The 69,237-nt window shown below is 44.3% G+C and overlaps 2 protein-coding genes across 2 annotated transcripts; both read right to left on the reverse strand.

Moving 5' to 3' along the window:
• Positions 1-7,063: 7,063 nt before the first annotated feature.
• On the reverse strand, positions 7,064-29,465 carry HPS5 (HPS5 biogenesis of lysosomal organelles complex 2 subunit 2). Its single transcript, XM_075281153.1, has 23 exons — positions 29,444-29,465; positions 23,816-23,967; positions 23,111-23,221; positions 22,962-23,026; positions 22,093-22,285; positions 21,130-21,263; positions 20,785-21,000; positions 20,148-20,219; positions 19,972-20,060; positions 19,412-19,590; positions 19,178-19,336; positions 18,620-18,779; positions 18,039-18,162; positions 17,609-17,758; positions 17,281-17,361; positions 16,277-16,749; positions 15,450-15,570; positions 15,187-15,342; positions 14,322-14,441; positions 13,657-13,770; positions 13,255-13,361; positions 12,667-12,943; positions 7,064-8,491 (listed from the first exon to the last, which is right to left on the reverse strand). Exons 2-23 carry the CDS (start codon positions 23,915-23,917, stop codon positions 8,431-8,433), a joined length of 3,264 nt encoding a protein of 1,087 aa, XP_075137254.1. The 5' UTR covers positions 23,918-23,967; positions 29,444-29,465; the 3' UTR covers positions 7,064-8,430.
• A 4,310-nt stretch (positions 29,466-33,775) lies between these two features.
• Positions 33,776-50,019, reverse strand: GTF2H1 (general transcription factor IIH subunit 1). The gene is made up of 15 exons (XM_075281199.1): positions 49,904-50,019; positions 45,750-45,922; positions 44,161-44,353; positions 43,125-43,287; positions 42,943-43,036; positions 41,509-41,658; positions 40,701-40,780; positions 39,829-39,956; positions 39,012-39,099; positions 38,702-38,790; positions 38,341-38,458; positions 37,649-37,739; positions 37,305-37,420; positions 36,588-36,680; positions 33,776-35,138 (listed from the first exon to the last, which is right to left on the reverse strand). The coding sequence occupies exons 2-15, from the start codon at positions 45,901-45,903 to the stop codon at positions 35,052-35,054; spliced, it is 1,644 nt and encodes a 547-aa protein (XP_075137300.1). The 5' UTR covers positions 45,904-45,922; positions 49,904-50,019; the 3' UTR covers positions 33,776-35,051.
• Positions 50,020-69,237: the final 19,218 nt, after the last annotated feature.

A 69,237-nucleotide genomic window follows, 5' to 3' on the forward strand; every position in this document is an offset into this window, starting at 1 on the left:
CATGGCGGTCCAGATGGAGGAGATGAGAAATGTGAAGGATTAGTCAGAGACATCACCTGTAAGGCAAAACATTTTCCTGTACTATATTTTCATAAACTATATGCAGAGCCTTGTGTACAGCCAGTATATCACTATACAGTCACCGTATAATGATAATATCAGTACAGCCAGGTAGGGGGCCCTCTTGGATATGTTTGCCCCCCCCCCCCCCCCCCGTGCCAAACCCCATGCTACGCCTCTGATTATACCCTATTCTTAATCGGTGGCCCTTGCACACAGTATTATCCCCCATAGTGGCCCCTGCACACAGTATTATCCCCCATAGTGGCCCCTGCACACAGTATTATGTCCCATAGTTGCCCCTGCACACAGTATCATCCCCCATAGTGGCCCTTGCACACAGTATCATGCCCCATAGATGCCCCTGCACACAGTATTATGCCCCAGAGTGGCCCCTGCACACAGTATTATGCCCCAGAGTGGCCCCTGCACACAGTATTATGCCCATAGTGGCCCCTGAACACAGTATTATCCCCCATAGTGGCCCCTGCACACAGTATTATGCCCATAGTGGCCCCTGAACACAGTATTATCCCCCATAGTGGCCCCTGCACACAGTATTATGCCCCAGAGTGGCCCCTGAACACAGTATTATGCCCCATAGTGGCCCCTGCACACAGTATTATTTCCCTCAGTGACCCCTCCACACAGTATTATCCCCCATAGTGACCCCTGCACACAGTATTATGTCACTCAGTGGCCCCTGAACACAGTATTATGTCCCATAGTGGCCCCTGCACACAGTATTATGTCACTCAGTGGCCCCTGAACACAGTATTATCCCCCATAGTAGCCCCTGCACACAGTATTATGCCCCAGAGTGGCCCCTGTACACAGTATTATGCCCCATAGTGGCCCCTGCACACAGTATTATGCCCCATAGTGGCCCCTGCACACAGTATTATCCCCCATAGTGGCCCCTGCACACAGTATTATGCCCCAGAGTGGCCCCTGCACACAGTGTCCCCAATAGTGGCCCCTGCACCCAGTATTATCCCCCATAGTGGCCCGTGCACACAGTATTATCCCCTATAGTGGCCCCTGCACCCAGTATTATCCCCCATAGTGGCGCCTGCACACAGTATTATCCCCCATAGTGACCCCTGCACACAGTATTATCCCCCATAGTGGCCCCTGCACACAGTATTACCCCCCCATAGTGGTCTCTGCACACAGTATTATCCCCCATAGTGGCCCCTGCACACAGTATTATGCCCCACTGTGGACACCCATAAACAATTATTATACTCTGGTTTCTTTTCAGACCCCAGAGTATAATAATCAGAGACCCAGGGGGTGAAGAACATAAAAAAACCTCACCTATCTCCCGTCTTCTGCGCTGTCGGCCTCCGAAGTAATCGATCTTCCATGACGTGAGACGTCACATGATCCAGGACGCGGGCCAGGGTCATGAGACGACTAGGCGGAAGCCTGCCCGGATCATTGAGAGGTAAGTAACAGTGGTTGTTATGTTTCTTACCTCTCCCGGTCCGCCAATCATTATACTCAGGGGTACAAAAAGCCCCCCCCCCCCCCTGAGTATAATGATAGCAGCGGTAGTGGCTGTCACCGGGCCCCTAATGTCCCGGGCCCTGTGGCAGCTGCCTCTGCTGCTATGGCAGTAGTTACGCCACTGATCCTGTCTATGGCAAACGCTGGACCTAACACAAAGGTATGAAGGATGTTATAAAGAAAATGGAAGGACAGAAGGAAGTTTTTGTTCATTCTCCATGTTCTGTGGTGTGCAGAACATGATAGATATTTATTAAATTAAAGGAATAATGAAGAAAACCAAAACCTTTTGGGGCCCCCTAAATCCACTTTAGGGGGCAGCGGCAGATGGGACAGACGCGGTTTTCTTTATGCCAGGTATGGAGACAGTTAAGGTGGAACTCGTGTTTGCAGTCCAGGGTAATGATGGTTTCTCCATCTTCATAGTCCATGAGACATATTACACATGGATCCCGGATTCCAATCCACTCCTCAACATAGATGGGCATGTCATCAGTGGCGTGACGCAGCTTCCTAACCACCTTTCTGGGTCTCCTGACTGGCCAGGGCTGTTGTTGTCCGTTGGGCTGGGAATTCAAAGGAGAACGGCTTCTGGCTCTGGTTGGTTGTTGGGCCGCTGGGTCTTGTCTCCTCTGTCCATGTTCACGAGGTCTCCTTCTTGAAGGGGAGCCTCTGGTGCGAGCAGCGCCACGATCAGGTGGCTGCTCTCTTGGCGGGAGGCCTCTTGTTCGGGCAGCAGTGCCCTCTAGGGGCTGGGGCTCAGGACTTTGCTGTCCCTGAGTTGCCTCCGGTGATCTTTCACTTCCATTTCCTGTTTTAAATAAATCACAACAATTACAAATATCTATCTATTATTCTACGTCATATAAAGTATATTCTACATTCCATCACCAATATCACTTACCTCCTAGGGAAGAATCTTGTGTCCGATCCATATCCATAAAACGCTTTCGCTCAGAAAGTTTAGAGATTTCAGAGATCCGCTGATCCGCTTCCCTATCCAGAACAGTGCTAGCACAACTCTATGGAGATTCTGCTGCTGAGGTCTGATATAGAACTTCTGCATGATGATGTCATAATGGACATGGAACCCAGTGATGTCAGGTCAAGTGATGATGTAGAGACCCCAGTGTGTAATCATTTCCATCTAGTTCTATTTGAACAAGTTTGGACCAAAATGGATGTCCACTTTGAACACAGGACAAAACAAATCCCCTGGAGTTCGCCCATCTATAGCCCATACTGACTGGCTGGGTCTTCGTATATGCGCCAGATATGGACAGTGCAGACAACTACCGTATATACTCGAGTATAAGCCGACCCAAATATAAGCCGACCCCCTAATTTTACCACAAAAAACTGGGAAAACTTATTGACTCGAGTATAAGCCTAGGGGGGGAAATGCAGCAGCTACTGGAAAATGTCAAAAATTAAAATGGCCGGAGTTTTTGGGTGCAGTAGTTGCTTGGAAAGGGGAGGGGGTGTTTTGGTTGTCTGTCTGCCCCTTCCCTGAGCTTCAGGACTGGGTTTTTTCTTCCCCCCACTTGGAATTCAGTCTGGCTGAATATAGGGTATCTGCAGTGCTTCTATAAACCCCTTCCCGATGGAACAGGAGTATTGCAGATCCCCTATATTCAGTAGACCGGGCACTTTCAGACACAGGGATACCTAATGTGTATGCGTTTCAGTCATTTTCTACTTTTGTATGTATTCTAGGAAAAGGAGTGTTTTAGAACTTTTATGTTTTTAAAATCTTTTTTTTTTTTCTTTTGCACTATTTTATGGGAGATTCTATACATTAATGTTGTGGCTGATCATAGACCCTCCCTCCTTAAAAAAAAAAAAAAAAAATTTTTTTTTTTTTTTTTTTGCTGACTCGAGTATAAGCCGAGGGGGGCTTTTTCAGCACAAAAACTGGGCTGAAAAATTCGGCTTATACTCGAATATATACGGTATATATTAAAAATATCTTACCCTCATTGTCCCATGAGAGACCCCTATGTGTGTTTACTATTTAGTTCTGTGTATGATCAGTATACACTAAGCTTATAAGCGCCCCCTAGTGGTGACCAGAGACAGACAGAATTGTGTCTTCCATATCTAAGGCTACATGCACACGACAACACAGAGACTGACATAATGGGGTTTTCAGGGTTCCAACAGGGTGTCCATCATTTTACTGAAAAATAAATAAAAAATAGGCGACTAAATCTGTGAGAGACTTCTGAGCGCAATCCCTATAACATCGCTGGCCTGTTACACATGGACGTCCCCTTTACCTTATAAACAGTAAAAAAAAAATTAAAAAAAATGCATACTCACCTGTCCCGGAGTTTGGTTTCCTTTCGCGCATTTCAGCAGCTTCTTCCAGGTCTCTTCAGGAATTCCACTGAAGCCAGTGATTGGTCTAAGCTGTCACGTGACCCCTGACCACTGAGGCCAATCAGCAGCTTCAGCAGAACTCCAGAAGAGACCCATTCAGCAAAAGGACCGGAACGCGCCAGAAGGACACCAGAGCATCGGTGTATACAGAGTGGCATCCCAACACTATATACTGCTGTACTGTAGAGAGCAGTGATCGGCTGCAGCGCCCCAACACTATATACTGCTGTACTGTACAGAGCGGTGATCGGCTGCAGCGCCCCAACACTATATACTGCTGTACTGTACAGAGCGGTGATCGGCTGCAGCGCCCCAACACTATATACTGCTGTACTGTACAGAGCGGTGATCGGCTGCAGCGCCCCAACACTATATACTGCTGTACTGTAGAGAGCGGTGATCGGCTGCAGCGCCCCAACACTATATACTGCTGTACTGTAGAGAGCGGTGATCGGCTGCAGCCGCCCAACACTATATACTGCTGTACTGTAGAGAGCGGTGATCGGCTGCAGCGCCCCAACACTATATACTGCTGTACTGTAGAGAGCGGTGATCGGCTGCAGCGACCCAACACTATATACTGCTGTACTGTAGAGAGTGGTGATCGGCTGCAGCGACCCAACACTATATACTGCTGTACTGTAGAGAGTGGTGATCGGCTGCAGCCGCCCAACACTCTCCAGGAGAGCGGATAGGGCTGAAACTTGAACCTTAAGGGTGGCTGGAGATAGCCCCCTCTCTAGGCCATCTTGAAGGAATTCCATGACTGAATTTCTATCCGATTTGCGCTGTTTATCCGCACACCAGTTTTGGAATATCTAGGCGATACTCTGGTAGCTCCGGTTAGTAGATTCCGCTCTTGAATGGGCTAAGGTCCTTAGCACTCCCTTGGACAATCCTCTATCTCCACATATGGCGCGGTTAACCTCCAGGCACTGAGGTTGAACCTGTCCAGGTCCTGGCAGAGCAGTCTGTTTAGAGTTACCAGGTTTTGGACTGATGGAAGCCTCCAGTAGGTCCCTCGACTCATAAAGATAAGGTCGGTGAACCATGCCCTATTTGGCCAGAACGGCATGATCACTATTGCCGAAGTCTGGTCCTGCCTGAGTTTCGCCAATACCTTCGGAATGGGAGGAAAAACGTATGCCGGTTTGAACCTCCAAGGTATTGACAGGGAATCCACCGCCAAAGGGTTGTCTTCTCGGTACAGGGAGCAAAACCTTTCTACTTTGGCGTTTTGGGTGTATTGGGTGGACATCAGATCCACCTCGGGGAGACCCCACATCTCGGTGAGACAGAGAAAGATGTCCTGGTCTAGGGACCATTCGCCTGACGTCACAAGGCCTCTGCTGAGCTAATCCGCTAGGATGTTCAAACGACCTCGGATGTGAACTGCTGTTAACTATTCCTAGTTGACTGACGTCTCTGACGTCACATGAACCCGGCCTGTGTCCCAGGTCATGTGACGTCCGTCACGGAAGAAGGACAGCAGCGGAGAAGACAGCGCAGGCGCTGGGGGACAGGTAAGAAACAGTAATTTTTTTATTCCCCCTGGTCTCCGATTATTATACTTTGTGGAGGGGCCACTATGGGGCATAATACTGTGTGCAGGGGCCACTATGGGGCATAATACTGTGTGCAGGGGCCACTATGGGGGATAATACTGTGTGCAGGGGCCACTATGGTGGATAATACTGTGTGCAGGGGCCACTATGGGGGATAATACTGTGTGCAGGGGCCACTAATGGACATAATACTGTGTGCAGGGGCCACTATGGGGCATAATACTGTGTGCAGGGGCCACTAAGGGTCATAATACTGTGTGCAGGGGCCACTATGGCGGATAATACTGTGTGCAGGGGCCACTATGGGACATAATACTGTGTGCAGGGGCCACTATGGCAGATAATACTGTGTGCAGGGGCCACTATGGGACATAATACTGTGTGCAGGGGCCACTATGGGGCATAATACTGTGTGCAGGGGCCACTAAGGGTCATAATACTGTGTGCAGGGGCCACTATGGCGGATAATACTGTGTGCAGGGGCCACTATGGGGGATAATACTGTGTGCAGGGGCCACTAAGGGTCATAATACTGTGTGCAGGGGCCACTATGGGACATAACTGTGTGCAGGGGCCACTATGGGGGATAATACTGTGTGCAGGGGCCACTATGGGGGATAATACTGTGTGCAGGGGCCACTATGGGGGATAATACTGTGTGCAGGGGCCACTATGGGGGATAATACTGTGTGCAGGGGCCACTATGGGGGATAATACTGTGTGCAGGGGCCACTATGGGGGATAATACTGTGTGCAGGGGCCACTATGGGGGATAATACTGTGTGCAGGGGCCACTATGGGGGATAATACTGTGTGCAGGGGCCACTATGGGGGATAATACTGTGTGCAGGGGCCACTATGGGGCATAATACTGTGTGCAGGGGCGACTATGGGGCATAATACTGTGTGCAGGGGCCACTAAGGGTCATAATACTGTGTGCAGGGGCCACTATAGGGCATAATACTGTGTGCAGGGGCCACTATAGGGAATAATACTGTGTGCAGGGGCCACTACGGGTCATAATACTGTGTGCAGGGGCCACTATGGGTCATAATACTGTGTGCAGGGGCCACTATGGGGGATAATACTGTGTGCAGGGGCCACTACGGGGGATAATACTGTGTGCAGGGGCCACTACGGGGGATAATACTGTGTGCAGGGGCCACTATGGGGGATAATACTGTGTGCAGGGGCCACTATGGGGGATAATACTGTGTGCAGGGGGCACTATGGGGAATAATACTGTGTGGAGGGGCCACTATGGGACATAATAGAGCGCGCAGGAATGCGGAGGGGGGGGGGGGGGTCGGTCGGCCCCATATCAAAAGTTCGCCACTGGGCCCCGCCATTCCTAGTTATGCCACTGTCTAGAAGTGATCTCTTTACTGCAGTACCTACCTGGTGGCGCTCACCTCTGTATACGCATCAGGTTATGACATCACAATGTGACGTTTATACAGATATTAGATACAATGATGTTCATGAGAAGTTTCCAGGTAAAGACTTTATTATAGAAATGAATTTACAACATTATAATCTCCATAGAATTCTTTATTCTGTATATAACAAGTTTCTGTGTCCAGTTGCGTCGTTCTGTCCATTTCTCTGTCCGTCTGGGTCTCTAATTCCGGGAGGTCAGCGCTGGTCCCGTACCCCATATATTCACACACCACAGATTTTTTTCGGCGACTGTCCCACTAATCTGAATGGAGCTTGCAAAAATTCAAGTAAAAACAACCCCATTCACATATAGAGAAGTGATAGAAGTGATTTTTGTGCACCAGTCCAGATAGAAACCCCGATTGTGGCAAAAGACGGAACGAACGGTCAATAGTTAAACATATCCAGACCTATAAGAGCCCCGCACCTCACTGACTGTACACTAGTATTAGATATTGCTGGTCAGACAGTTCACGGCTGCAGCACACGGGTGTGATTTATACACAAAAGTAATACAGTATAATAAATCCAAAGGACTGAAATCTGAAAATTCCATCTGCCTGCTGTCACCACTGGGGGGAGCTCACTACATACAATTATATATTCATCATTAAAAAGTTATTCTTCGGTGAGCGCCCTCTGGTGGCAGAGGAGAAGAAAGAATTCTATCACCAATTGTGCAAAGGAGGGGGTTTGGAGCTATAAAGTACAGAATGTTGGACCCAAACATGAAAAAAATAAGAGACCGTTCACTCAAGTCACATGACTCTTAGGGTCACCTGACAATTATCAGCCTGTTAGATTGTCCTATTTACAATCTTTCAGAGCTTAAAGGGATGTTACCCCGCAGTCGGCCCATTGCCTAGTGATATGACAGAGATATGATCCCTTTAAGAAGGCCCTGTGCTCTCTGGCTTTAGAAGAATAATGTGAGATTTACTACTTAAAGTGACAAACATTACATAATGACAACAATTAGCACCTTCCAATATTTGTTCAGCATTTTTAACTGTTTGAAGGCCAAATAGCGCCCCCCTTCATCTGACTACATAGGCAGCAATAGAGAAATATGTAGATAAGACATTCAGAGGTCTGGAGAAGTACAGGACAACTTCTAGAGTAGTGGAAGCTCTATTGGTAGTGACCCAGCTTTCCCAGAATCAGATAAAACGGTAACAGCACAGTCGGTAACAGGATGGAAGTGTCGGGATTGTCAGTCGCTCTCCTTGTAGTAACATATTCCACTGTGACGGTAATGGAGCCTTTGGTGCAATGAGGAGTGTGGGTGTATCCATAGGCACGGTGATACGCGGTATGTCCGGACGTTTGGATATTATTATCTTCACATATATAATAAACAGTCACATGTAACAGAAAGACCTCAGGGCCCAGAACACAGAGAAGGAAGCAGCTGCCATTTATTATCTACACAATTCCTGCACCAGGACACAGTTATTGTAGCCGGGAACATTAGACTTGTTGGGACCAGAGGAATCGCTCACATCTCTCCAGCATGGACTGGATCAGAGCTCTGCAAAGACAAGACATCGTCAGCACAAGAAGAATATCCATGAAGGTGCCGACACCAGAGCATGTCATATACTGAGTCACCACTAGATGTCACTGCTGGCCAAACAGTGGTCTCTATAGAACAAATACAGAAGCAGCCTGACCCATCTACTGTATATGGGAACATGATGGAAGGAAAAACAATCCTAATAGGAATAATGAGGTAACGAATATGCAAATTAGCGCCACCTTATTAGATTATTACTTAGTTTTCAAAGAAAAATATCTGAGATGTTACCCCTTCTGACCCAGGAGGTTCTATTCTTGCACATAGGGGGCGGTATTATAGTAGTTATATTCTTGTACATTGGAGCAGTATTATAGTAGTTATATTCTTGTACATAGGAGTAGTATTATAGTAGTTATATTCTTGTACATAGGAGCAGTATTATAGCAGTTATATTCTTGTACATAGGAGCAGTATTATAGCAGTTATATTCTTGTACATAGGAGCAGTATTATAGTAGTTATATTCTTGTACATAGGAGGTAGTATTATAGTAGTTATATTCTTGTACATAGGAGTAGTATTATAGTAGTTATATTCTTGTACATAGGAGCAGTATTATAGTAGTTATATTCTTGTACATAGGGGCAGTATTATAGTAGTTATATTCTTGTACATAGGAGCAGTATTATAGCAGTTATATTCTTGTACATAGGAGGCAGTATTATAGTAGTTATATTCTTGTACATAGGGGGCAGTATTATAGTAGTTATATTCTTGTACATAGGGGGCAGTATTATAGTAGTTATATTCTTGTACATAGGGGCAGTATTATAGTAGTTATATTCTTGTACATAGGGGCAGTATTATAGTAGTTATATTCTTGTACATAGGGGCAGTATTATAGTAGTTATATTCTTGTACATAGGAGATGTAATATAGTAGTTGTATTCTTGTACATAGGAGATGTAATATAGTAGTTGTATTCTTGTACATAGGAGCAGTATTATAGTAGTTATATTCTTGTACATAGGGGGCAGTATTATAGTAGTTATATTCTTATACATAGGAGCAGCATTATAGTCGTTATATTCTTGTACATAGGGGCAGTATTATAGTAGTTATATTCTTGTACATAGGAGCAGTATTATAGTAGTTATATTCTTGCACATAGGGGGCAGTATTATAGTAGTTATAGCCTTGTACATAGGAGCAGTATTATAGTAGTTATATTCTTGCACATAGGGGGCAGTATTATAGTAGTTATATTCTTGTACATAGGAGCAGTATTATAGTAGTTATATTCTTGTACATAGGGGGCAGTATTATAGTAGTTATATTCTTGTACATAGGAGGTAGTATTATAGTAGTTATATTCTTGTACATAGGAGATGTAATATAGTAGTTGTATTCTTGTACATAGGAGCAGTATTATAGTAGTTATATTCTTGTACATAGGGGGCAGTATTATAGTAGTTATATTCTTGTACATAGGAGCAGTATTATAGTAGTTATATTCTTGTACATAGGGGGCAGTATTATAGTAGTTATAGCCTTGTACATAGGAGCAGTATTATAGTAGTTATATTCTTGCACATAGGGGGCAGTATTATAGTAGTTATAGCCTTGTACATAGGAGCAGTATTATAGTAGTTATATTCTTGTACATAGGGGGCAGTATTATAGTAGTTATATTCTTGTACATAGGAGCAGTATTATAGTAGTTATATTCTTGTACATAGGGGGCAGTATTATAGTAGTTATATTCTTATACATAGGAGCAGTATTATAGTAGTTATATTCTTGTACATAGGAGCAGTATTATAGTAGTTATATTCTTGTACATAGGGGCAGTATTATAGTAGTTATATTCTTGTACATAGGGGCAGTATTATAGTAGTTATATTCTTGTACATAGGGGCAGTATTATAGTAGTTGTATTCTTGTACATAGGGGCAGTATTATAGTAGTTGTATTCTTGTACATAGGAGATGTAATATAGTAGTTGTATTCTTGTACATAGGAGCAGTATTATAGTAGTTATATTCTTGTACATAGGGGGCAGTATTATAGTAGTTATATTCTTGTACATAGGGGGCAGTATTATAGTAGTTATATTCTTATACATAGGAGCAGTATTATAGTCGTTATATTCTTGTACATAGGGGCAGTATTATAGTAGTTATATTCTTGTACATAGGGGCAGTATTATAGTAGTTATATTCTTGTACATAGGAGCAGTATTATAGTAGCTATATTCTTGTACATAGGAGCAGTATTATAGTAGTTATATTCTTGCACATAGGGGGCAGTATTATAGTAGTTATAGCCTTGTACATAGGAGCAGTATTATAGTAGTTATATTCTTGTACATAGGTGGCAGTATTATAGTAGTTATATTCTTGTACATAGAGAGCAGTATTATAGTAGTTATATTCTTGTACATAGGAGCAGTATTATAGTAGTTATATTCTTGTACATAGGAGTAGTATTATAGTAGTTATAGCCTTGTACATAGGAGCAGTATTATAGTAGTTATATTCTTGTACATAGGAGTAGTATTATAGTAGTTATATTCTTGTACATAGGGGGCAGTATTATAGTAGTTATATTCTTGTACATAGGAGTAGTATTATAGTAGTTATATTCTTGTACATAGGGGGCAGTATTATAGTAGTTATATTCTTGTACATAGGAGCAGTATTATAGTAGTTATATTCTTGTACATAGGGGGCAGTATTATAGTAGTTATATTCTTGTACATAGGGGGCAGTATTATAGTAGTTATAGCCTTGTACATAGGAGCAGTATTATAGTAGTTATATTCTTGCACATAGGGGGCAGTATTATAGTAGTTATAGCCTTGTACATAGGAGCAGTATTATAGTAGTTATATTCTTGTACATAGGGGGCAGTATTATAGTAGTTATATTCTTGTACATAGGAGCAGTATTATAGTAGTTATATTCTTGTACATAGGGGGCAGTATTATAGTAGTTATATTCTTATACATAGGAGCAGTATTATAGTAGTTATATTCTTGTACATAGGAGCAGTATTATAGTAGTTATATTCTTGTACATAGGGGCAGTATTATAGTAGTTATATTCTTGTACATAGGGGCAGTATTATAGTAGTTATATTCTTGTACATAGGGGCAGTATTATAGTAGTTGTATTCTTGTACATAGGGGCAGTATTATAGTAGTTGTATTCTTGTACATAGGAGATGTAATATAGTAGTTGTATTCTTGTACATAGGAGCAGTATTATAGTAGTTATATTCTTGTACATAGGGGGCAGTATTATAGTAGTTATATTCTTGTACATAGGAGCAGTATTATAGTAGTTATATTCTTGTACATAGGGGGCAGTATTATAGTAGTTATATTCTTATACATAGGAGCAGTATTATAGTCGTTATATTCTTGTACATAGGGGCAGTATTATAGTAGTTATATTCTTGTACATAGGGGCAGTATTATAGTAGTTATATTCTTGTACATAGGAGCAGTATTATAGTAGCTATATTCTTGTACATAGGAGCAGTATTATAGTAGTTATATTCTTGCACATAGGGGGCAGTATTATAGTAGTTATAGCCTTGTACATAGGAGCAGTATTATAGTAGTTATATTCTTGTACATAGGTGGCAGTATTATAGTAGTTATATTCTTGTACATAGAGAGCAGTATTATAGTAGTTATATTCTTGTACATAGGAGCAGTATTATAGTAGTTATATTCTTGTACATAGGAGTAGTATTATAGTAGTTATAGCCTTGTACATAGGAGCAGTATTATAGTAGTTATATTCTTGTACATAGGAGTAGTATTATAGTAGTTATATTCTTGTACATAGGGGGCAGTATTATAGTAGTTATATTCTTGTACATAGGAGTAGTATTATAGTAGTTATATTCTTGTACATAGGGGGCAGTATTATAGTAGTTATATTCTTGTACATAGGAGTAGTATTATAGTAGTTATATTCTTGTACATAGGAGCAGTATTATAGTAGTTATATTCTTGTACATAGGAGTAGTATTATAGTAGTTATATTCTTGAACATAGGAGCAGTATTATAGTAGTTATATTCTTGTACATAGGAGATGTAATATAGTAGTTCTATACAGGGGGCAGTATTATAGTAGTAATATTCTTATAACTACTAGTATTATAATGTAACATACCTCTGTCTTTTCTCCGCCACCTTCATGACGTTACAGATCCTGGAATATCTGTCCGTCAGTCCATCGGTCATACCCCAATCTTGTAGGTATAGCAGTGCACGATCTGGTCCAATGACTTTTGCTAAGAGAAGCCCCACATTCTCCACGGTGATGCAGTTTGTCCAGTCAGAATGGCCGGCACTGGAGGCCTCTCCATTTACGGCACTGTGGTGCTGGTGATGGTTTTGTGCTAAGTGTACGGTATATTTCCATTCTTCTATGGTGTTTGGTAATAAACCTAAATATATAAAACATTATAAAATAAACAGAAAAAAAGATAAGAAAAACCAACAACCACGATCTTAATAATTAACCAAACTGAAACCATGTTATTATAGGAAGGGCAGCATGGTGTAGCAGACATCTGGCATGCCACTATGCTTTACACTGCCGCACTGAGATTAAGCACAAGGTTAGCAGGGAGTCAGTACATGGAGAGATTGTCTCCATTATAGCAAGGGACAAATCGGGTAACTGCTATACCTAGATGGAGGGGAATGGCTTTACAAGGAGGGGAGAGGGAAGAAATGGCTCATCTTATCTCCTCACCATGTTTCTCATCTATTAGTTCCATGTCATCCAGGAAGACGATGTTGGTCAGCGCTTCAAGTCTTCTCTCCAGCTGCAAACAAAGTGCAATATAACCCGGCCAATATCTACGAGATCAACACAATAACATTATATCAATAATATATGTATACGTGGACAAACACATAGATGTACCTACATTCTGCATAGACACACATTATATATATATATATATATATATATATATATATATATATATATATATACACACACACACACACACACACACAGATATACATACTATATACACACACATGCATACTATATATTCATACTGTATAATATATACACACACGTGCAGTATCTCACATCACACATACATACCATATACACATATATATATAGGTCTATTCAGTTTCTTACCCAAACGTTTTACAAATCTGCAACATTTTCTCCTTGCTTGAAAAGTCAGACGGCAACTTAATTAGAAGTGACATGAGCTGCCCGTACCCCCATGTGAACAGGTGCGACCGCGGCCTGAGAAGAAGGGTCATACAGTATATAATTAAAATATAGCCTCAGAGCCATTGCACCTATATAGTTAAACTACTGGACCTTTCCAGACTGTAAATGTATAGTAAGACACTATGCAACAAACATGGAAAAAAAAAAACGTGGTCCTCCATATACGATATACGAGCAGTAGGTGGGTATGCAGGAGGGAAACCCCACACATGGCGCCACAAGACTCAATTGTATGCTAGGCACCTGGTAAGAAGACAGCACATGTGGTATATAATAAAACCATAGACATGGAAAGAAGATAAATAAAGCGCTAGGACAAACATTGGTGCTGGTCTGCAAAGAACTTGCATGCATGGCATCTAGTAAAAATGGCACATAGCGCCAAATAGAACACAGTACATAAGGCGTCCTGTAGGGAAAAGTAACCAAACCAGGAGCAGAATAAACTGGGCATCTACATGGGGAGCAATAGATTATCAGGTAATATTAGGAGAGGTCACGTGTGGTGCCCAGCAGGAGCAAGGACAAGACAGAAGGTAAGAGACAATACAAAAACTGGTCACCTTGGGTTTCCGTCAGGATCTACGGTGTTGGTGGGATGAGGTGCATCATGGGAAACTGCCAGAAGTAGCCAATCCAGCTTCAGAGATTCAGACTGAGCGAGGGACTGGAGTAGAGAAGATCTACAATGCAGGATATAGTGAAGGATAGTGACATCACTGCTAGATATAACCCCTTTAAGGGAGAATCAACAGAACCCAACATAACTAACTAACCTATCTATCTGCAGGGCTGGGGTGATATGCTGGTTCTGGTGACACTAACCTATCTATCTGCAGGGCTGGGGTGATATGCTGGTTCTGGTGACACTAACCTATCTATCTGCAGGGCTGGGGTGATATGCTGGTTCTGGTGACACTAACCTATCTATCTGCAGGGCTGGGGTGATATGCTGGTTCTGGTGATATATACTGCCTTTAATATGTTGACATAAAACAATGGGGCAACTCCTCAGACAGTTTTTTTTTGGTTTTTTTTTAAATGTAGATTGTGAGCCCCACATAGAGCTCACAATGTACATTTTTTCCTATCAGTATGTCTTTGAAATATGGGATGGAAATCCATGCAAACACAGGGAGAACATACAAACTCCTTGCAGATGGTTTTTTGCCCTTGGCGGGATTTGAACACCAGGACTCCAGCGCTGCAAGGCTGCAGTGCTAACCACTGAGCCACCGTGTGGCCACTCCTCAGACAGTTTTGTATAACTTTATAACATCTCTTCATTGGCTTATTTAGACCAATTTTTTTGCACCCGAATGTTGGCAGTGTCTTGCACTTTTAAGCCATTTCTATTCCCCTTGTCATCTGAACCACATCTGGAGTGTCCCTTTAAGAAGAATTGTCCCAGAAACGTCTCCTTCCTACCTCTGTTCTTCAGGTTTCGACTTCACAAGATTATCCAGATATGCTAAAAAGTGTCCCGGATTGTCCCTGCAGATCCATACGACGTCCACAGGTAAGACCGATGGATAAAACTTGATAAGAGCCCTCGCCGCTGCTTCGCCAAACTTTTCATAAATCCTGAATTGAGCAGAATGAGAGAAGCCGAGAATAGCGGGTGGATATAGATCACACATATGTATATATAATAATCTGATATTCCAGAAGTGTGCGGTGTTCGGACATACCTGGACACGTGCGCCAGTAGTAAAGGACTGTCCCAAGGCTCCATATTACTCAGTACTTGTAGGACTTTCACCAGGTCACCACTTTCTATGGCCTGGGCCTCGGGTCCTGACCGGGTCAGCTCTAAAAACAACCAAATAGGAGAAGGTAAGTAGTGAGGATTTATTACAATCCTTTATACAAGATGGAGGTGGTTTGGAAGAAGCGGAACAAGTCTGTGCAGGGTGTAGAGTCAGTACACTGTACAGCTGGTAGAACTTCCTGTCACATGTCCACGCCAGAGAGGAAGTCGTGATTGCTAGGAAATCTGACCTACCATTGTATAGTACCGAATACTGTACACTAATACTTCATAGTAAAAATCAATATGGCACCCAGAGGCTCAACTTGAACCCCAGGGTGCCAACAAAGTCTACAAGAAGGTCCCAACCTACCTAGCTCCCAACTATCAGAGAACCAAGATGAGTCCACCACAGAAAATTATGCATAAGTCATTCCTCTAACCCCACCCATGCCCACTTTGGACTGTTCCCCCACAGTCCACTCCGGACGCTACCACTTCTGGATCTTTGGCGCAGCATGGTGACATCTTCCTCCACATTATCAGGAGTAGAGAGAAGGGCCGGATGGTGAAGCAAGACGTCTCCCAGCTTCACACTTGTACTTAACTCTGCGGTGCAGGGACATACCTCCCAGAGCCAGTGTTAGCAGGACTGTACCCAAAAATCAGGGACTGTCCTGCTGAATCCAGTATGGTTTGGAGGTATGCTTTGGACATGCAGATCTTTCTAAAGATCCACCCCAGTCTTCAGCACTATAGCTCCATTACCTTTAAGTCCCTCCATGTAGGTGCTCCAGACCCCAGGGGCATCTCCATAATTTAGTACTATGCAGCGTTTTAACCTCTTAAGGTCAAGAAGGAAAAAGTATCTGTGTATGAAGTGACAAGTGCAGGCGTCCGGAGCTAAAGGATCCTCAGTACTGAACACTCTGTACTCCAGGCACATCATTGCCAAGTGTGACAAGTCCTTGTGTAAAGATTCTTCTAGAATGAGAGGAGCATCAAGTCGGAATCCCAGATGGTCCTCTGATGTCAGGTGCACAGTGCTCTTCTCCTCCACATTCTCAAGGAGGCCGCCATCTTCTTCGGCTGACTGTAATGTGTCCTGAGAAGACTCAGCCGGGCACTGGTTTGGTTGATCTGGGGGCCAAAGTGATTTGTCAAGGTGTGTGAGCCAAACTCTCAAGATCTTCCTCATGGCTTCTATGTCAAATAGCAGCTGAGGATCCTGGAATTTATGTCTAAGAAGAAATAGAAAGATAAATCCATATAACCCTCTTAGGTCATCCAACACCAGCAGAATAGTGAGCGCAGCTCTGGAGTATAATACAGGATGTAACTCAGGATCAGTACAGGATAAGTAATGTAATGTATGTACACAGTGACTGTACCAGCAGAATAGTGAGCGCAGCTCTGGAGTATAATACAGGATGTAACTCAGGATCAGTACAGGATAAGTAATGTAATGTATGTACACAGTGACTGTACCAGCAGAATAGTGAGTGCAGCTCTGGAGTATAATACAGGATGTAACTCAGGATCAGTACAGGATAAGTAATGTAATGTATGTACACAGTGACTACACCAGCAGAATAGTGAGTGCAGCTCTGGAGTATAATACAGGATGTAACTCAGGATCAGTATAGGATAAGTAATGTAATGTATGTACACAGTGACTGTACCAGGAGAATAGTGAGTGCAGCTCTGGATGTAAATCTGGATCAGTAAAAGATTTTTCCTCAGGTAGAAATGACAGCTATATTACTACTTACAAGGCCTCTGAAGTTTCAAATTTCAGCTCGTCTAGTAGGATTTCCTCTACAGAGGGCTCAGGAGGCTGCAGATGATCCATTCTGTAATACAAGAGTGCAAGGATTGCAAAAATTAAGACTTCTTGTGATAATAGAGACTGAATGAACCTCAATAAACAAAGAGTTCCGCCTAGTGGTACAGACTGGTATATACAGCACTAATACAGAGTAATCCTCATCCCCAGACTCTGCATGACACAACGACTCTCCAAAAGAATGGAAGAAGACGACAAATCACCAATTTACTACAAATGATTTTTGCACAATATCCTGACCCTCCCCGACTCACTCAGTCCTCTCCTCCTCTGGTTGGGTCACCCCATTGGTGGGCTCTTCTGTGGGCCGCTCTTCTTCTGCTGGTTCATGCTTTCTCCTAATTTCAGGGCTCATATGGAGGGTCCCAATCTTCTCTGTGGTTTTCCGAACAAAACTGGAAACACTGGAACCGAAACAGACGTAATGTCACGCACGCACACAAAAGAGTCCTGTCACATAAAATGTCCCTGGATGTGCCTCTTCATACAATGGAGTATATAAGTATACCACCCTGGAATAGCGTACAAATCACAATCCTGCAATGATGAATGGAAACACCCAGTGGTAGCAAAAGGTTCTGCAGTTTTTTGGTTAATATATTTTGAGCTTTTTTCTTTACATTACAGACTTTGGACCATATTCCCTATGTTTAAGCGCTTGAAGTAATTTAACCCCTGCATTACCTTTCTTTCACTGCTTGTAGAGACACACGGGGTGAGGTGGAGCGGAATGGTAATGAGATGTTAAATGGTAGGAGGGGCTCGGTCCGATCGCTCTCCATATTCACAGATGCATGAGATACGGTGTCTGATGTGCAGAACATGCATGACAAAACACAGGCCAAAAATAAGTGGAAAAAAAAATAAAATAAGTGTGAGCGAGAGTCAATAATGGTGACGTACTGCTCCTGAACTCTTCCTAATAGTAGAATAGAACATGATGAGAGTAATAACCCGGCTCATGTCATTCAGGAACAGTGAAAATTAAGTTTTACTAATATTGAGTTATACTCCAGTCACATCCAGAGCTGCATTCAGAATTGTTTTCTCTCGACATCTGTATAATAATTTTTTTTATTCCTATCAGTATGTTTTTGTAGAATGGGAGGAAATCCACACAATCATAGGAAGAACATACAAACTCCTTGCAGATGTTGTTCCTTGCAGGATTCGAACCCAGGACGCCAGCGCTGCAAGGCTGCTAACCACTGAGCCACCATGTTGCCCCTAACATCTGTATAATTTGTTGAATAAACGGTTTTTACCAAGTTCTGCTTGATCTTCATCCTGATGTGCAGACACCTCTCGCAGCCGCTCGTCCTCCGACAGAGTCTGACTGTGCAGAGATCCAGAGTCCTCATCAGACTGACTGTTCCGGCGACTGATCACGCGATAGATTCCACAATCCAGAACGTTAAAACTCTCCTGTAAGGCAAAAGGCTGATAATGGAAACCTCTAAACTGAATAACCTGTTACCCCCCATAGGTTTTGATTAGAAATCTCCTACCGTATTGGTGCATACAGCTCCTATGTATCTCCATGTTTACAGACTACAAAGAATTCCTGTGTAGTCGGAACATACCATCGTGTTACAACACTCTTTCTGCCTCCATTTCTACTTTCTGCAGAGGGCATAGCTAACTACAGGACTTCTTTGTAGTCTGTAAACATGGAGACGCATAGGTCTGCATAAGAGCTGTATACATAATATGGTAAGATTTTTAATTAAGATTATTTTTAGAGTTGCAATGGTGGAGACATCTTTAAAGTGATAAAGTATCAGTGGCTGCAGTCTCTGGGGGCTCCTAGACCCGATGCTTACGTGAGACGAGATGCTGCTCCTTCTGCTGCTGCAGGCAGAGTCCATGGGCTCCACTCTGGACAGAATGTCTTCCATCTGAGCGATCAGGTCTTGTTCCATCACCAGATCGAGCTGAGCCTTTAAGTGTTCCAGCTTGTCAATAGGTAACACTTTCCGAGCCTAGAGGATAAGACATGGCGGTGGGTTACCCCCATAGACAGACATCAGGAGATGAACCCGAGACCCCTCACTCACTCTGCTGTTGATGACGGCGTTCTGGAATATATGGCAGACTCGGGCGGCCGCACCCCACAGCTCACGCTTGATCAGTCGCTCCACGCATTTGTCCACAGGGAGCAGGGAGAGGTGTGAGATCCTCCCGTCCACATGGAGGCAGAATAGTTCATTCTTGTATATAGATATATCCTGGATACCTGCAGAGGAATAAGGTCTGGTTACACTTCAGTTTCTGGGAAAGCTGGGTTATTGAACGCAGCACTGAGATCACCGGGATCGTGGCCCTAAATCCCATGCAGCTTGTTTATGGGCTCCAAACCTGGTGACAGGTTCCCTTTAATAATTACACCCAAATTATTGGACAGGGAGTCTTTTTTTTTTTTCTTAATAGAAGGCATCTCTACATATTTACATAAAGCAGCATGGGAAAGCTGGGTGACGTTACACTGGTAATATTCACTGGCACCCAGATTTCCCAAAACCAGAAAACAACTAAGCAGAAATGTATGTAACATATACAAATACAATGTATATTTTCCGTTCAGCAGCTTGTCAGCAGGGGGCGACTCAGAACATACCTCTCACTTGACTCCACAGCAGGACCTGAACATTCTGGGGGACAAATACATAAATCCCGCGCTCCGTCCAGGTCAGGACACTCTGATCACTGCGACAAAGGAGAAGACGGAGAAGATTAGAACAACTTCATCATCATCCGCTGCAAAGGAAGAAAAACTCCCATCAGACGCCTCACCTGACAAACAGGAGCTTAGCAAACGCCAGAGACTGCGGAGGACCAGGGGAGGAGTCGTAATGGGGGTCCGACCTGGAGACAAAGGGACAAGATGGATACGATAAAGCACTTTCAGAATACTTTGTCCCAGGCTTAGAGAGGGCCCACTCATACAGAGTCCCTATATACAATCCCGGCAGGGCACCCTTTTTCATAGACAGTGCCAACAGTGCACCCTCCCTCATACACAGTGTCAGTAGAGTGTCCTCCACCATAAACAATGTTAGCAGAGTGCCATCCCCCATACACAGCGCCCAAAGGGTCTCCTGCTTCATACACAGTGCCCTCCACCATAAAAAGCCATTAGGGGGAGCTCTTTGCATACAAGGCAAGTCTAGCAATATAAAAATATGTGCGGTGAGCTCCCCCTAGTGGTGGATACAGGCAACTTTTACGGAAATCTTGTTTGCTCTGTATGCACAGAAATCCGTCGCTTCAATCAAACAGGTGGTGACACCCCCCCACCCCCCAAGATATGTGACGCCACAGAAATCTGACACTTATCACCTATTTCTTACACATAAACACAGTCTATAAGAACCATATAGAGCGATCAATGGCAAGCAGACGCGGCCAACATTGTAGAGCCATCAATTACCGCGGGTTAATGATCGGCAGTGCCGGTGCGGACAGGAGCTGCTTGAACTGGTGAGTACTTTGCACTTCGCCCTCGAAGTTCACTTCCCACATCCTGGATCCAGGGCGAGCGCAGTATATAAGCGGCTGCTGAAGCCCCGAGCTCCGTCCTCCAGGGAAAAAACACGCCCCGTATTCGCCGTCTCTTTCCTTGTTCCCGATTTTCCAGAACTTCTCCCTTGATGACAACAGATCAGATTATTGCCGGAACATTCTCAACTACCGTTTATTCAACTCACCACCCACATCTATGTCCCATATCTGCCATTACCCAACCCCTCCATAAGGGGGCGCCCTAGAATCTCACCTCTCAGTGTCACACAGATAGGAGCGAGTCAAGGAGGAGATGAGTAGGCGGCCATCCATATAATCCAGCTGCACGACGCGGGAGTCGACGCTGGTGATGATCTGAACCGGGAACATAACAAAAGCAGCAGCAGCCTGGATAGGAAAGAGTTAAGGTAGCATTAAAGAGGACCTGTCTCCACCTCCACCAAATCGAGCTCCTTTCGTCCATTAATAGTCTCTTCTTCACAGATTCTGAGGCAGTTGGCATTATTTCTCTAACCCTCGCCCTTCCTGAGCAAAAGCAGTGCTGTGAGTTTTGTTGCCTTATATTCTAATTAGGTTCCCTAATGACCTCTTGTGATATTTTGCTGTGCAGTCAGACTTCTCTAGCAACAAAGATTTTAGGAAAAGTGCTTTGGAGCTATCTAGTTAGAAGCAATGGCTATTGATCCTCTTAGAGATCACACTATCTTAGCAATTATAAACCAACGCGTTTCCCCTGGCTAATAAACAACTTGCCAGGGTTCATCAGGGGAGTAATATCGGCATAGGCGAAACACCTAATCAAAAATAATAAAGATGCAGTTCTCGGTACCCTGATGTTGGGCACCAATACAAAGTGTTTCTCCTATGCCAACATTACCCCCCCCCTGATTAAGTTGGCGAGTTGTTTATTAGCCAAGGAAACCGCGTTTGGAAAGAGAGATAAGGCTATGGAAGTTTACTGGGGCTGTGACTTTATCCGGCCATGGCTACTTAGCCTAGTTGATGCATCTTCACAACGTTCTGAGTATATCATACCGTCATATATCAGGGTTTTAGAGTATATAATAAAATTTAGTTTTAACATTTATTTATCCCGGCCATTCCAGTGCTAGTTTTTATATAATAATCCAACCAGATCATAAATCATTCTGGATTACTAGACTGACCTGACAATAGCCCCATGGATTTACAGATTATCAGACACCTTGCTACCCACCTTTCCTTGCTTGGAAGAATTTAACTTGATAGCAGACACTTTGCCCACATGGTCGCCGACAAACACCCGCAGTGCTGCAGAGTCCCAGCAGAGGGCGGTCACCTTGCGACCCTTGTGTTCCGAAGATACATAGATGCGTTCGGGTTTCCCACGACGTTCCTGGTTTAATTCCCAGACAACCACGATTCCCTGACTGCAGGAAGGTGTCAAGAAAGTGTCAAGGAGGCATGAAGGCTCTTAAAGGGATTGTTACCAGAATGCAGCATGTAAACCCAGCCCTGCAGATAGATGGGGTAGGGGCATTGGAATCAAACACCGTTTTTCCCTTGTGAATCGCTGCCTCCATTGCGGGGACATTGTGGTTTTTGTAATATGCAAATTAGCTACGTGGCCCAACAAGGGCGCCGCCATTGCTCCAAAAACTCACCTGTGTATTGACAAAAATGGTGATATCTTGGCAACAGAGGCAGTGATTCGCAAGGGGAAAACACCATTTGATTCATGTGACCCTAACCCATCTATCTGCAGGGCTGGGTTGGTATTCCGGGTCCCAGGGACATGAGCACTCAACCCAACATCACTTTCATCCTATATAGCATTGTGTGTTCTCTGCTATGAGAACATTTGCAGAATTTTCTTTTATTACCTGGTAAAGCTTTATATATATATATATATATATATATATATATATATATATATATATATATATATATATATATATAGACATAGGGGAATGTACCCAAAAAGTGGGCCCGCTCTGCTAACAAAAGAGCACGCCGTGTGGTTCTATGCATGTAAATTAGGGCGTATTACACATATAACATAGTGCTTCCATTTCCTACAGTGAGATCTTCTACCAATAGCAATACCTGGTTGTGACAGCCACAAAGTCATCATCATGGGGGCAGCAGGAGACCCGGGAGATGGCGCCCTCCTGCAACCACAACAGCAATAAAATTATTGGGGTAATACTAAGGTGATCACAGAGGACCCCCAAAATAAAGACCCACGTACGTACTTTGTGGGTCAGGAAAAGCCTCTGTTTCCAGCCGTCCCTCTGGATCAGGTTCAGGCCTCCTCCCGAGCTCCCTAGGGCCAGCCATCTTCTGGACACGGAAAGGCACGTGCACTACAAGGACGAGCGATGCGTATGAAGGACAGAGGCCCAAGAGCGTACCAAGCGTGTCATACATACTACAGACAACAGCGGCAGCTGCGACAAACTTTAAAAATACAATTTGCCATTCAAATGGACTAAAATATTGATGACCTGTTAGATTGGTGGGGTCGGACACCCAGGACCCTCACAGATCAGCTGATAGAAGCAACATTGGCACTCCGGTTCACTGGTCCTATGATGTTGCATTCATTGGTTACATGACCTGGTTGCAGCTCAGTCCCATTCAAGTGAATGGGGCTGAGCTGCAATGACAAATACAACCACTATACAATGTATGGCGCTGTGCTTGTCAAGTAGTGAAGAGGCCACAGCACTTACCTGAACACCAGTCTCTTCAAACAGCTGATCAGTGGGGCTCTGGGTGTCTGACCCCCAGGAATTAGTATATGGACTAGGTTCAGTCTGAATATAAATAACCGGGTGTCTATTCACTGACATGAAGAAGAAACTGTAGACAGAATATAAACCCAGTTGGCCAATATAAATGCACAGAAATACTGCAAATGCTAGTATGCCTTGTATGAACAAAAATGGCACCAATACCTTCAATCTGCTGGAATCTAGGCGCAGGGCTGATAATAAAGGGTCAAGGGAGTCAAATTCTGCCAGAACATGACTGGAGACATCAGGCCCAAAGGCAGTCATGGGGGAAAAACTGCAAAGCTGCTACTGTCCTTTCCTGCACATCACATTCCCTGAAAAGAAAGTGAGAAATAAATGACATTGCAGTACCACATCTGACCACAAGAGGTCACTTGCACCCCAAATTGTTAATTTGTAGACTATTCTACATATACCCAACAGGATTCACATATACCACACAGTAATAATACGCAGCAACCCATATAAGTCAATACGTGCAGCTAACCCAGGCAGATTACTACTGAATTGGGTTGACACCCCAAAATATCACCCATGTAACCAGCTACAGTTTGTCACTAGTCAACTTGGCGACTTCCCTATTATTGTGAAACAGTAAAACCGCAGAAGTTTATGAAACATTCCACAGGCACCGGCTACACCTCTTCTCTACCAGTCGGGGGATGGGACAAGAGCCGGGGAATTCCAGGGTTAAATATTAAATTAAATTTATACAACTAATGTTTAATCAGTGAGAAAATATAAAGACATGACATAGAAAAGATTACAGGATGTGAATCTGTCCATAGATAAACCTCAGTACAGAAGTGGAGAGGATTATATACAGTCTAGAGTTAGACAATGCTCTGCGAGCTAAACAGCTTGGACTGCAGACTGATACACTGCAGCAAACTGGCAGAGAGATTTGTGCAGCTGCGGGGTATAGCGCGGAAAGTAGTGTGTAGACTGGAGTCAATTATTTACAGAACTACTATAATACCGCCTCCTATGTACAAGAATATAACTACTATAATACTGCCCCTATGTACAAGAATATAACTACTATAATACTGCTCCTATGTACAAGAATATAACTGCTATAATACTACCTCCTATGTACAAGAATATAACTACTATAATACTGCTCCTATGTACAAGAATATAACTACTATAATACTGCCCCTATGTACAGAATATAACTACTATAATACCGCCTCCTATGTACAAGAATATAACTGCTATAATACTATCCCTATGTACAAGAATATAACTACTATAATACTACTCCTATGTACAAGAATATAACTACTATAATACTACTCCTATGTACAAGAATATAACTACTATAATACTGCTCCTATGTACAAGAATATAACTACTATAATACTGCTCCTATGTACAAGAATATAACTACTATAATACTGCCTCCTATGTACAAGAATATAACTACTATAATACTGCCCCCTATGTACAAGAATATAACTACTATAATACTGCTCCTATGTACAAGAATATAACTACTATAATACTGCTCCTATGTACAAGAATATAACTACTATAATACTGCCTCCTATGTACAAGAATATAACTACTATAATACTGCCCCCTATGTACAAGAATATAACTACTATAATACTGTTCCTATGTACAAGAATATAACTACTATAATACCGCTCCCTATGTACAAGAATATAACTACTATAATACTGCTCCTATGTACAAGAATATAACTACTATAATACTACCTCCTATGTACAAGAATATAACTACTATAATACTACCTCCTATGTACAAGAATATAACTACTATAATACTGTTCCTATGTACAAGAATATAACTACTATAATACCGCTCCCTATGTACAAGAATATAACTACTATAATACTGCTCCTATGTACAAGAATATAACTACTATAATACTACCTCCTATGTACAAGAATATAACTACTATAATACTACCTCCTATGTACAAGAATATAACTACTATAATACTGCTCCTATGTACAAGAATATAACTACTATAATACTACCTCCTATGTACAAGAATATAACTACTATAATACTACCTGCTATGTACAAGAATATAACTACAATACTACACCCCACCCCCACTTCTGGGGCACTTTTTGCTGCAGAGTCTCATCTCTCTGTACAATACTTTGCGGTCTCCTCCTGTCATGGCTGCCGTGTAGCTTCTCTCCTCCTGTCACATTCATTGGTCTCTAGAGATCTGGATCCCGCACATACAATCTGGGCAGATCTTACGGTTCGCTTTATGTTTCCTGCCCGGTATTGATCATATTTCAGGGCCTCGTCCTCCTCTGAAGGTCATTACAGCAGAGATGGGAGGAGGACAGGACACAACGGCGCCGCTGATCTCATCCCTTCATTCTACAGAACGTCCTAGGATACGATTGTTACATTCACATTGATGCAGGACACATTGTGGTAACAAATCATGAGGCTCCTGATCCTGAATTATTCACATATTCCAGTTATCCAAAGTTACAACAAAACCACCATTTCTGAGAATCTTAGCAAAAACTGACCGCCCCTCCCCCCCCCCCCCCGCCTGACAGTCATAGGGTTATTTAATCTCTGTCAGGAGATGAAACGGTTAATGCAAGTCATGAGATTCCTTTTTCCGGCAGCTGCGGCCGCTGAATGGGGGAGATGAGTGGAGATCTGTCCGGCCCTGAACTAATAGCCATTTACTAGTGATAACACATAGAAATGGCGAATTACTACACGACCAGGAGGTGAGATGGATGATGAGAGTAGGCCCTGGCACAGAATGAGTTAAAGGGTCCTTATACCCACTGCTGCGGGGGTGGGAAGTTACCATTACCAGTGACCGTGGCCTGTACCTGCCCCGGGTGACAGTTGGCTGCCACAAGGAGAAGTCGCCCACATAGGAAACCATCATATTACTATGATCACGTGTGTGAAGAAGAGCTTGCAATCTAAAACTGGGTCTTAAAGGGAGTGATCACGAGAACCCAGCGATAGGTTAGGGTCACCTGAATCAATCATGGTTCTCCCCTTGTGAATCGCTGCCTTCATTGCCGAGATAACACAATTTTTTGTCAATAGGCAGGTTTTCGGAGCAATGAAGGGGCGGCCATTGCTCCAAAACGCTAATTTGCATATTAACAAAACAGCAATAGACTCCCTTTAAAGGGGAAGTAGACCGGCATCAATAATATCACATTAAAAGCTCTGGAACATGGGAAGAATTTGCAAATCTGACTTCCAAGATGTGATTAGGAAGTCAGTGCCTCAGGCATGCACACCAATAGAGGGCGCTCACTGAGAATGTGCAAGTCTGTCTTCCATGATGTAATTAGGAAGACAGAGCCTCAGTCAAGCAATCCAATAGAGGGCGCTCCCTTTAACATCATGCGGACCTTCTCAGAGGCCTTTGTTTGCAATGATGTTGGGATTTTACCAGGTGCAGTCTCTCAGCCAAGGGCAGCTGTTTTGATGTATTTGCATCTCGTCAGCTTGGCGCAGAGAGGACTGACCTGGCAGAGGTGAGAGGCTTAGACAGGGTTGGGGGATATCGTCACTCCATAGGGAGAGACCACCATTTAGGTGTGTGGAGTCTTATTAAGCCATGAGCGCTCCACTGTGCAAAGGAACATGGGAAGAATATGCAAATCTGACTTCCATGATGTAATCATTACATTTGCATAGAGGAAATCCTGTGTCTTTAAATGTTAAAGCTCTTTTTTTGGTATTATAGGAGAACAGCTAGCTAGAGCCCTGCCAGGACCTTCCTCCTCCATGACATCATCACATGGATTCTGCTTTCCTTCTCCATGATCTTGTCTTGCCGTTATCCCAGAGCTTTCACCCACATTCTCCCAATCATACAGCCCTATACTCCCCTTACCCCAACACTGCCCCCTGCAGCAGAGATCCCCAGAAGGGTGGCCATTGTCAGGTTTAGGCTGAGGCCCGGGGTGCAGCGGTAGCACTGGGCTCTGGAACCTAAGAGGACCCATAAAATATACCACTACTCCAAACGACACAAGGGCCTACAAGATACACCTCTGTCTGAGGTTACGTGGCAACTAAAATTACGGTAAAATCTTGGGGAATAAATTTAAGCAACCACTGAATTGTATGGTGAGCAGTAAAATTGTGGTTACATTAGTGCATGTTCAGACAGTGCAGTTGGGTGCAGTTAAAACATGTCAAAAATTGGAGATAAAACCAAATACAAAGCAGTTTCATCCAAGGCGGTATTAGGGAAAATGGTGTGCAACCTGGTGTGCTAGCAGAAAAAGGAACCCATTGAAGTCAATGGGAGGCTTTTTTTTTTTAAGCACTGAAATTCCTCACCATTTTCCTCCGTGTGAATGGACCCTTAGAGGCCCGAACTGCACTGTCTGAATATACCCTAAACAGCGACAACATTGAGTCAGGCTGCTAAAATTGTTACTACTGGTAGTGAAGGTGGTCGCGCTGAAATCGGGCACATGGGCTGGTGCAGGCTGGAGATGGTGGGGGGTCTGAACAGAAAGAGGAGTGATCCAGGGAGCTGAAAGCCCGCCCCCAGTGCACATATACAATATATCAGTATGTAATAAACATATTGAATGAATATATATATTTTTTGTTTGTTTGTTTTTTATATATGCAACGTATTAATACCGTATATGTCTAACACACAGCCTGTCACATGCGCACACACACAGACATATGTGTCTACTACACAACCTACCACACACACACACACACAATGTATTAGTATGTATCTAATACTCAGTATTATGCATATACAGTAATCATGTATCCAAGAGACTATTACCTAATCAGAGTATATAATACACAGCCGATCACACACATATATACTATATCAGGGTATATAATACACAGCCGGTCACACACATATATACTATATCAGGGTATATAATACACAACCGGTCACACACATATATACTATATCAGGGTATATAGCCGGTCACACACATATATACTATATCAGGGTACACAGCCGGTCACACACATATATACTATATCAGGGTACACAGCCGGTCACACACATATATACTATATCAGGGTATACAGCCGGTCACACACATATATACTATATCAGGGTATATAGCCGGTCACACACATATATACTATATCAGGGTATATAGCCGGTCACACACATATATACTATATCAGGGTATATAGCCGGTCACACACATATATACTATATCAGGGTATATAATACACAGCCGGTCACACACATATATACTATATCAGGGTATATAATACACAGCCGGTCACACACATATATATACTATATCAGGGTATATAATACACAGCCGGTCACACACATATATATACTATATCAGGGTATATAATACACAGCCGGTCACACACATATATACTATATCAGGGTATATAATACACAGCCGGTCACACACATATATACTATATCAGGGTATATAATACACAACCGGTCACACACATATATACTATATCAGGGTATATAATACACAACCGGTCACACACATATATACTATCTCAGGGTATACAGCCAGTCACACACATATATACTATCTCAGGGTATACAGCCAGTCACACACATATATACTATCTCAGGGTATACAGCCGGTCACACACATATATATCAGGGTATACAGCCGTTCACACACATATATACTATCTCAGGGTATACAGCCGGTCACACACATATATACTATCTCAGGGTATACAGCCGGTCACACACATATATATCAGGGTATACAGCCGGTCACACACATATATATCAGGGTATACAGCCGGTGTCAGTCCCTTGGCCGCAGAGCTTACCATCTCCCCTCAGACTGTGAAGCTTCTTCCTGTAAAGTGCAGCGACTTCTAATCTGAGCAGCTGAGAGACTTGGTGTGAGGAGGGAGGATGAGCCGGGCCTGCTGATTGGTCAGCTCTGTCTGCTGCTCCTGTCAGGAGGCCTGTGATTGGCTGTGAGTTTGGGGCAGAGTCCCTGTGCGGGGTCTCACTGCTGTGTCACATGCCTCTTATTAGTGAGCGCCTCATCTGCAGCCAGCGGTGATTACAGCTCTGGAATGTAAAGTGCAGCCACTTCCCCAGCATCTCCCTGATACACAGAGACCGAGCACACAGCCTCTAAGGACTCATTCACACGGTCAGTATATTACAACTAAAACCTGGAGGACAACCAATACCGAATATCAGGGGATGTTCACACTCTGCAGATTTTTGTTGGAGAAAGTTCTATTCATCTTTATGGAGCTTACAAGAATCCATGCACCGCCCTCCAAGCCTATCCGATAAATGGAAATTTCTGCAAAAAAAAAATCTGACATATGTGAACACAACCCTACATGTGAACCTGCGCCTGGTTTTGGTTGACAAACACTGATGCAAAATACTGACCATGTGAATGCCTCCTAACAGTCCAGGATCAGGAACATAGCGCCTTTCCTGTGCACGTGTATTGCAACTCATTACTATTTACTTCTATGGGGCTGATCTGCAATACCAGACACAACCTATGCACAAGTGTGGCGCCGTCTCTGCAAAAGTGCAGACCCCTTTTTGTAATCGTAAAACAAGAAGAAAAAATGCAGCCCACTTACTTTTGTGAATCTTTTTCTGCTCTCTTCCTTTGGAGATGTATATAGTCCCGTGGCTCTCAGGACGAAGGAAGCTCGGAATTCAATCCCACCGGCTATGGGTCATATTATAGGAAATCCAAAGACTACGACTAAGAAGACTATATGTCTTCGAAACGCGTCAGCGAGTCTATGTAAGGAATGGATACACCTAGGAGACGATATGGCTTGTGAACATGTGTGTTTTTTAATACTGGAATAAACGCTACGTTTTACAAGGACCACGGTTGAAAGCTGGAATTTTTTATGTCTTTGGATTCCCTTTTTGTAATACCTGACAACCCCTTTAAGCCCATGGTCCCATGTGGCAACTTTGCCGGAGCTTCCAGGAGAGATGACAAGTATGTCTGAGGCTAAGACAGCGGGTAGCGAAGCGCAACGAAAAAGCACTGCGGAGAAAAACTTCGCTGGAAATGCACCACGGTTTTTCACGTCCTCACACACATTTTTCACGTTTCACAATTTCTCTGCGGACTTTCTGCTTCCATTATATCTATAGAGAAAACACCGGCGTTTCCGTGCTGTGATTTTCAAAAAATGGGAGCTGGTTTTTACGCGCTCATTCTGGACGATTTATGCATTCAGAATGAGCGGAGCGTATACTCCGTGTGAAGGCTATCCATCAATAGGGTCATCAGTATGTGATCTATCAGGGTCTGACACCCAGACCCCACACAGATCAGCTGAGGACAGGCTCAGCAGCCCCATCCACCGCCTAGTGGTGATTCCAGGAAACTGCAGCACAGCTCATATTATTTGTGTAAGACCAATGTTGTACACTCCTAATAAAGTAACATCTTCCAGCACCCAGAGGCTGCCGGTATAGCTGATCTGTGCAGGAGCCGGGTGTTGGATCCCCACAGATCACATACTGATGATCTATCCAATGGCCGGGTCATCAGTATAAAAATTAAATTTTGGTACCGAAATCCCCTTTAAGGGTGCGTGTCCACATAGAGACAGCCACTTGTAACCACCAATAATCACTCAATCATTAGCGCCCCCATGTGGGCAGGGATTTGATTGCCTGTGGCTCACACTGCCATTGACTTACCAGTTGACTTCCAGCCTTATGGGTGAATTCACACGCGACAGATTTATCGCAGATCTCTCCGTATGGGGTTGGTTTGGCGGTAAGCATACGGATGTCTATAAGCCTCATTCAGATGAATGGAACAGTCACATATTTACTGCAACAAAAACTGCCATGTGTGAATTTACACTTACCCGATGCAGATTTACTATCGGCTTAGTGTGAATTTACTATTAACACCAATGTCGCAGACAGGCTACAGATGACCGTCTGCATTATGAATGAAGTTTCTGACCCAGCACCCCAGATCTGTGCTCAGGTCCATAAACCCGCAGGTCAGACCAGGACACACATCTGTCACTTCATGTAGAAAACATATGTGGTGGCCTCTAGTGGCCAGAAGGTACAGTGCAGTCATCCAGTGTTTTGTAGTGATTGGAAAGATTCTTTATATTTTATCCAGACTGGCAAATACAACGTTTAGTATTAAACTCTGTTTTCCAGGCTCATACTTAAAATACACTGTAACAAACCCTCAGTTGTGTGAACAGGACAAGGTCAGTAGGAGATGTCAAAAAAATGTGAAGAGACATTGTGGGATTTATTTTATTACATGTGATAAATTATTAAATAGTTTATATCAATTACTATGAATGTTTCTAGAGGGCGCTGTCACCATGCCAAATATAGGGAGGTGTTCAGAGAACTGGCAGTGCCGCACTGACTCTAATAGATAGTGTAAGTGTCCTATGCATTGTGTATATATAAATGCTCCAGAGCTGCACTCACTATTCTGCTGGTGCAGTCACTGTGTACATACATTACATTACTTATCCTGTACTGATCCTGAGTTACATCCTGTATTATACTCCAGAGCTGCGCTCACTATTCTGCTGGTGCAGTCACTGTGTACATACATTACATTAACTATCCTGTACTGATCCTGAGTTACCTCCTGTATTATACTCCAGAGCTGCGCTCACTATTCTGCTGGTACAGTCACTGTGTACATACATCACATTAACTATCCTGTACTGATCCTGAGTTACATCCTGTATTATACTCCAGAGCTGCGCTCACTATTCTGCTGGTGCAGTCACTGTGTACATACATTACATTACTTATCCTGTACTGATCCTGAGTTACATCCTGTATTATACTCCAGAGCTGCGCTCACTATTCTGCTGGTACAGTCACTGTGTACATACATTACTTATCCTGTACTGATCCTGAGTTACATCCTGTATTATACTCCAGAGCTGCGCTCACTATTCTGCTGGTACAGTCACTGTGTACATACATTACTTATCCTGTACTGATCCTGAGTTATATCCTGTATTATACTCCAGAGCTGCGCTCACTATTCTGCTGGTACAGTCACTGTGTACATACATTACATTAACTATCCTGTACTGATCCTGAGTTACCTCCTGTATTATACTCCAGAGCTGCGCTCACTATTCTGCTGGTGCAGTCACTGTGTACATACATTACTTATCCTGTACTGATCCTGAGTTACATCCTGTATTATACTCCAGAGCTGCGCTCACTATTCTGCTGGTACAGTCACTGTGTACATACATTACATTACTTATCCTGTACTGATCCTGAGTTATATCCTGTATTATACTCCAGAGCTGTGCTCACTATTCTGCTGGTACAGTCACTGTGTACATACATTACATTAACTATCCTGTACTGATCCTGAGTTACATCCTGTATTATACTCCAGAGCTGTGCTCACTATTCTGCTGGTGCAGTCACTGTGTACATACATTACATTAACTATCCTGTACTGATCCTGAGTTACATCCTGTATTATACTCCAGAGCTGTGCTCACTATTCTGCTGGTGCAGTCACTGTGTACATACATTACATTACTTATCCTGTATTATACTCCAGAGCTGCGCTCACTATTCTGCTGGTGCAGTCACTGTGTATATACATGACATTACTTATCTTGTACTGATCCTGAGTTACATCCTGTATTATACTCCAGAGCTGCGCTCACTATTCTGCTGGTACAGTCACTGTGTACATACATTACTTATCCTGTACTGATCCTGAGTTACATCCTATATTATACTCCAGAGCTGCGCTCACTATTCTGCTGGTACAGTCACTGCGTACATACATTACATTACTTATCCTGTATTATACTCCAGAGCTGCACTCACTATTCTGCTGGTACAGTCACTGCGTACATACATTACATTACTTATCCTGTACTGATCCTGAGTTACATCCTGTATTATACTCCAGAGCTGCACTCACTATTCTGCTGGTACAGTCACTGTGCGCATACATTACATTACTTATCCTGAGTTACATCCTGTATTATACTCCAGAGCTGAGATGTTTGTATTGTCACCCTTTAAAACAGACAATTACACCAAGGAAATTAGGATTTTTTTTTTATTTTATATATTTATAAAAAGAAAAAAAAAAAAAAAAAGAAAAATTAATGTCGGAGATCTGTGTAAATTCGGCTGCACAACAAGGAATCCATTTGCAACACTTCAAGTGACAGATCCTGGCTCAAATCAGTCCAGTGACACAACATCCGTTTCATCCACACCCACAATTAAAAAAAAAAAAAAAAAAAAGGTGTAATAATCATGTAGGTCAAATATCTGGGGTGGGGGGCGGAAACAACATGCCGAAATCTGAAGACAACTTGCGCGAAGCAAAATAAAATAATAAGTTTGACCTCCCACGTCATCGTCCCATCTGCATAGATAAAGGAGTCGCCAGAGAGAAGAGAACGACTTAGAAAACCTCTCCGGTACCGCGACGTCCGAGGATGCGCGAATTCCAACAGGACATGAAGTTATTATGGCACAGGCTTGGCGTTCAACACGGACTTTCCGATCCCGCGGTCACGTTCCTCAGTGGCCAATGATTATCAAGTCGCCGACTGCACCGTAACAGTCACTAGAGAGGGCGGAGCCTCCCCAACCTCCCGAAAATTGAGTGGAAAAAAATTCTTGAAATTTTTTTTTTTTTTTTTTTTAATTATTTTTGTCCTCTCGACCATTCTGACCAATAAGAACAGCGTCTGTAAGAATTTGCATATATAAAACGCGCAATTTATAACACCAGACCGCAACCCGGCAGGGCAAGTAAACCTCCTGTCTAGGGGAGTCCGAAATACGGAGGGGGGTGAAATCAGTTTGGTAAAGTTTTTTTTTTTTTTAAATAAATTTCAAAAAAAAAAAAAAATTCACTAAAACTACTACCAGGTACAACTGTGAACTAAAAACTATGTACGACCAAGAAACGGATCCTACACCCTGCGCCGCGGAGCGAGAAATGGGAAAAACAAAGTAGCCAGAATTGTATCGATCTGTGAATAGAATCTTCAGGAAGAAGAAAAAAAGTCACTTTTCCAGATTTCTACAGCAGCGTCTTCTGGAGAGGATCCGGAGCGCGTCATCCGGAGTGACCGCACACAACAGGATCATGTGACATCCTCTCCCCTTTTGTATTTTTTTTGGCCATTTGTGGAGATAAGTTTTGGTTCCTTTAAGATTCTGCTTTTTTTTCTGTCGTTTCTCCTGCTGCTTCAGATCAGCGCCAAGGACCGCGTGAGGCTTCTGAGCACCGCAGCACACGCCGTGCCCCTCGCACCTCCGCCAGGTGTCATGTTTTTGTATTTTTTTTTCTATATGGGTTTGCCCATCGCAATTTGCGAGTTGTGTGGGGTATTTTTTGTTTAAACTTTGTTTTAAAGTCCTGGAGAGAAAACCTCACGTCTTCTTCAACATCCGACGAGATTGCCACATCTGAAATTTGTTGTACGCCGTCTGGAGCATTTCTTCTAAGTGACTTGTGAGCTGCAGAAAAAGATTATATTCTGTATTATTGTATTCCTGTATTATACTCCAGAGCTGCGCTCACTATTCTGCTGGTGCAGTCACTGTGTACATACATTACTTATCCTGTACTGATCCTGAGTTACATCCTGTATTATACTCCAGAGCTGCACTCACTATTCTGCTGGTACAGTCACTGTGTACATACATTACATTACTTATCCTGTACTGATCCTGAGTTACATCCTGTATTATACTCCAGAGCTGCACTCACTATTCTGCTGGTACAGTCACTGTGCGCATACATTACATTACTTATCCTGTACTGATCCTGAGTTACATCCTGTATTATACTCCAGAGCTGCGCTCACTATTCTGCTGGTACAGTCACTGTGTACATACATTACATTACTTATCCTGTATTATACTCCAGAGCTGCGCTCACTATTCTGCTGGTACAGTCACTGTGTACATACATTACATTACTTATCCTGTACTGATCCTGAGTTACATCCTGTATTATACTCCAGAGCTGCACTCACTATTCTGCTGGTACAGTCACTGTGTACATACATTACATTACTTATCCTGTACTGATCCTGAGTTACATCCTGTATTATACTCCAGAGCTGCACTCACTATTCTGCTGGTACAGTCACTGTGTACATACATTACATTACTTATCCTGTACTGATCCTGAGTTACATCCTGTATTATACTCCAGAGCTGCGCTCACTATTCTGCTGGTACAGTCACTGTGTACATACATTACATTACTTATCCTGTATTATACTCCAGAGCTGCGCTCACTATTCTGCTGGTACAGTCACTGTGTACATACATTACATTACTTATCCTGTATTATACTCCAGAGCTGCGCTCACTATTCTGCTGGTACAGTCACTGTGTACATACATTACATTACTTATCCTGTACTGATCCTGAGTTACATCCTGTATTATACTCCAGAGCTGCACTCACTATTCTGCTGGTACAGTCACTGTGTACATACATTACATTACTTATCCTGTACTGATCCTGAGTTACATCCTGTATTATACTCCAGAGCTGCGCTCACTATTCTGCTGGTACAGTCACTGTGTACATACATTACATTACTTATCCTGTATTATACTCCAGAGCTGCGCTCACTATTCTGCTGGTACAGTCACTGTGTACATACATTACATTACTTATCCTGTACTGATCCTGAGTTACATCCTGTATTATACTCCAGAGCTGCACTCACTATTCTGTAGGCTTCACAGCTGACGTCTCCCAGAGTTCCCTTCTTGTTGGGAGTCTGCATGGAGTTTGCTCCACTAGAACGGTGACTACTAAATATATTTTTATTCTGCAATTTCTCTCATCTGGAGACTTCCCCGCACTCTTAACTAGAATTACACTAAGCAATGGATACGAGAGAACATTGTGGCTTTATAGCAGTTTCTGCCCCCAGACAGGACTTACATTTGTGCTAAGGTAGAGCTTCTTCACCTTCTCCTGGAATGGACACAGTTTTGTTACCTGGAATCTTTCCAAGTTACTTCTCATTTTAATAAGCTGTAAAATAAACCAGACTGTCACAAACAGAGACTGCGAGGATCACGTAAGGCTGCTGAAACCTCTGCAACTACTTAGAATACGGAATTCTGGATCTGAGATCCCAGTAACAGGGACACAGGGGGCGGCGGCTTTTACTAATTGGGATTCCCCAAGTGAATGAGCTGCAATACCAAGTACAGCCACTAGGATATGTACGGTTCTGTGCTGGGAATCAAGTGAAGAGTCCGCAGCACTCAGCCGAACAATCTACAAGTCCCCTTTAATCATGTCAGGAATCTGGAATTTAGGGTTTATTGTTAAATAGATGATGGTGGGGGTGAACAGGTGGGTCCCATACTGATCAGCTTTACGGGACTGCTTGCAGCACCGTATGTTATACAACACAGGGCCAGAAGTAGTTGTTTCGGTGCCTGGACCTTTCATACTGCTTCTGGCTCTGTACGTTGTAAAGTAAGGAAATGGGGGCCGCATGTCAACCCCCCAGCAATCATATTTATGGCCTATCCCCTAGAGTGCCTCTAACTAATATCAGCCATTGAATTAAGTGTATAGTGCAGGGCAGGAAGGGGTTACCAGACAGTAGCATGCATGTAGTATAGACCAGTACACAGGGACACTTACCTTTTCCTCTAAGAAGGGAGAATTAACAGGGAAACAGGACCAGAAGTGACGCAGCAGCTCGCCCACCGCCACGTACAAGTGCTTCAGCTCAGACTGGACGTCATTTGGCACCATCTCTACAAGGGACAGACATCCTATTGAGCATGTGCAGTGCCTACAACTACGGGGGCTATGAATACAAGCACTATGGGGCGTGCAGTAGCCAAAATACTGCATATAAATTTACCGACCCTCCATTTCCAGGATTTAAAGGGATTGTCCCACAACTGCAACGGATCAGCTATCCAGAGACTAGGAGTCTGTTCACACCTGAATATCTGATCAGGACTTAATACCGCACTTACGGTTTATGGCTTGCTGGGTCCCTCCTTGCATCAATGCGCCTCCAGGGGACAAAGCAGAAATTGTACTACTAGCAGCACTGCTGGAAAGAACCTATAGGAGAGCATATAGAAGCAATGAATGGCTATGTCCTGTCTGTATATATCCAGCATATAGCGCCCCCACCACAACACCAGACTGCTGCAGCACTCCTACTCCCAGAATGCACCATTGATGGGTCCACTACAGGCAAACTGATTATTTGTTATGCCTGATGCAGGGCCTGAGGAGGTGCAGCATGACTCGGATTCTCTCTGATGCCCTTTACATGCCGTGTCATGATCCACAATTTTCTCAAGGGTTGGGCTGGCGTGTCCCTTTAATTGTCAAAACTTTAAAAGGAGTTTTCCAGGATGATCTATCCTTAAAGGGGGTAATCACCAAGAGTCATCCCATTCATCAGTCACATGGTACAGCACCAGCTCTGTCCCATGCAATACCAAGTACAACCACTATACAATGTACGGCACTGTGCTTGAAATTCAGTGAATTCACCCAAACTCGGCGGTCTTTTCACCCAGCTCTCCTTTGGGGGTCTGGGGGGTCGGACCCCTCCAATCATATATTGATGACCTATCCTAAGTCCCAAGAAACCCCTTTAACCCTTCCCTTCATGTACAGCAGTCACACGCCCTGATCCATGGCCCGCACCCACCTGAGTTAGTCTTGGTACATAGTTTTCCATCTGGTGTTTAATACTATTGAAAGAGTTAATAATATCCTGACTGGTTGTATATTGCTGGGACTGGACCGGGGTTGGACCATGGTAATACCTGGAGAAATACGGAGAATAAGTTAGTAAACATGGCGACCCAACACAGAACTAAAGGCTTAGAAAAACATGGCTGCTTATTTTGAGAAACAGCACCACCCCCGTCCATAGGTTATGTCTGATACTGCAGACTGTGAATGTGTCTGAGTTGCAATACCACATACAACCAGTGGGGACAGGATGAGAAGAGAGCAGCCATGTTGTTCTAGTCATACTGTATGTCGGCCATGATTTCATAACTTACCTATCTGATTTCTTGAGGTTTAGTGCTATTGGTTTGATGCCGTTGCGTTCTTCTAAGTCTTCATAGTCTATGGCCTCCTGCAACTTCACCTGCAAAAAACAGTCCATGTGACCAGAGGCTTAACACGAGGCAATGCTAAATCTGTGCTGTTTATAGTACCGGTCTCCTCATATTGGCAATAGACACCCTAAGGCTCCAGGTCCAAGGTGCAACCACATCCTTTGCACCCCATCTAGTTATACTCCAACCCTTGTGAGAGCTGCCCCCTCCCCTTACAGCAGACAGCTGAGGTGCGACCCTTATGTATTACCTTTTTTACAGGGGGCTGGAAGAAATCGGAGTCACGGGAGTTGCCGTCTGTGCTACTTGTCTCGCTGTATTGGTCATTTTGTGCTTCTCTGGAAAAGGTACATAAAAAAAAAAAAGAAGTCAGTTTAGACCTGCACTGATGTCCAATACCAGTGTGTGGCGCTACATACAAGGATCGCGCTACTACTATCATATTCTGCAAATAAAACAAAACATACACTTTATGTATTATGTTCCGATTTCTACATCGGAAAATATCTACAGTCTCCAGCCACCACTAGGGGGAGCTGATACGCTTACTGAATACGGTGTCATTACTGAGGTCAATGTATAAGGAGTATGCGGAATAAAGTGTACGCAGATAGACAGAAATCTATTATTTACTGCTATGTCAATGCAGGGGATTTGGAGCTCGGTATCAGAAAATGAAGGAGTTTTCCAGGCTTATTAATTGATGAAGTCCTGAAAAAAAAACCTTTAAGAAATGAATCCATTATAGAAATATTTAGAAAAGTATCTAAATAGGAACCCCACAGACCAGGTGACTGAAGGGGCTGCGCAAGACCAAGCACAGTGCCATACATTGTATAGTGGCTGCGCTTGGTATTGCAACTCAGTGCTATTCATGTGACCGATGGACATAATACACTGGCCGCAGAGGAAGTGAAGCTGACCCAAGCGCTGCAGCTCCTCTGTGGGGTCTTGGGTGTTGCATTTACAAATCTAATATTAATGGTCTGTTCTAAGGACTGGTCAACAATATCACAGTCCCTTTGTATGTGCGGTGTATGGATTGCTATGTAGGAGATGACCCTCACTCTTTTCGGAGTCCCGCCGCCAGAACCATGGCACTGTGGTGGTTGAATCGTTTGATGATGGCAGCGTTACTATTCTCCTTCACAGATTTTGCATTGGACGTTGATGGCACAGACGAAATCCCATAACCCTGAAATAAGAAGACAGGTCATGGTTATACACAAGTACACTGCCCAGGTGGGGACAATATCGCCAGAATCCATTTATCTCACTCCCATCATAGTACCAAATCTGAATTTGGCCATACCAGCCAATGTGTAACCCATGGCAGCAGACAGACCCATCTAGAATATGGGGCAGGGGTCAGCAAACTTTGCCACTCCAGCTGTAGTGACACTAACTCCCACCATGCTCCATTCACTTCTATTGATATTCCAAGGCAGAGCAAGAATACAAAGCTGGGAGTTGTAGCTGCACAACAGTTGAAGTGCCAAGGGTTGTAGACTCCTGACAGGCGAAGATTAGACAAGGTGGGTCGCAATCCCTGCTATCAGGTAATATGGCGGAGTTACATTAAGTTGTATGATGATGTCACACATGGCCGCCATTGCTAAACTGGACGGTTCAACAACATAGAATTGATTTAACTGAATGTTAAGATGTTTCTGCCATCTAGTGGTGAAATCCTGATCTACATGCCGGTTATATAGGAAGTGACAATACGGTGACCTATCAGAGGCTACACCAGTGTCAGCGTGAACCTGCGTCTGTAAGAGATAAGCCGACGTGGGACAAAGCCGAGACATGTCACACGCAGGACAAGACGGCGACCGGAACATTATAATATATATATATATATATATATACACACACACACACACTACACAATGTATGTCAATTCTTGTGGGGCGATAGTCACTATCTATGGCCTTACCTCATCGAGACACTTGTCTTCCAGAGACATCAAGTCTAACATTGGATTTTTTACCCCTTGGGACACCAAAGATTTCAGACCTAAGAAACAGATCAATAGACAAGTTCATTATATGGAAGCAAAAGAGATACCAGAGCTGTGAGAGTCAATAATCCATCAATATCAGATTGGCAGGGTACGATTCCTGGCACCTCAGAGGACTGAAGGGGGCGAGACGTGTCCACTTAGATGTTTAACCAGTTACAGCACCACAGAGGTCATGTCTGGAACTGCAGCTAAGTCCTATTTACATGAACAAGAGCTGTAATACCAGGCATGGCCACTACCAAACGTGTAGTGCTGCAGCACTCAGGCAAGCAATGTGGCCACTTCATGACTAAGCACAGCGCCACACATACTGAGGTGGTTGTGTTTAGTACTACAAGTGGCTGCAGTACTACACTATATACAGCACAGAGCTTGATAAACTAGGAAGAGGTCAGGACGCTGTGACCCCTTTAAATACCTAATGACCCTGGGTCCATAATAAGACACGCATCTGTCTGTATCTGTCCTGGATGTATCGCGCCAATTCAAGTTACATCCATGCGTCATAGTGTTTTCACAGACCGAAAGACACTGACAAATATAAATATTTGGGCGAGAAAAGGATGAGATTTTTCGCATCCGTGGACAACAGACGGCCCTAAGCAGGGTAGGGGGCTGTCCGTGATGATCCAGAGTATGGGGAACCATATAGTGAGCCCCACGGATAGATCCTGAGTGCAGCGCTACACAATAGGTCGGTGATCTATAAAGTGACAATGACCTTTGTCGTCAAGCTTGGCGCACTCAGCAAACAAGTCTTTGGATCCAGTGTTGAGCCGGTCTCTATGGAAGTAATGAGACTGAAAGAAGCGAGTCCAGAACTCCTTTTCCGTCATATTGTGGGGGACGTTTTCGTCGTATTTCAGCTTCACTGTAAAAGAAAGGAAAATGAGGTGACCATCCTGGGAAAATCATCACAAGTGCCCCCTGCCACATGCCCCGAAACATACAGACTTATATCCAGGTTATTTTAGGGCTTTGCCCTACAAAGTCTTGTCAAGTGATTTTTTTTTTAGCGCCTCCTAGTGTCTGGCAGGGCACTTTAAGGGGTTTTCCACAACTTATATACTTAGGATAGATCATCAACATGTGATCGGTGGAGGTGAGCGCTGTAGTGGCCGTATTTGGTACTGCAGCTCAGCCGCAGTCTGGGACAAGAACCATTTACCACCATTCACTGCATCCTTTTTGATGATAATTAGCAATGGCAATTGCCATAAGGGTGGGGCCTCTATGTGTTGCTTTTAAGAACTCCCCTGTGCCCAGAATGACAGCGCCAGCCTTCCCCGATGTCACAGCACTACCCACATTGCTCTATATTTGCAACAATGCATGCACAATGATGTTGTTGCCCACAGCAGGCAATTCATGCACTAGGCCGAAAGAGTAAGGGGCATAATATGGTAAAGGCTGGCGCTGTCAATCAGGGTATAGCTAGAGATTCTAGGCAGGGCTTTGTGTAACAGGCACTAGCTTGTGGACCCACCTTAGCAGTTTGGCTTTGGGCCATTTTCTAAGTACCCTTTAAAACCCTGAATGCTGTGGGAAGACTATTGGGCCGCTACCTAAATGATCCCAGTAGAGGTGGCAGCTAGTCAAAGGTCAGAGCTGGTGCAAAGCACCAGAGATCATGATAAATATAGGTCAGGACAGGTTCACAGGTCAGAGATAAGCCTGGGTCAGACATGGAAGATCAGTAGAACTAGGTCAGGATCAAAGACAGCGTCAAAACAAACCAAGGTTGAAATGAGGAAAGACAAACAGAATACAAAGAAACACCTCATAGGAACCAGGTGGTCAAAGATTGGCTGGAGAAGGATAATTGAACACCTGCGCTGGCCCTTTAAGACACAGAGATTTTAAATGTGCCCTACAGTCACAAAGTAGAGGACGGAGGAGATAGCGGCGCAGAGTGGCAAACAGAGGAATAATGGAGCTGGTGGCTGTGATTGTCAGAAGAACCATTGGGGTCATAAGATGTATGAACACAGACCAGGAGCACTTGGGAAGAATGGGACTGCCCCCATGGCCCAGCTCGTAAGTCAGTATATTATCTGTGTAGCGTTTAGGTCCTGGGTTTGAATCCAGCCAGGTTCCCCATCTGCTGTGAGACTACATGTTCTTTAAGATGTTACAGTCCACCATGAAATCCCACCTGCAGGATATGTGCGGAATATGGACTCGATGATATCCGGGGTCAGGTTATATCTCAGACCGTTGCATCCGTCAGTTTGAGGACGAACATCAGCCTTAGGAAGAAAAAAAAAAAAAAATATGAGAAAATGATCTTATTGCTAGCCCCTTCCCTTCTGGATACAGGACATCCCACAAACCCACCAGGAAGGCAGCGGAGATCCCCACGTCCTGCTTGTTATTAGACAGGCTGTTCTCCAGGGAGTTGAGGCTCAGCCGATTGGCCCAGAACTCCTCGGCGCTGATCACCTGACTGACGACCAGGTCCTTGTAGAGCTGGAATAACACCGGGTCCTCCTTCAGCATCCTACAAGAACAGAAGACAATACCATCTGTTATCCATCTCCATGATTTCCAGGAGCCAGTGAAGTGAAACAGTAACGGCGTGTGAGGGGTTAATGAGAATATTTTGTGCCAAAAACATGAAAATTCTAAGTAAAGATCAGATTGAGTCAGGCTTATCTCAGACATAGTATGGCCAGAAGAATAGGGACGCCATGTGGGCCTGCCTTGGACAAGATAACAGTCTTACTAGGAAACTATTTTAGACGCTTGGTTATCGTCCCCGCGTCCATGTAAACATAGAGCGCTCTCTGTGTGAACACGGCCTTGATGGGTAGCTGTGGCCTGAAGCCCGCTTCATTGTCAGAAGACGTGGAATACGGTAGGATACTGATAAAAACCTTGTATAACCGCCCATGTATGTCCAGACACGTAATTATTAGAGATAAGCGAGTACTGTTCGGATCAGCCGATCCAAGCAGCACGCTCCATAGAAATGAATGGATGCACCTGGTACTTCCGCTTTGACATCGGCCGGCCGCTTAACCCCCCGCGTGCCAGCTACGTCCATTCATTTCTATGCGAGCGTGCTGTTCGGATCGGCTGATCCGAACAGTACTCGCTCATCTCTTATAAAAGTGATTATAAAAACGTTACGGCTATTCAGCCATCACATGTTCAAAATTGTGCCTGGTCATTCAGGGCTGTAACCCTCTAAGCGCGCAGCCAGTGTCCAATCTTAGACTCAGGTCACACATTGCAGTTTTTGCTTCCTATTTTTGACTCACAGCCGGGAGTGGCCTCAAAAGGAACGCAAATATAAAGGACACTCTTGGCCTTGGTTCAAAAAACTGCAGCAAAATCTTCCCACGAGTGGCCCCGGCCTTAGGATCGTCACCTGTTTTTTTCCTCCAGTTCCTTGTTTGCCTTCTTCTTGAATTTGGGGAGCAGCTGCTGCAGCAGCTCTTTCACGGCGTCCCTCTCCTTTATTGCTGTGCTTTCGTTGGAGAAATGGAAGTTTGTGGTCTCCCCCGTGTGCAGGACGAGCTGGAGCTGGACTTTCGCTTTGCCATCGGGACTGATTTTCTGACCTGGAGAGAGCAGACAAGGGTCAGTTAATACTTAAAGGTGAAGCGTGTCAAGTTTTTCAGGGAATTTGTAGCTTTAAGAGCTGGTGGTAGAGTGGAATCAAAGCCTGAGGCTGCACTACTGATTCTATTCCAGGACTAAGACACGAGCTACATCAATGTCCTCAAATATACACACACAAGTGCCAATACTGAAGCCAGGCAGGATATATATTAGCATGGACAGCGATTTGGATCCAGGGAAAATTTCCAGAGCAACCGTGGTAAAAATCTGAAAGTGGGTACATCGTTATTAAGGTGTACCTCCGATTATAAAACAGCAGAAGTGAATAGTGCAGGCGAGTATAAGAAACGGTGTAATACATCTTATTAAAGAAAAATGCTTTGTTCTGCACTTCGCAGGCTGATTTTTTCCCTACTTCCTTCACTCTCCATAGACTTCTATTGTGTCCATAACCGCAAATTGGATAAGCAATAAGAACTGTGTAGTGGGGGGCCCAGCCATCACCACCATGAGATTGGGGGTCCTTGTTCCCTGTTTAAAGGGAGTGACAGTTATGCGTGCGTGATGCTGCACCATTAAAGGGGATGTATATATATATATATATATATATATATATATATATATTACACAGTGTATATATGTATATATATATATATATATATATATATATATATATATATATATATTACACAGTATGTATATTGGAGCTGTGGTGCTCATTCAAGTGCCACAGCCCCTTCAAACAGCTAATCAGCCAGGGTGCCAGGTATCAGACCCCTGATGATCTGTTATTGATTACCTATCTTGAGGATAGGTGACAAAAAAACAGGAAAATCCATTTAAATCTCTGCCGGTCCCAAAGTCTTTGAATGGCATAGCAGCACACATATGTGACATCCATTCTAATCATATGAGGGACAAGGAACCCCCAATTCTTCTGTTCATGGTGCTCCCGGCAGTGACCCCTCAACTTAGATCAGCTTATAGGATAGCCCCTTTAAATGCTCTCAGTAGTGCAGCCTCAGGCTTTGTACTTACCTATCCAGTCCCATGCTGCTCGATCACTGTCACTCTTTGTTACTTACCTGCAGTGACGGTGTGCCATACATACACATGAGCACTGAGGACTGCGATCACTGCAGTGGTCACATGGATGGACGTGACATCATCAGTGCAGGACAAGCGAGCAGAGAGAGATGGGGACTATCAGTATAGCACAACCGGAGTGCCAGGGGATGAAATAGATCAATATTCATTTTATTGTATCTTAACTTTTATATTACTTTGGCAAATTTCTATAAAATCCTGGAACCCCCTTTATATCCGCAACATAATAAATGCGTACGTTTACGCTTTTTGCACAGTTTTGTGACACAACTACAATATGACACTCACACTTAATATCTCCATACATGTGGCTGACAGTGAACCGGTCCTTCCCCTCAGGGGCCCAGGCAATCCTTTCGGCCATCAGGTAAAGGGCCCCATCTTGTTTCTTCTGACGCACCTTCTTGACAATCAGTAACACTTCCTCGGATGACGTAGCCATGGTGGAGACGGCACGGGCGCTGCAGATATAGGGTGACAATGACAAAAGCGGTGACACTTAGAACTGACGGGGTGGATAATCTGATGAGTCACATCACAGTAAGAAGCGGAGGTAAGAGCTGCGTCAGCGGGAATACAGGGCGAGATTACACCGAAGACGGCAGGATGATGGGAGTGATGGGGCAGGAATTATTACCGATTAACTCCTTCAGTCCAGGGAAACTGGAGAAATTAAAAAGCCAACAATATTGCTGCCAATACAGACCGACCTGAGCTCATCCCCCAGCTTTCCCAAGCTCCTGAAAAACAAATCTGCCTCATTACACAGTGATCTATCTGGTTCCTCCTCATGACTTGCACTACCGCAATGTTTTACTGCTCATGGCACTGGGAAAGCTGGGTGACAATCAAGAGTTACCACCCAAAAAGTGTTAAGGTATATTCACACGTATCAGTCAATCCCATTTTTTTGTCATGCAGGTCAGGGTCGGTTCACATCTGCGCCCAATCTCCATTTTCAGGTTTCCGTCTTCTGCGGACAGTGTCCAGCCGTGAACGCCTGTGAGTGTTTTGTGCTCGCCGCGGCGAAACCAGGTTGTTTTTTTTTAACCGGACACAAAGTCCTGCATGTCCGACTTTGTGTCCGGTTAAAAAGAAAAACAGTTTTGCCGCGGAGACCAGAAGACGCTCACGGCCGGACACTTTCCAAACCCATTCATTTGAATGGGTTTGAATAATGACTGCAGGTTTCCATCTCCTGTCCAGTTTCGGGCAGGAAACGGAAACCTGCAAAACGAAGACCGGGGCGCAGAGGTGAACACGGCCTTAGCAGGGATTTGCATGCAGTGAATTCACTCTTAAAGGGGTCTACCCTTTAACATTAATCTCCTATCCATGGATTAATAGGATATTTCAAAATTTACATATTGATCTTTAGGATAGGTCATCAATATCTGATCTGGAAGGGGGAGGAGCAAATACCTGGAACCACCACAGATCAGCCACTTGGGTAAGCGCCACTTCATGAGAGATCATGTTCATCAGTTACATGCTCTGTCTATAGCTCAGTCCCTTTCAAGTAAATGAGGCTGAGCTGAGATACCAAGCATATTCACTATATAACATATGGCTCTGTCCTTGGTAAAGAGGTTGAATGCTACGGCCTCTTCACATAGATGATTTGTGGGGGTCCCCGGGTGTCAGAGCCCCGCCGATCAGATACTGATGACCTATACTAAAGAGTCACAGCTCCATCCAATTTGTTCATGAATGAAGGATCTAGATCTAGTTTCCCCTTTGTCAGACCCGTGACAATGTAACATTTAGAACTGTCAATTTCTGGGATATTTACCAAAATGACCAACGTAAAAGCGGTGAATAAACGCAGCAGCTTCCATATAAAGTGCATCACAGCACATCAGCAGCCGGTCTGCAGGGCCATTACTTATACACAAGGAAATTTCTGATCACGGCTTCCCATTGCCTGGCTGGGTTTCAGCTCTGATCATAAAAGCCATGCAATAAATGAATCACATGATGAGGAGGAGTCCAGTATCCAAGTCTATAGGAAGCAACTGCTGAGTAGTGACAACCCCCAGCAGGCCCTGACAGCAGCTGTTACTAAACTACAACTCCCAGCATGCCCTAATAGAATTGCTGGAGGGCCACAGGTAAGAGAGTCCTGCCTAATACCTACCAGTGCCAGTATAATCACTGTGTAATGAAATGTTCTATATCTCTGCTTATAGCCAGAGGCTTAAAAAGGTTGTCCAATCCCAAAGCCCGCACAGATCAGCTGTTGTAGCAGCATCCGGGTGCCGGAGGCTACTAACAGGCAGTGAGCGTGTGCAGAACTGCTCCTATTGAAGTAATAGGAGTGTCGCTATGCAGTGGACAGGGATGGGATAGCTGGTACACGCTCCGAATCCACTACATCTTCCGCAACAGCTGATCTGGGTAGGGTCCAGGTGACATCCTATCCTGTGGACAAGTCATCAGCATGAAAAATTAATTTGGGGCCAGAAAAGACATTTAAAACCCATTACAATTCTACAGGCAGAGACTGGGTTACAATTGTATCCAATCTAAACATTCCAACTCCAAACTGATACATTGTTGCAAGCTGTTCACATCCATCCATTGGAGACTATGTCGCAGTGTCCACCTCAAAACTGACAAACACACAACGGACCCAGGTTGGGTGTTTGTCAACGGGGTCCACGCGTTACTGCAAAAACCTTAGTGGTTCACCTCTCCGTTATTTAGGTCCTACAGACCCAAACAACAGAGAGGTGATGCTAGTGTGAACCTGGTATAAGTTTACACAGTGGATTTGGAGGTAGAAACTGACATGGACATCTTCCCATCACCTACAGAAAGATTTCCTTCTATTCAATACAGCAGAAGATTAGCTCAGGCAGGATCCCTGTAAAGATCGGGCAGGACACGTGTGTCTTTCTGCTAGTGGAAAATAACGCATCTGCATCCCACTGAAACGAACGCGAGGAGGATTTCTGCGACAGATTTGTCATAATTCAGCTGTGTGAACTTACCCTAAGGGTAAGTTTAGCTCACAAGTGTTTGCCTAGACTGTAACAATCCCTTCTCTGTATTAGTAAAGAACGTAAGTAAACAACATCCTGCTCACCAACAGCAACCAGGATCCGAAAATGGTGATGAACTGAAACAATGTATTATTAACACAGAGGTCCATCGGCTGCTAATGTCTGAGGTGAAGCTGTGTCTATGGATGTGCATGTGGAAGACTGCAAGTGCAAGGACTATGAACTGTGACATATGTTACAAGCATCAATCTTAGGTACTGGCGGGATAGTGACTGCACTGTCTAACCTTAGGGAGCCCTTATTCATTTCTTATCCAACTGTACCAGTTTGTAAAGACCAGTGTACTCGGACACATAAGGTATAGAGGATGCAGGACATATTACAGCATCAGGACCTGGTGCTGTCCCTGTGTATAGAGCGCAGGGTATTAGGATATATAAGGTAGGACAGCCTCAGGACACAGCAGTATCAGGACCTGGTGCTGTCCCTGTGTATAGAGGGCAGTGTATTAGAATATATAAGGTATGGGGGACTATGACTACACTACAGTATCAGCACCTGGTGCTGTCCCTGTGTATAGAGCCCAGTGCATTACAATATATAAGGTATGGAGGACTCTGACTATACTATAGTATCAGGACCTGGTGCTGTCCCATAAGGTAGGACAGACTCAGGACATACTACAATATCAGGACCTGGTGCTGTCCCTGTGTATTGACACAGTGTATTAGAATATATAAGGTAGGACAGGCTCAGGACACACAGCAGTATCAGGGCCTGGTGCTGTCCCTGTGTGTAGAGGGCAGTGTATTAGAATATATAAGGTATGGGGGACACTGACTACACTACAGTATCAGGACCTGGTGCTGTCCCTGTGTATAGAGCCCAGTGTATAAGAATATATAAGGTAGGACAGACTCAGGACATACTACAGTATCAGGACCTGGTGCTGTCCCTGTGTATAGAGCGCCAGTGTATTAGAATATATAAGGTAGGACAGCCTCAGGACACACAGCAGTATCAGGACCTGGTGCTGTCCCTGTGTATAGAGTCCAGTGCATTAGAATATATAAGGTATGGGGGACTCTGACTACACTACAGTATCAGGACCTGGGGCTGTCCCTATGTGTAGAGGGCAGTGTATTAGAATATATAAGGTATGAACGACACTGACTACGAATCAGTATAAGGACCTGTATTAGGGTCAGTTTATTATAAGGTAGTGGTCTGCAAAGTGTAAAGGCCGTGCTATTACAATACTTAGGGTAAGAGGGTCTTCTGAGGAGTTTGCACTGTAATGGTACTGTAAGGTGCTGTCACTGTGTATAGAGGTCTGTGTATTAGCATATATAAGGTAGGGGTCACTATGGATACACATATACACGGTGGCCCTGTAGGTGTGTACACGGCAGGTAGGTGACGTATGCAGACACATACCGCTCCGGTTAGGCGCACACAGGCAGCAGCTCCATGCTCCCAGGCGGCTCCGCTCGCCGCTTCCACTTCCCTTCCTTTCCTTTAGCACTAGCTACGGATCTTCGCGAAGTCCAAACTATCCCCTGCGTGCGGCAGCTCACACTCGAACGCTCATTGGATCGCTAGAGTCACATGTCCCCCTGTGAGAGCCACAGGCAGGTTATGGAAGACCATTGGTCTGCAGGATACGGAGCTTAGAATTAGGTGTTCCGGGTCACGTGGGGGTCTGCAACATTCGCCAATCCGACGCACGCCTGCTCACCACGTGATCAGGGAAGGGTTGGACTATGTGCGCTGCATTTATGACGCTTTCAAGAAGCCAGAAACCAACAAAATGGCGGCTAAAGCTTCCATGTAGATTATATCTTAGTCGTTACGTCACAGTATAGCTCATTATGTAGTTATTAGGAACTTTCATTTCTTTAGTTGACTTTTTCCCACAAAATTAATAAAATATTTAATCAACATGCAAGTTTTGACTAATATATGTGTAATTTCCATGACACTAATGTGCGCTACGTTACTGCGAAGCGTGCTGTGGCGAAATTAGGCATCATAAGCCTCGCCTCCTCCGGTCAGGCCTATGCCGCCTTTGCCTCTGCTCATTACAACCATATCCCTTTGTGCCCTCACACACTATAATAATGCTCCGAGAGTATAATGCTAGCCCCCTCATTGTGGCCCTCCACTGTTTAATGCCCCCCTCATTGTGGCCCTCCACTGTATAATGCTCCCCCCTCATTGTAGCCCTCCACTGTATAATGCTCCCCCCTCATTGTGGCTCTCCACTGTATAATGCTCCCCCTCATTGTAACCCTCCACTGTATAATGCTCCCCCCTCATTGTATAATGCTCCCCCCTCATTGTAGCCCTCCACTGTATAATGCTCCCCCTCATTGTAACCCTCCACTGTATAATGCTCCCCCCTCATTGTGGCTCTCCACTGTATAATGCTCCCCCTCATTGTAACCCTCCACTGTATAATGCTCCCCCCTCATTGTGGCCCTCCACTGTATAATGCTCCCCCCTCATTGTAGCCCTCCACTGTATAATGCTCCCCCCTCATTGTGACCCTCCACTCTATAATGCTCCCCCCTCATTGTGGCCCTCCACTGTATAATGCTCCCCCCTCATTGTGGCCCTCCACTGTATAATGCTCCCCCCTCATTGTGGCCCTCCACTGTATAATACTCCCCCCTAATTGTAGCCCTCCTCTGTATAATGCCCTCCACATTGTGCCCCTCCACTATATAATGCCCACCCCCTCCTTTCGGCCCTCCACTCTATAATGCCCTCCTCATTGTGGCCCTCTACTCTATAATGCCCTCCTCATTGTGCCCCCCAACCTATAATGCCCCCTTAAATGGAATCTGTCAAGATGATATGGGACACTAAACCACCCAAAGGCCCTTATGGACCGGGGCTATGTGTCCCCCAAATCGCCCTGTTATAAGGCAATCAGTGGCCGCATTAAAATTAAAAACCTTTATACCTACCTATCGGCCGTACTCCCCGCGCCGGGCAGGTGTTTCAATGAATCCAGATGAGTACACTTCAACTTGAGTGCGCATTCGCTGGACTTTGGGCGCAGGCACAGTGAAAATCACTGAAGAACGGCGCAGGCAGCGGGAGCACCAGAGAAGAGTCCAATGAGACTCATCTCTGGTGCTTTTTATTTTTCACGTGGTCATGGATTGTGTTATCACAGGGTGACTTGGGACTCTAAACCCTGGTCCACAATGGCCTGTGTGTGATTTAGTGTCCTAAATCATCCTGACAGGTTCCCCCATCCACCTTAGCCAGCTATTATCCTATATACCACAGGATCTAATGGGTTAAATGGCTACGGACAGTCACGGCAGCGGAATGATGCTTATACTGTATATTCCAACCACTTGTGCCCATGCCTTCCAGGAGACATTGCTATGTACCCATTTTCACTAGTTACTGCTGAAATGGGCATACAGGAAGGGGTTAATGATCATTTTTGGTCCAGAGACCAAATATGATGATTTTTTTTTAATAAATATTTTTAACCTACAAGGAGTTTGTGATAAAATTTAAAATTTCTTGTAAGGCATGAATTATTTTATTCGTTCAAGATGCAACTTTTCAGGTGAGCACTAGATGGCGCTCCATCCCCTATTAAATAATTAGGGATATAATTTGGATGTAGAATGAAGATTATACTGTCTGTATACTGTGGCGGGACAGTATACAGTGACATTGCCCAGTATATAGCAAGGTAAGCAATTTTTATCCTGAGAGCGCATTGGAGGTATATGATACTAAGTACCTATACAGTGTTGTACCCGCACAACGTTTCTGACAAAGGCACCCGTCCTCTAAGGATTGGCGGGACCCCCGCTGATCAGATATTTATATAATAATACAATATCATAAAGAACATCTTGTATTCAGACCATAAAAGCTTTCCTTGTGAGTGTGAAGCCCGCTTAAAGGCAATGTCCTACCATTCAACATCATATTTCTGTATAGATCACAAAAATTTGCATAAAATACAACCAAGTGAAGGGGTATGACATATACTTACATAGTATGGTGCCACCTGGTGTTCAAAATGTATAACAATGTCCATGTCCATTGCGGAGTGCTGGTGGACGCATGCGCTCAGTCACTCTTCCCACAGCCAGGCTTCCGCATAGTGATTGTCTGTACATTGCAGATCAAGTAATAGGAATCTGTAATAAGGAGCAGCATCCCTACAGTAGGTGGCGGTATAGCTCCCAGTACAACAGAAATAGGAAGGGCCTAAATTGTCAGCTGTCAGAGGGGGGAGGAGACCGATTGTGTGGGACATATGGAAGCAAAAATGAATGAAATTGGTATTTTATGCTGTAAGTTATTGTAAAATTTTTGAAACTTTTTGTCCAAAACTTAAAATAACCCTAAATATTCCAATTTTTAAGAGATTAATAAGCATTTTTTTTAAACTAATATTGTAATACGTCTATCAATCAGATAATAGGATATATCCCAAGTCCCTGCCTCCCCCTCCAGCCTCGTGTCCCAGAACAATGTACAAAATCGGATGGCGAACCGCCTGCAAGCTAAGCAGAGTGCGGCGCGGTGAGGCCCTTGTTATTTTTCTCCTTCATTGAAGGAATAAAATGAACATTCCTGTCTAAATCCTAAAAACCAGGAGAAGCGAAGCTGAGAAAATGTCCAGCCGTGCGTCAAATCATATTATCTATGTGAGTGCACAGCGGGGTCGGCGCGCTACACGCCCCAGTGAGCCGTAACTATGCCATGGAGGCCGAACTTTACAATATGGGCAGTGACTCCGGAGCTTCTGAGGACAGAACGCCGTGATGATGAGGGTTGTTGTAAATATTACTGTCAATAAAGTTGCTTTAGATAGATCAAAATCGGGCGCAAAATCGCGTTGTCACCTTTTTGTTGCAGTTTTTAAACTTCTTGCAGATGTTGTTCCTGGCAGGATCCGAACCCAGGACTCCAGCGCTGCAGTGCTAATCACTGAGCCACTGTGTTGCCCCAATACTCCTGCAACACAATGGAAATTGATTTGGATTCCTTATCAGATACATGTCACATGCACCCCTTACAGTTTGAAAAAAATGGACTTGGTTCCAAGATGGCGGCCTTCAAAATGGCGGCCATGTTGGACACCACCCCTTACAGAATTGCCCCCTTCCCCTTAGCAACATGCCACACACAGGCTAGCGTCTCAGCCACTGTATTCCATTTATTCTGGTGTGACCACATCTTTGGACCACTCTATACATCAATTGAATATTACACCCCTGTTTACCTCTGTTCGTGTTCACCACTAGGGGGAGCTATAAATGCCACTTTCCTGGGGACGCCATAGGGACCTCCAGCTGTACGATCATATATGAACCCTGAAATCTGCAGTGGGTGCACCTGATTTAGGATGGGCGCGCACCTTCTCATTAATGGGAAGTATACGGTGCAGGGGATATGAAAAATACCGTAAATCTCCCCCACTGTTATTGTATACACATGTCCAGCCGGGCGCAGTTCTTGTGTTGCTGTGTGAACATCGACCTTTGAGTTTGTTGTTTGCATTTGTTTGGGATCGTACAAAGTTCTCGATAAAATTTTGGAGAGGAGCCAGAGGAATCCGATAGGGTAGGTGCAGGGGGACGTGTTGACCATGTGTCGGCCTCAAGTTGCGATTTGTTGGGACTATTTAATATGGGTGTGTAACATATACATGCTGAGGGTTGTAGTGCAGCGCAACATCTGGCAGGCCTGATCATTCTGCTGAGTGAAGAGGGGGTGTTCATTACTGAGCACAGCGCTATACCTTATATAGTGGTCATACCTGGTACTACACATAGCTCTGTATCAGTCAGTTTAAGAGAACTAGACTGCAGTACGAGGTATAGCGCCATAAAGTGGCCACAGGGCAGCTATTACAGTGATCAGAGCGGTAATACGGACAATGAACTGCTCTCAAGAGCACAGGGGTCAGAAATGGAAAGTGGCATCAATGGAGTCCTCAGTATGAACATGACCACAAGAACATCGGTATAGAAAGTAATGTGCAATCCTATTGTCTGTATCTGTCTCCATGTTTTATCGAAAATCTTCCCAGCTTAGTGAATAATGTATGAGGATGAGCTTGTATACAACACAGCAACTAGTAATGGAGGATGATAAGTGTCATGCAGGATCAGTAATGTAATGTATGTACACAGTGACTGCACCAGCAGAATAGTGAGCGCAGCTCTGGAGTATAAGGCCGGGTTCACACGGAGTTACGTGCCGCGAGATTTGGCACGTAGACGCCGCGTGACCCTTTGCGTGCCGTACACGCTCCCATTCATTTCAATGGGAGCGGGGAGCGTATGCGCCGCGCTAGTTTGCGGCCGTGAATAAATGCACGGCCGCAAACTAGCGCGGCGCATACGCTCCCCGCTCCCATTGAAATGAATGGGAGCGTGTACGGCACGCAAAGGGTCACGCGGCGTCTACGTGCCAAATCTCGCGGCACGTAACTCCGTGTGAACCCGGCCTAATACAGGATAAGTAATGTAATGTATGTACACAGTGACTGTACCAGCAGAATAGTAAGCGCAGCTCTGGAGTATAATACAGGATAAGTAATGTAATGTATGTACACAGTGACTGCACCAGCAGAATAGTGAGCGCAGCTCTGGAGTATAATACAGGATAAGTAATGTAATGTATGTACACAGTGACTGTACCAGCAGAATAGTGAGCGCAGCTCTGGAGTATAATACAGGATAAGTAATGTAATGTATGTACACAGTGACTGCACCAGCAGAATAGTGAGCGCAGCTCTGGAGTATAATACAGGATGTAACTCAGGATCAGTACAGGATAAGTAATGTAATGTATGTATATAGTGACTGCACCAGCAGAATAGTGAGCGCAGCTCTGGAGTATAATACAGGATGTAACTCCGGGTCAGTACAGGATAAGTAATGTAATGTGTGTACACAGTGACTGCACCAGCAGAATAGTGAGTGCAACTCTGGAGTATAATACAGGATAAGTAATGTAATGTATGTACACAGTGACTGCATCAGCAGAATAGTGAGTGCAGCTCTGGAGTATAATACAGGATAAGTAATGTAATGTATGTACACAGTGACTGCACCAGCAGAATAGTGAGTGCAGCTCTGGCGTATAATACAGGATGTAACTCAGGATCAGTACAGGATAAGTAATGTAATGTATGTACACAGTGACTGCACCAGCAGAATAGTGAGTGCAGCTCTGGAGTATAATACAGGATAAGTAATGTAATGTATGTACATAGTGACTGTACCAGCAGAATAGTGAGTGCAGCTCTGGAGTATAATACAGGATGTAACTCAGGATCAGTACAGGATAAGTAATGTAATGTATGTACACAGTGACTGCACCAGCAGAATAGTGAGCGCAGCTCTGGAGTATAATACAGGATGTAACTCAGGATCAGTACAGGATAAGTAATGTAATGTATGTACACAGTGACTGTACCAGCAGAATAGTGAGCGCAACTCTGGAGTATAATACAGGATGTAACTCAGGATCAGTACAGGATAAGTAATGTAATGTATGTACACAGTGACTGTACCAGCAGAATAGTGAGCGCAGCTCTGGAGTATAATACAGGATGTAACTCAGGATCAGTACAGGATAAGTAATGTAATGTATGTACACAGTGACTGTACCAGCAGAATAGTGAGTGCAGCTCTGGAGTATAATACAGGATGTAACTCAGGATCAGTACAGGATAAGTAATGTAATGTATGTACACAGTGACTGTACCAGCAGAATAGTGAGTGCAGCTCTGGAGTATAATACAGGATGTAACTCAGGATCAGTACAGGATAAGTAATGTAATGTATGTACACAGTGACTGCACCAGCAGAATAGTGAGTGCAGCTCTGGAGTATAATACAGGATGTAACTCAGGATCAGTACAGGATAAGTAATGTAATGTATGTACACAGTGACTGTACCAGCAGAATAGTGAGTGCAGCTCTGGAGTATAATACAGGATGTAACTCAGGATCAGTACAGGATAAGTAATGTAATGTACGAGAGATCTCCTTTACTGTCACTTTAAAGGTTACATAAGTCCCTTCTTGGCAGCATCTGCAGTGTCCTAACCTCAGTCTCTAAGGAATTCTGGGTATGTGGACTGTATTTTTATAGCTGACCAACTGTATAGTCTGTTTTTACACATGTTGCAGATCCTGCAGTGCCCGGCCGCTCTATACACAGGCTGCACTGACATCTACTATTATCCTCGCACACATATACTGTACCATCTAAAGGTGTTGGGGAAATAACTCCAAAATGGGTAATTCCAGCAGAAGGAGGGGGTAGAGAGCAGGGTCTGCGCACTGATGAGTTTAACCCCTTGTCTGCTATTACAATCTTCGTGGTCAGCCGGAGCTTCAGCTGTAATATAAATAGCATAATGGATAACGCCAATCCTTTTACATGTGGTTAGACAGCAGCCACCGCAGCACCTAAGTGGCTTTATAGATGGAGGGGGCTCCCTGTGTAAGTCCATCAGCGCCCCCAGCTGATTGGTTTACAGATCGAGCCCCCTCCCTATAAGCCTGTGCTGTCCTTTGTAACACTGACCAGCATAATACGTTGCAGTACAAGACAATTATTGTATTATAGAAGAAACCTAACGATCCCTAATGTAATATATTGCCAAAATCTCACAGGTCTCTCGCACCCTTTAGATGCTGTGGTCGACATTGAACAAAGTGGTGCAGATGGAGGGGGCTGCCTCTGTCACCCCGTAGGCCCCTCTGTAATGGGATCATAGTATAAAGCCATACCCTTGATAAGCAGATACGAAAAGATGCTGGCAATATGGCTGCTCCATTGCAGCTGGCACCATAGTCCTCCAACGCCTACATGCAGCTATGCCCATCCAGTCTTTTCTCAAGCTGCCACCCTGACATCAGCTCCCAGTATGGAAATATTACTGGGAGCCGCACTGTCCTATAATGGCTGATCTGTGGGGTCCAGGGTGTCAGACCATTGCAGAGCTAATATTGATGATCTATCGTAAGGACAGGCCATCGATATTATTGAATGTGGATAGCCCCTTTAATTCCTCTTTACCAACGTGTATGTGTTCATAAGCTGGCACTGTTGTGCAGGGATGTGTTGCCACCACCAGAGAATCCGTCCTCTTAGTCACAGTTGACTGTAGGTGATCAGTTCTTGGAGCCAAAGAAGGCGCCCTTTGTCTGAGAGGCGACTTCCATCTTCAGCATAAGTAATGTATCCTCCTTCCAAACAAGCAAGTCCACTTACCAAGAGCATGGAAATGAGTCCTTAGCGGGGTCATCCAGGATTTAGAGAAATCTTAGGGGTGGCCAGAGCGGATGTAAAACAAAAACAAAAGACCCACTCCCCTATTCCCAGTCCACTGTTAAGCAGTCCCATTCCCCTCCCGTTTTGGGACTGACCGCACCAGAATTGGAAACACTGTCATGACTGCTTAGACCAATTGCTGGCCTCAGTGGTCACTGGAGAGGTCCTGGTAATGTCACTCACATGGGGCACCAGACCCTTACCAGCGACTGCTTGGTCTCCGCTGTCCTGCGAGCCCCTCGGCTTTCAGTGCAGCGAGTCCTAGCACAGGACCAGAAGAGGACTGGGACTGGTCAATGGATTGCCCAGGGTAGGTAAGTATGTATTTTTTTTACTCCTGCCTGCCCTAAATCCTGGACAACCCCTTTAAATAGAGAGCCGTTCCTGTCCATAGGACGTTACTGATGGGCTGTAATGGCAGCGAGGGTCCTATGGGTCCCCTGTCCTGAAGGGGTTAAATATAACAATGGCTTTGACTTCTGGATTTGTCCTTGTGTCCTACATGGAGCTGAGATGTGCGAGGGGGTTGAGGGGCCGGCGGTGACATTTATAAGAGTTCACATTTGGCATCAGAGACTTGTCTTTGACCTTCTGAGACTGACCTTCCTGTGACCGTGGCCACTTTTAGGAGGGACAGCCCGCTGCCATCAGTCTCGGTCCTTAAAGGTCACTGTATAGTAAAATGGTGATGCAGTTTTCTGATAGACATTGCTGCTGTGACTTATCATTTCCACAATGCCATAAACAGCGCCACATCAGTCCACAGGTTGTGTCTGGAATTGCAAATCAGCACCTCTGGATTAAAAGGGGCTGAGCTGCAAAATCACGTATACACTGTGGACAGATGGGGCGCTGTCATTGCACGAAAGCCGCCATGTTTTTTTTAATCCTGTGCAACCCCTTTAATTCCTCACTTCTATGTGTGAACGGCACCTAATACAACTATATGATAACAACATATCTATGTGACACTTCCTACAGATGGCGGGTAACGTTCAGCGCCAGACACATCATTGTCACACACCGCTCTATTATTCATGACGCCAGCAATAGACGCCGCACGCCGGAGGTCACACGATTGATTTTTTTCGACCTTCAGCCTGGGAACAGCGCATTAATATTACAGAGCGGATTCTCTCATCCCCGCGTTACTGGAAGATGTTTCTCCCCTGTTGTTTTCATGAACAAAGAGGTGGGGCTTGTGAAGATTTGCATAAAAGGGGCGTATCCTGTGACTACTATGAACACTTACGCCGTAGGATAAGATCTGGAATACGTCCTAAGCAAGAATATTGGATTATTGGAATTTTACTCTTGTTAGTTATGGGGGTGTACAATAGGCAGCGGGGGGCAGAAACGGATATATATTGTTGGAGCGCTGCTTTAAATAAAAACATGATTTAAAGGGGGGGGGCCTGTCCCACTAAAAAGTCATCCAAAAAGCCAGATGGAAATTGTGACTGGTATCTTTATATTAGGACAGAAAACAGTTCAATTTTCACAGTATCCGACCAGAGCTGATGCCGACCAGGGACGCATATGCCCAAAAGCTATTGTAATTGATCCATTCTGACTATCTGCAGACTAGTAATGTAATAACATGAGCCGACTCTCCCTCATTGTCACCCATGGCCAGATAATAATCAATGCATGTTGAAATTTACACTACTGTAATGTATGTACACACTGACTTCACCAGCAGAATAGTGAGTGCAGCTCTGGAGTATAATACAGGATAAGTAATGTAATGTATGTACACAGTGACTGTACCAGCAGAATAGTGAGCGCAGCTCTGGAGTATAATACAGGATGTAACTCAGGATCAGTACAGGATAAGTAATGTAATGTATGTACACAGTGACTGCACCAGCAGAATAGTGAGCGCAGCTCTGGAGTATAATACAGGATAAGTAATGTAATGTATGTACACAGGGACTGTACCAGCAGAATAGTGAGCACAGCTCTGGAGTATAATACAGGATGTAACTCAGGATCAGTACAGGATAAGTAATGTAATGTATGTACACAGTGACTGCACCAGCAGAATAGTGAGCGCAGCTCTGGAGTATAATACAGGATAAGTAATGTAATGTATGTACACAGTGACTGCACCAGCAGAATAGTGAGCGCAGCTCTGGAGTATAATACAGGATAAGTAATGTAATGTATGTACACAGTGACTGTACCAGCAGAATAGTGAGCGCAGCTCTGGAGTATAATACAGGATGTAACTCAGGATCAGTACAGGATAAGTAATGTAATGTATGTACACAGTGACTGCACCAGCAGAATAGTGAGCGCAGCTCTGGAGTATAATACAGGATAAGTAATGTAATGTATGTACACAGGGACTGTACCAGCAGAATAGTGAGCACAGCTCTGGAGTATAATACAGGATGTAACTCAGGATCAGTACAGGATAAGTAATGTAATGTATGTACACAGTGACTGTACCAGCAGAATGGTGAGCGCAGCTCTGGAGTATAATACAGGATGTAACTCAGGATCAGTACAGGATAAGTAATGTAATGTATGTACACAGTGACTGTACCAGCAGAATGGTGAGCGCAGCTCTGGAGTATAATACAGGATATAACTCAGGATCAGTACAGGATAAGTAATGTAATGTATGTACACAGTGACTGCACCAGCAGAATAGTGAGTGCAGCTCTGGAGTATAATACAGGATGTAACTCAGGATCAGTACAGGGTCTTCTATAAGTATTATAGTTATGGGCAGGCGTCTCTATGACACTATTGGTATACAGATGTATACGTGAGAGATTAATGGGATGGAATTAATTGGTAACAGAAAACCTGATGTCACCAGTAAGGATATGTAACGTCTTATTCACTGGTGAAGAATTTACAACCACTTCATTCATGTAATACATTCCTTTTAATACATACGATATCTGATGAAACCTTTCCTTGAAGGAATGAAATATGTGGAGGTGGAGCTGGGAGAAAGCAGGTTTAGCACCACTCCAGTACTGAGGTCCAGGGTGTGTTTGTTTTTTTGGGAATATTATATATATATATATATATATATATATATATATATATATATATATATATATATATATACCTCTGACTGGTCAGTAAATGGGTTAATATACACATTTGTTATAGGGAGGACACAATGATGAAATAAGTTGTTCTGTGCCTGTAACCGACGGCAGGAAATGAGAAAGCAGACTCCTGATGTGACATTTCCTCCCTGACAGTAATAACAGTAGGAGGATTATGTCTTGTGTACACAGACACGGCCACGAGAGGAAAAGGTGATCACCTTAAAGGGAAAGAAATACACCTGCAAGCCCGGAGTGCATGACAGTGCAGAACTATATATAGTCTATTATTCTGCACTAACATCACCGCCAGTTACCTATAGATATGTATATATACTCACTCATCTACATACATTACATACATATACACACTCTTACCACATACATATGAACATACAGATATGCACACAACACAGGCATACAAACACATGCAGAAATACACACATGTACAAGCCCTTAGACACATATACGCACACATCTACATACATTACACACATACATAGCAGAAACACACACGGATACCCTACTAAAGCAGCAGATGTTCCCGTTATTAAGGCCGTGTTATCTCTATAGAGACAGGAGTTGTCAGACATCTCTAGTTTTTTTGGAATAGGGTTGGTATGACAACAAGCACCCTGTACGTAGAAGTGCCGAGACCCTATAGCAAAGATTATAATAGGGCCCCACCGAAATCTCCTTGTATGAATTCCTTGGTTGTAGGACCCGTGGACTGGATGCAGCAGTCTCCTTGGGGGCCGTGTAGCACCCACTTGGTCTGCCACTAGGATACGCGCACCCTTTACCTGTATTTTCCTTGACAGCCGCCATTAGACAAAGATCTGTCAGAGACATTAGATCTCATCTGACTCCGGCCGGGTCCACCAAAGATCCAACAAATAACCATGGGGCCCCAATAGAAACTCTTACAATGGGCTCCAGTCTATCATCAGTAAGAAATGATAAAAGTTGATCTTTGGCGTCATCTTGAATCTTGAAGGGGTTGTCCCAAGCCATGAGGTTATCTCCTATAGATAACGTAATGATTGGTGGGGGTAGAAGTGCTTGACTATCTCTGGTGCTCACAGAGAATGAGCAGAATGTCAGGGCACCTGCCCGGCCTGCCACTCCATCAGGATAGGGAAAACAGACCTTTGTTTCAGGAGTGATGGAGATCCCAGTGGTTGGATCCTCGGCGATCATGAAGATATCCCCTATCCTATTGATAAGGGAAAGCTTCTGAATTTGGTGCAATCTTTTTAAGTAACAGATCAATTGGCCACACACTGCTGTAACCCTCACAAGAATGGAGGTCTCACTCCCTCCGTCTACGAATGGAGAGGGAGTGTGCATGTGTGATCACTACAGCATTCAAGTCTATGGGTCCGATGAAGTTTGTTTTAACCAGTGATAGTAATGGGAGATGAAATAGGCAGATGGCGGTGCTGCAGATAATACAGAGAACGCTATCTAGATGGCTGTGTGTGTGTGCCAGGCATGCCTGTATATGGCAGGCCATGAGGAATAGCTATTAACCTCAGAGGTGCAGAGCTGGTGCAGTGGTATGGAAGTATTATTAAGACCAGAAAATAGAGATGAATATTCAGCAACATTTCTAATCTACCTGGTGCCAGATTATCGGCCTCTGTACATGACCTTGTGCGGGCCGTCAGCCGTGATTGAACGACACGGCCCATGCTTTCGTGGCCCCATTCATTCAATGAATGGGGACATGGAAGCACAGCCGCAAAACCGGACAGGAATAGGACCAGTCCTGAGAATTGCAGTCCACCGTCGTGTGCAAGGGGCCCAAATATCAGTCATAGTAAGGTATAGGAAGTCCAAAATACAATGGTACCTCTACATGTGCTACACCGGCCTTATAGCCAGTCATGATCTATACAGTGTACATTCACCTCTACCTGCAGACATCACGTGACACATCACAGAAAGCAGCTGCCATATGATGAAACACTGCTATAAGTGACGTTATCTCATAGAGGATGTCACCTGGCTGCAGACGTCATGTGACACCGCTATAAGGAGCAGGTGCTGCATGATGTAACACTACTATAGGTGGCGGTAACTCACAGAGGTTGTCATACAGCGGCAGGCGGGCGCCTCTTAGTCCAGGTCATTGCATCTGTGGGATTAATGATGGAAAAACATATTCTGCAGCTTTATAACCACTCAGGATTATATAATAGTCAGAAGCTGCAACACATCAGAATAAGGGTAAGTTCACACGATGTAACGTTGAGCGGCCGCAAAATCACGGGCACAAAATAACGCGGCGTATACGCTCCTAACTCCCAATGAAATCAATGGGATCTTTTACGGCGCGCAAACTCTGACACGCCGTATACGTGCCAGATCACGCTCAACGTTACATCGAGTGAACTTACCCTAACAATGAGATGGGAAGAGAAGGCTCGGTGGGTAAGAGCTTTAGGCTACGGCTATGAAGATGAGGGTTGTCGTCCCCGTTCTTGCAATGTTCCACTCAGGATCAATACGTATATAAGATGGGTTGCCCTATGTAAATGGACGCCCATCCATTTGCATCCATGAAAGAGATAAACAGGTATAAAAACAAGATGTGAATGTACGCATAAGGATAAGTTCACACAGAGGAATATGGAGCAGATTTTAAGGCACATTCTCAGCTCCGAATCTGCCTCTTCAAGAGGGGAAGCAATGAAAACTTATCCTCAATCTCCACGTAAACCACGGTGCGAGGCCTGACGCTTTATTAGCCCCAATGTATATGAGGCTAATCCGTGTACAGTGAAAAGCAGCAGAAAACCACAAATTCCTCCGTCTGATATGGGGGATCTGTGTCTGGCACACTATTATGGGGGATCTGTGTCTGGTACATATTATGGGGGATCTGTGTCTGGTACATATTATGGGGGATCTGTGTCTGGTACACTATAATGGGGGATCTGTGTCTGGTACACTATAATGGGGGATCTGTGTCTGGTACATATTATGGGGGATCTGTGTCTGGTACACTATAATGGGGGATCTGTGTCTGGTACACTATTATGGGGGATCTGTGTCTGGTACACTATAATGGGGGATCTGTGTCTGGTACATATTATGGGGGATCTGTGTCTGGCACACTATTATGGGGGATCTGTGTCTGGTACACTATAATGGGGGATCTGTGTCTGGTACATATTATGGGGGATCTGTTTCTGGTACATATTATGGGGGATCTGTGTCTGGTACACTATAATGGGGGATCTGTGTCTGGTACATATTATGGGGGATCTGTGTCTGGTACACTATAATGGGGGATCTGTGTCTGGTACATATTATGGGGGATCTGTGTCTGGTACACTATTATGGGGGATCTGTGTCTGGTACATATTATGGGGGATCTGTGTCTGGCACACTATTATGGGGGATCTGTGTCTGGTACACTATTATGGGGGATCTGTGTCTGGTACATATTATGGGGGATCTGTGTCTGGTACACTATTATGGGGGATCTGTGTCTGGTACACTATTATGGGGGATCTGTGTCTGGTACATATTATGGGGGGATCTGTGTCTGGTACATATTATGGGGGATCTGTGTCTGGTACACTATAATGGGGGATCTGTGTCTGGTACACTATAATGGGGGATCTGTGTCTGGTACATATTATGGGGGATCTGTGTCTGGTACACTATAATGGGGGATCTGTGTCTGGTACACTATTATGGGGGATCTGTGTCTGGTACACTATAATGGGGGATCTGTGTCTGGTACATATTATGGGGGATCTGTGTCTGGTACACTATAATGGGGGATCTGTGTCTGGTACATATTATGGGGGATCTGTTTCTGGTACATATTATGGGGGATCTGTGTCTGGTACACTATAATGGGGGATCTGTGTCTGGTACATATTATGGGGGATCTGTGTCTGGTACACTATAATGGGGGATCTGTGTCTGGTACATATTATGGGGGATCTGTTTCTGGTACATATTATGGGGGATCTGTGTCTGGTACACTATTATGGGGGATCTGTGTCTGGTACACTATAATGGGGGATCTGTGTCTGGTACATATTATGGGGGATCTGTGTCTGGTACACTATAATGGGGGATCTGTGTCTGGTACATATTATGGGGGATCTGTTTCTGGTACATATTATGGGGGATCTGTGTCTGGTACACTATAATGGGGGATCTGTGTCTGGTACATATTATGGGGGATCTGTGTCTGGTACACTATAATGGGGGATCTGTGTCTGGTACATATTATGGGGGATCTGTGTCTGGTACACTATTATGGGGGATCTGTGTCTGGTACATATTATGGGGGATCTGTGTCTGGCACACTATTATGGGGGATCTGTGTCTGGTACACTATTATGGGGGATCTGTGTCTGGTACATATTATGGGGGATCTGTGTCTGGTACATATTATGGGGGATCTGTGTCTGGTACATATTATGGGGGATCTGTGTCTGGTACACTATAATGGGGGATCTGTGTCTGGTACACTATAATGGGGGATCTGTGTCTGGTACACTATAATGGGGGATCTGTGTCTGGTACATATTATGGGGGATCTGTGTCTGGTACACTATAATGGGGGATCTGTGTCTGGTACACTATTATGGGGGATCTGTGTCTGGTACACTATAATGGGGGATCTGTGTCTGGTACATATTATGGGGGATCTGTGTCTGGTACATATTATGGGGGATCTGTGTCTGGTACACTATAATGGGGGATCTGTGTCTGGTACATATTATGGGGGATCTGTGTCTGGTACACTATTATGGGGGATCTGTGTCTGGTACACTATTATGGGGGATCTGTTTCTGGTACATATTATGGGGGATCTGTGTCTGGTACACTATAATGGGGGATCTGTGTCTGGTACACTATTATGGGGGATCTGTGTCTGGTACACTATAATGGGGGATCTGTGTCTGGTACACTATTATGGGGGATCTGTGTCTGGTACACTATTATGGGGGATCTGTGTCTGGTACACTATAATGGGGGATCTGTTTCTGGTACACTATAATGGGGGATCTGTGTCTGGTACACTATAATGGGGGATCTGTGTCTGGTACACTATTATGGGGGATCTGTGTCTGGTACACTATAATGGGGGATCTGTGTCTGGTACACTATTATGGGGGATCTGTGTCTGGTACACTATTATGGGGGATCTGTGTCTGGTACACTATAATGGGGGATCTGTTTCTGGTACACTATAATGGGGGATCTGTGTCTGGTACACTATAATGGGGGATCTGTGTCTGGTACACTATTATGGGGGATCTGTGTCTGGTACACTATAATGGGGGATCTGTGTCTGGTACATATTATGGGGGATCTGTGTCTGGTACACTATAATGGGGGATCTGTGTCTGGTACACTATTATGGGGGATCTGTGTCTGGTACACTATAATGGGGGATCTGTGTCTGGTACACTATTATGGGGGATCTGTTTCTGGTACATATTATGGGGGATCTGTGTCTGGTACACTATAATGGGGGATCTGTGTCTGGTACACTATTATGGGGGATCTGTTTCTGGTACATATTATGGGGGATCTGTGTCTGGTACACTATAATGGGGGATCTGTGTCTGGTACACTATTATGGGGGATCTGTGTCTGGTACACTATAATGGGGGATCTGTGTCTGGTACACTATTATGGGGGATCTGTGTCTGGTACACTATTATGGGGGATCTGTGTCTGGTACACTATAATGGGGGATCTGTTTCTGGTACACTATAATGGGGGATCTGTGTCTGGTACACTATAATGGGGGATCTGTGTCTGGTACACTATTATGGGGGATCTGTTTCTGGTACATATTATGGGGGATCTGTGTCTGGTACACTATAATGGGGGATCTGTGTCTGGTACACTATTATGGGGGATCTGTGTCTGGTACACTATTATGGGGGATCTGTGTCTGGCACACTATTATGGGGGATCTGTGTCTGGCACACTATTATGGGGGATCTGTGTCTGATACACTATAATGGGGGATCTGTGTCTGGTACACTATTATGGGGGATCTGTATCTGGTACACTATTATGGGGGGTCTGTGTCTGGTACATTAGTATGGGGGATCTGTGTCTGGTACACTATTATGGGGGATCTGTATCTGGTACACTATTATGGGGGATCTGTGTCTTGCACATTAGTATGGGGGATCTGTGTCTGGTACACTATTATGGGGGATCTGTGTCTGGTACACTATAATGGGGGATCTGTGTCTGGTACATATTATGGGGGATCTGTGTCTGGTACACTATAATGGGGGATCTGTGTCTGGTACACTATTATGGGGGATCTGTGTCTGGTACACTATAATGGGGGATCTGTGTCTGGTACATATTATGGGGGATCTGTGTCTGGCACACTATTATGGGGGATCTGTGTCTGGTACACTATAATGGGGGATCTGTGTCTGGTACATATTATGGGGGATCTGTGTCTGGTACATATTATGGGGGATCTGTGTCTGGTACACTATAATGGGGGATCTGTGTCTGGTACATATTATGGGGGATTTGTGTCTGGTACACTATAATGGGGGATCTGTGTCTGGTACATATTATGGGGGATCTGTGTCTGGTACACTATTATGGGGGATCTGTGTCTGGTACATATTATGGGGGATCTGTGTCTGGCACACTATTATGGGGGATCTGTGTCTGGTACACTATTATGGGGGATCTGTGTCTGGTACACTATAATGGGGGATCTGTGTCTGGTACATATTATGGGGGATCTGTGTCTGGTACATATTATGGGGGATCTGTGTCTGGTACACTATAATGGGGGATCTGTGTCTGGTACACTATAATGGGGGATCTGTGTCTGGTACACTATAATGGGGGATCTGTGTCTGGTACATATTATGGGGGATCTGTGTCTGGTACACTATAATGGGGGATCTGTGTCTGGTACACTATTATGGGGGATCTGTGTCTGGTACACTATAATGGGGGATCTGTGTCTGGTACATATTATGGGGGATCTGTGTCTGGTACATATTATGGGGGATCTGTGTCTGGTACACTATAATGGGGGATCTGTGTCTGGTACATATTATGGGGGATCTGTGTCTGGTACACTATTATGGGGGATCTGTGTCTGGTACACTATTATGGGGGATCTGTTTCTGGTACATATTATGGGGGATCTGTGTCTGGTACACTATAATGGGGGATCTGTGTCTGGTACACTATTATGGGGGATCTGTGTCTGGTACACTATAATGGGGGATCTGTGTCTGGTACACTATTATGGGGGATCTGTGTCTGGTACACTATTATGGGGGATCTGTGTCTGGTACACTATAATGGGGGATCTGTTTCTGGTACACTATAATGGGGGATCTGTGTCTGGTACACTATAATGGGGGATCTGTGTCTGGTACACTATTATGGGGGATCTGTGTCTGGTACACTATAATGGGGGATCTGTGTCTGGTACACTATTATGGGGGATCTGTGTCTGGTACACTATTATGGGGGATCTGTGTCTGGTACACTATAATGGGGGATCTGTTTCTGGTACACTATAATGGGGGATCTGTGTCTGGTACACTATAATGGGGGATCTGTGTCTGGTACACTATTATGGGGGATCTGTGTCTGGTACACTATAATGGGGGATCTGTGTCTGGTACATATTATGGGGGATCTGTGTCTGGTACACTATAATGGGGGATCTGTGTCTGGTACACTATTATGGGGGATCTGTGTCTGGTACACTATAATGGGGGATCTGTGTCTGGTACACTATTATGGGGGATCTGTTTCTGGTACATATTATGGGGGATCTGTGTCTGGTACACTATAATGGGGGATCTGTGTCTGGTACACTATTATGGGGGATCTGTTTCTGGTACATATTATGGGGGATCTGTGTCTGGTACACTATAATGGGGGATCTGTGTCTGGTACACTATTATGGGGGATCTGTGTCTGGTACACTATAATGGGGGATCTGTGTCTGGTACACTATTATGGGGGATCTGTGTCTGGTACACTATTATGGGGGATCTGTGTCTGGTACACTATAATGGGGGATCTGTTTCTGGTACACTATAATGGGGGATCTGTGTCTGGTACACTATAATGGGGGATCTGTGTCTGGTACACTATTATGGGGGATCTGTTTCTGGTACATATTATGGGGGATCTGTGTCTGGTACACTATAATGGGGGATCTGTGTCTGGTACACTATTATGGGGGATCTGTGTCTGGTACACTATTATGGGGGATCTGTGTCTGGCACACTATTATGGGGGATCTGTGTCTGGCACACTATTATGGGGGATCTGTGTCTGGTACACTATAATGGGGGATCTGTGTCT

This window comes from Leptodactylus fuscus, chromosome 7 (assembly GCF_031893055.1).
Source record: "Leptodactylus fuscus isolate aLepFus1 chromosome 7, aLepFus1.hap2, whole genome shotgun sequence".
NCBI classification, from domain to species: Eukaryota; Metazoa; Chordata; class Amphibia; order Anura; family Leptodactylidae; genus Leptodactylus; species Leptodactylus fuscus.

Coding starts and splice junctions, on each gene's coding strand:
- HPS5 (XM_075281153.1), bottom strand. CDS start 23,917: ATGACTGCCTTTGGGCCTGATGTCTCCAGTCATGTTCTGGCAGAATTT. Junction 21,001..21,129: donor TATCTGTGTGACACTGAGAG/GTGAGATTCTAG, acceptor GTTGTCATCAAG/GGAGAAGTTCTGGAAAATCG. Junction 17,759..18,038: donor CTACAAGCAGTGAAAGAAAG/GTAATGCAGGGG, acceptor TTTCGGTTCCAG/TGTTTCCAGTTTTGTTCGGA.
- GTF2H1 (XM_075281199.1), bottom strand. CDS start 45,903: ATGGCTACGTCATCCGAGGAAGTGTTACTGATTGTCAAGAAGGTGCGT. Junction 43,037..43,124: donor GGATCTCCGCTGCCTTCCTG/GTGGGTTTGTGG, acceptor TTTCTTCCTAAG/GCTGATGTTCGTCCTCAAAC. Junction 36,681..37,304: donor CTCCCTTCTTAGAGGAAAAG/GTAAGTGTCCCT, acceptor TTTATTTTACAG/CTTATTAAAATGAGAAGTAA.